Consider the following 72,089-nt stretch of genomic DNA (forward strand, 5'->3'; position numbering starts at 1 on the left):
AAGGTTGAAGTGTCGCAATCTCTGTTGGTTTAAATCAAAGAAGGCATCTTGTCTCTGTGCTGTCCCATCATCATGTAGCTGACACATCTGTTGCCATCTGCCTAGCAGGTGAATTTACTGTGGAATGACTGTGGAAACACAACACAGATCAGGGCTTTTGGAATAAAACAGCATCCGCCCCAAGTTGGGCGCCTCGGTGGAAACAGCGCTGAAGATGATAATAACATGACCGTGCGAGTTCCAGTGTATTGCTCAATGTTTATCTTGTTGTCAAACCAGATACCAAGGAGCCTTGCAACAGGCTACATGTGGTTTATTAAATGTGGCACAGATGTCAGAATTCATCATCGCCATCTGTGTGCACACAGGGTCATCATGTGTGTTTTCTTATTTACTTATTTTGTTTTTAATTTTGCTTTTGGCAGGTGATTGGCCGGCTGGAATTCCACCGTACTTCTTCTCCCTCTGAGGACAGCCTATTGCAGGACCAACCTTACTTCCCCTTGAATGGAGTCCACTAAAGTCCAATCAGAGGGTGGCCTTAATGTCACCCTCACCATCCGCCTCCTCATGCATGGAAAAGTAAGTAGACGTGGAATATTATCCACCCTGCGTAATAGAAAAGTAATAGAAACAGAGGGAAGTAGTTTCTTTATGGCAGGGGTCTTCACAGTTATTAGGGATGTTTTAAACAAGTAGTGAGGCTAATATAAACTTCTTTTACTCTTTCTTTTTATGTTTTGACAAACAAAATAACCCGTATGTTGTTTACAGGGTTGATTCCCTGATTTTAATAATATAATTATTTAATTTCTTGTCATGAAGCATGAAATTTAGTCTCTGTGCCACCTGACAACACAAAAGGATCATTTATCATCCTAAAATAACCCATTTAAAGGCTCAAGTTGGGCTTGCAAACACAAAATCAACCAAATATCAAATTTTACTACAGCAGAGAATGAAAGAACTTGGGAAAAAAAACTGATAGGAAAAGATGGAAATTTGGTGAGTAAAGTGGTGCTGATGAAATCTAACACAATATAAAGGTTCAAATTAAATAAAATAAATAAAATTTATAGTTAATTTAGATCTTTAAACACAACAGATTTAACTGAATATTTGATTCATTTAACATATGTTTTAAAAGACTTTTTAAAGGTGATGTTTTCTACGTTGTTTTTTTTTTTAAAACTCCTCCATCTTTCTCACAATGTTTGGTCTCTGGATGCTGCTTTCATGTTTTGTTGTTGTTGTTGTTGTTGTTTTTGAATACTAGTTTCTAACTATCACGACAGGCCAGCGATTAGTGTCTTCTTCTGCTCATTGGAATTGAACAACTAACTGACACATCACTGCCACCAAGTGGTGGGAAGCTAAGTTGCAATTGTGCTTCTCAAACTATAGTAACATTCCTTTAATTTAGCTGAGAAGTTATACCGTCCCAGGGCAGCATAACTTGCCCACTGGTGCAAAACAGAGCATTTTTGGAGGCCCACTCGGCTGAGCTTGAAGCCCAAGCCTGGGCCACAGTGCCCTGGTTAAGAATCACTGACCTTTCACACAGTTGTTGAGCATTGTTGATGCACAACACAAACCTATATGACGTACAGGCAGCTCAGCATCACATCAGTTAGTGCTCACATAACCCGAGTTGAAATCATGAAATCAGTCAAGTAATAACATCATTGAAGGTAACTGCAATCTGATGCATGACCCCAGCTTTCCCTTACGCCTACACTCTGTGATTCTTGGCTGTCCAAGATATCATATATATATATATATATATATATATATATATATATATATATATATATATATATATATATATATACATACCCAGGGGTAACCCTTTCCAACACGCCCTCCAAGGTATCCTGAAAGGGTGGACACTCTGAACTGCTACATATACATATATATATATATATATATATATATATATATATATATATATATATATATATATATATATATATATATATATATATATATATATATATATATATATATATGAGGTTGCTGTCTTCTGTGGGTTTTGTATGTTTTCCCGTGTATGTGGCTTCTCGCTGGGTACTTACCCGCTTGGTCCCACCAAAGACATGCATGTTAAGTTAATTAGTTTTTTGCCTCTCTGATTGCTGGTAGGCTTCAACTTCCTGTGATCCTGAATTGGACAAAATGACTAAAGAAAGAAATCGATGGATGGATGGATGAATGGATTGATGGATGGATGGATAGATGGATGGATGGCCTTTGAATAGGTCAATCCATAAACCTATATTTCTTAATTTTCCTTGGTGAGTTTCCTGATGTGGTCCGGCCCCCTGAAGGTTTCACTCCAACTTTTGGACAGATGGTCTGACTTTATCTTCAATGCCCTTTGATATGATGCAAAATTGAAATTCAGTGACTGCAAGCAGCCCAGTTTCTGAGACAGACGAGTTCCCTCTAAACCACTACTGTCATCCATGACTACAGACATTTTCTCAAAAGCTCTTTGTAATGTGCATGAAACACATCTGCACTCACTGTGGCTGAGCAACTCTCACCTGAGATTCATTTATCCCAAGACCCTTTCCATCCAGATGATTTTATTCATGCATTGCAAATCAAAAACAAAAGCCATCTCAGGGTATAAACATGATCCATATGAAACCAATTTACTCTGAACAAGCACTTAGTGAATGGGGGTGTATTGGTGAGTTGGAGAGCTGGAAGCACTCCCTTTAAAAAGGAAAGAATCCAAACAGAGTGAGGGAAGTGGTCTGATTGAGGGAAGTGGACAAGAAGAGAAAATGTACTTTTAAATAGAATGCAAAAAAACTGAGAGAGAACAGAAAACTACTGAACAAAGTGGTTGGATACGTGCTGAGAGATGTGAGGAAGAAAAAGGAAGAAAGCAAACAATGTCTGAGAGAAAAGACATGCCAAGTTAATGACATAATAGTGCAATTAAAGGATAAAACAGACAAGCTGCATCTCTGCTGCATAATGAGAGGCTACCCTGCCTTTGTCTTTGTCTAGCGCTCCATAATCTAAGGCCGAGAATAACTACAGGAAAAAAAGGAACATTTTTTAGCCCTCTCCTAAAAGAACACAGGTTTCGGCTTCTTGAACCCAAACTGGAAGTTGATTCCACAAAGTTGCCTGAATGATGTTTCCCAATTGTTTATTTAGAAACAATAAGTTTGCCTGCAAGAAGAGACAAAAGATTTCTTTTTTTAATTTTACTAATCTGAGATGAATGATATGTTCTTATTTGATGCCATGATAAATATAACTGGATGTCATCCTCAATGAATGGTAATTTGTGCACTGGAAAACTATTCTCATAGTTTTTATTCAGTAAAATCATTACATCAATGAAAAATACTGGTCCCAGGACACACTGTGGACACACTGCCCTTCTGAAAAACAGCCCCTGTCTGTATTTATTTTTGCAAATAGGTAAGAGCCTCCCATTGGATAATAACTGTACAGATGATGATGTTTCAGCTGGTAACAAGTTGTTTAACCCTAGCAGATGCTGCAAGTAGCTTCTTTTTTCTTAAGTAAACGTGAGCAGACATGTTCTTTAGATGGAAAAGATCTTAGTCTGTTTCAGCAAGAGTCAAATTATTAGCATCATGCAAAGAAAACATTTACAAAGATGCTTAAAGCACCAAAATTAGCTGAAGACCATAATAATACAATGTATACTGACTTTTATTGCCTGGGGAGAGCTCAGAGAAGAGGAGATGAAAGGCAGATGACAAATGATTCATTGTTCAGGGCTCACCACAGTGACAGAATCTGCCAAATTCACTTCTGCAGCTTTAACGCTTCATTTGTTTGGGGACAAATAAAACACTAGCTGGGCATGATGTAAACATGTTTCCATAGTGACAAAGACAAATGAGAGAAGTGGAGAAGTGGCGAGATCAGGCAGGGTCATCCATAACGTCAATCAAAGCAGTTTTATAAAACACTGAAGGAGATGAGACTAGAAAAGCTATTACATATCCTTTTAATTCCTGCATGAAATCAATGCGAGAATTATTTTAAAACAGTTTGTTGAAATAAGATTTTCTTTTATTTTCTATTTTGCTATTTTATGATTTGAGTCTTTTTTTTTTAACAAAATGTATTATTATGTTAATCAGAGGACAGAATTAGTTTGGGAAAGAGGTTAAATTTTGCATATAAATAAACATCAAAGTTAAGGTAAGGACCTTAGAAGGCCACATGAAATAAGAGGCCTGCAGGTGTAACATGGAAATGGATCTAACCCATGTGTTTGGTCAGGAGAGGTCGGGGAGTTTTAATGCTTGTAGCCAGAAACGTATCGGTGCCTTTCCTCCATTGTGCCACACCAAGATCATGAAGAGTGATTACATGCATATGAAGAGTATGGCCCTGAACACAACAACGCAGCTTTATATGTCCTTGCATTGTCCCTGCACAGTGGTTCAAGGGGGAAAAAAGTTATTACTTCTGATCTATTCATCTTTTTTTTCTCATTACAGGAGGTTGGAAGTATAATTGGTAAGGTATGTATTTTATTAATACATTTATACACATACAATAAAATTATACTGTTTTAGTTTGTTTTGATTTTATTATTTTTTTCTAAATACTGGTTTACTATATTTACAGAAAGGAGAAACAGTCAAAAAGATGCGAGAAGAGGTGAGTTTAAGTTATTAAACAATAACTATATTGAAGTTGTTGAAAGGAAAAATGCAGCTTTTGGTTTATTATTTGGAGATAAAATCAAAACGTAGAGAGATGACTTTTCTAGATTTATATCTCAAAAGACCTGTTTTAACCCCATAAGCAAAACATTTTGCTGCATTTCTTAGAGTGGAGCACGAATCAATATTTCCGAAGGCAACTGTCCAGAGAGGATCGTCACCATTACTGGACCTACAGATACCATCTTCAAGGCTTTCGCTATGATTGCCTATAAATTCGAAGAGGTATGGTAATATCACATAATGGATGGTATTTTTATGTTGGGATATATATTATTTTACAATCATACTGACATTTGTTATTACCTTTGCCAAGTTTATGTTTTCAGCAGTGGTTTTGTTTGTTTTTCCGTTAGCAACATAACTAAAAAAACTACTTCTGTTCTGGTTTTAATTAATTTTTTTCCCTTAAACATCACAAATTCAACTACCGTTACTTTGACAGGGCCTACATTATTCTTGTAAGTAATGACACCAGTCTTTTTTATCACCATTTCCATACAAACTAGTAAATGAATGTTGCTATTTGTGCTTGCACCAAATCCCGCCTCAGAAACAAACTTTAAACAAACTGATAGGGTGGTTGGGTTTGTTTTCACCTAAGCTAGTTTACCAAAACGATTTACTGGTTACTATGGGCTGATGTTATTATGATGAAAGACTAATATATAATGTCAGACTATGCGGACTATACTTTAATATATTATTAGACCTATGCACACTATGCAGACCAAAAGGCAGATAAGAAAAAGTCTGATAAACATGTTTTTAATTAAACTGCAGAAAAACAGAAAAAATAGGTTCAAACATTTTTGTAAGTTAAAGGTTAATCACAAACGATAATCCATCCATCCATCCATCCATCTTCTGCCGCTTATCCGGGGTCGGGTCGCGGGGATAGCAGCCTAAGCAGGGAAACCCAGACATCCCTCTCCCCAGCCACATTTGCCAACTCTGTGGGGGGGATCCCGAGGCGTTCCCAGGCCAGCCGAGAGATGTAATCCCTCCAGCGTGTCCTGGGTCTTCCCTGGGGTCTCCTCCCCGAGGGACGTGCCTGGAACACCTCACCAGGGAGGCGTCCAGGAGGCATCCTGACCAGATGCCCGAGCCACCTCAACTGGTTCCTCTCGATGCGAAGGAGCAGCAGCTCTACTCTGAGCCCCTCCCGGATGACTGAGCTCCTCACCCTATCTCTAAGGGAGAGCCCGGCCACCCTGCGGAGGAAACTCATTTCAGCCGCCTGTATACGAGATCTCGTTCTTTCGGTCACGACCCACAGCTCATGACCATAGGTGAGGGTAGGAACGTAGATCGACTGATAAATCGAGAGCTTCGCCTTCTGGCTCAGCTCCTTCTTCACCACGACAGACCGGCGCAGAGCCCACATTACTGCAGACGCCGCACCGATCCGTCTGTCGATCTCACGCTCCATCCTTCCCTCACTCGTGAACAAGACCCCGAGATATTTAAACTCCTCCACTTGAGGCAGGACCTGACTCCCGACCCGGAGAGGGCAATCCACCCTATTCCGGCTGAGGACCATGGTCTCAGATTTTGAGGTGCTGATTCTCATCCCAGCCGCTTCACACTCGGCCGCGAATCGCTCAAGCGAGAGCTGGAGATCACGACCAGACGAAGCCAACAGGACCACGTCATCCGCAAAAAGCAGGGACCCAATCCTGAGGCCACCAAGTCGGATCCCCTCAACCCCTCGGCTGCGCCTAGAAATTCTGTCCATATAAGTTATGAACAGAATCGGTGATAAAGGGCAGCCTTGGTGGAGTCCAACCCTCACCGGAAACGAATCCGACTTACTACCGGCAATGCGGACCAAGCTCTGACACCTGTCGTACAGGGACCGGACAGCTCGTACAAGGGGGTCCGGTACCCCATACTCCCGGAGTACCCCCCACAGGAGCCCCCGGGGGACACGGTCGAATGCCTTCTCCAGGTCCACAAAGCACATGTAGACTGGTTGGGCAAACTCCCATGCCCCCTCCAGGACCCCAGAGAGGGTATAGAGCTGGTCCACTGTTCCGCGACCAGGACGAAAACCACACTGCTCCTCCTCAATCCGGGATTCGACTATCCGGCGGACCCTCCTCTCCAGGACCCCTGAATAGACCTTACCAGGGAGGCTGAGGAGTGTGATTCCCCTGTAATTGGAACACACCCTCCGGTCCCCCTTCTTAAAAAGGGGGACCACTACCCCAGTCTGCCAATCCAGCGGTACTGCCCCCGATGTCCACGCGATGCTGCAGAGGCGTGTCAGCCAGGACAGCCCCACAGCATCCAGAGCCTTAAGGAACTCCGGGCGGATCTCATCCACCCCCGGGGCCTTGCCGCCAAGGAGCTTTTTGACCACCTCAGCGACTTCAGCCCCAGAGATAGGAGAGTCCACCCCTGAGTCCACCAGCTCTGCTCCCTCATGGGAAGCCGTGTTGGTAGGATTGAGGAGGTCTTCGAAGTATTCCCTCCACCGACCCACAACGTCCCGAGTTGAGGTCAGCAGCTCCCCATCTCCACTGTACACAGTATTGATGGAGCACTGCTTCCCCCCCCTGAGCCGCCGGATGGTGGACCAGAATCTCCTCGAAGCCGTCCGGAAGTCTTTCTCCATGGCCTCGCCGAACTCCTCCCATGCCCGAGTTTTTGCCTCGGCAACGGCCGAAGCCGCATGCCGCTTAGCCCGTCGGTACCCATCAGCTGCCTCCAGAGTCCCACAGGCCAAGAAGGCCCGATAGGACTCCTTCTTCAGCTTGACAGCATCCCTCACTGCTGGTGTCCACCAACGAGTCCTGGGATTACCACCACGACAGGCACCAACGACCTTGGGACCAACGACCACAGCTCCGGCTGGCCGCCTCAGCAATAGAGGCACGGAACACAGCCCATTCGGACTCAATGTCCCCCGCCTCACCCGGGACATGTTCGAAGCTCTGCTGAAGGTGGGAGTTGAAGCTCGCTCTGACAGGGGACTCAGCCAGACGTTCCCAGCAGACCCTCACAACACGTTTGGGCCTGCCAGCCCTGACCAGCTTCCTCCCCCACCATCTGAGCCAACTCACCACCAGGTGGTGATCAGTTGACAGCTCCGCCCCCCTCTTCACCCGAGTGTCCAAGGCATGTGGTCCGACGATACGACTACAAAGTCGATCATTGAACTGCGGCCCAGGGAATCCTGATGCCAGGTGTACATATGGACACTCTTATGCTGGAACATGGTGTTCGTTATAGACAATCCATGACGAGCACAGAAGTCCAATAACAAAACACCATTTGGGTTCAGAAGGGGGGGACCATGCCTCACAATCACTCCCCTCCAGGTCTCACTGTCATTGCCCACGTGAGCATTGAAGTCCCCCAGCAGAACAATGGAGTCCCCAGAAGGAGCACCCTCCAGCACTCCCTCCAAGGACCCCAGAAAGGGTGGGTACTCTGAACTGCTGTTCGGTGCATAAGCACAGACAACAGTCAGGACCCGTCCCCCCACCCGGAGGCGGAGGGAAACTACCCTTTCATCCACCGGGGTAAACCCCAACGTGCAGGCACCAAGCTGGGGGCTGATGAGAATGCCCACACCTGCTCGGCGCCTCTCACCATGAGCAACTCCAGAGTGGAAGAAGGTCCAGCCCCTCTCGAGGGTACTGGTTCCAGAGCCCAAGCCATGCGTCGAGGTGAGTCCAACTATATCTAGTCGGAACCGCTCAACCTCGCGCACAAGCTCAGGCTCCTTCCCCACCAGAGAGGTGACGTTCCACGTCCCTAGAGCCAGCTTCTGCAGCCGGGGATCGGACCGCCAGGGTCCCCGCCCCTTGCTGCCGCCCAGCTCACATTGCACCCGACCCCTATGGCTCCTCCCGCAGATGGTGAGCCCACGGGAGGTGGGGCCCATGTAACCCTTTCGGGCTGAGCCCGACCGGGCCCCATGGGCGAAGGCCCGGCCACCAGACGCTCGCTCTCGTACCCCGCCTCCAGGCCTGGCTCCAGAGAGGGGGTCCCGGTAACCCGCGTCCGGGCAAGGGAACATTTATGCCCAGGTTTGTCATCGTCATAGGGGTCTATGAGCCGTGCTTGGTCTGGTCCCTCCCCTAGACACCTGTTTGCCATGGGTGACCCTACCAGGGGCATAAAGCCCCCGACAACATAGCTGCTAGGATCTTCGGGACGCACAAACCCCTCCACCACGATAAGGTGACGGCTCAGGGAGATAATAACAATAATAAATGGTCACAGACACACTCACTCATTCTCAGTCAGTTACCACTTGGAGAAATAAAAACGTTGCAGGCTGATGCATTTACTGAATAACAGGATAAGTAGTTCTGCATTGACAGGCCGTACATTTTCATCACATTTGAGACTTGAAAGATTCCTGTGAGGGGTTCCTTCCTTTCCTACTTTTTCTATTTTGCAGTCTGTATCCGATGGTATTTATGCATTCTAGTTAGTTAGTTAGTTAGTTATTAGGCATTGCACCTCATACAAGTTTATTTAAGAGTTTGCTATAGCATTATATGATGCTGATATGTTTAGTTCACAATAAATCAGACTCTTTTCCTCCATTAATGGCTTCACCCTGTTCACTTCAGTTGAAACAGGTCCAGGTTCACCTGCACAGCATGGCACAATGGTGATTACATTTAGCAATAAAAATAATGCTCATTCAAGTCAATATTGCCAATATTTTACCTTTTAAATCAACAAATTTTTTCTGCGTGAACAAGAAACTAAAAATCAGCTTTGACCCTTTAAATAGTTGAATTAACAGGTTTTATTACCTGGGAATCTTCACTCAGAGACAAACATGTAGAAATATATTTCAATGGTTCAAAACTGTGTAAGTGTGAGAACAAGGGGAAGAAATATTTTCCTTCAAGTACCTGGTTAAAACAGCAATACAGTGTAGTTTTTATTGTTTTTACATTTACAACATTTGTAGTACTTGTAAAATGGTTCAGACATCTCTTAGATGGCACATACAGCGAATATGCAGATGAGGCATGTATAACCTAATAGTGAGATGAATCTGAATAGTTTTCACTCTGCCATCCTTTCCACTGATTTCGCCTTTGATGTCTCACATCTAACTGATACTCTTAAATACTGTGACTGGAACGTGTAAGAGAGGCCGATTGCACAGTCGGTGGGGATTTGTGTGAAGTTTTTCAGACCGGTAGATTAGATCCTACCACTCATGGCTGAAAATAAGAGCTTTTTTCAGTAAGCAGAGAAAATAGAAGACACTGAAAGAATGAATCAAATGTTTTTCAGATAATTTTTTTTACAAACTTTTAAATTTGTGAGCTGATCAGCACAATTAAACATAATGAGTGTTTGGGGTCACATTACTCTTGCAAAATGAAATATCTGTTTTTGTTTTCTAGGACATAATCAATTCCATGAGTAACAGCCCAGCAACCAGCAAGCCCCCTGTCACCTTAAGGCTCGTCGTGCCTGCCAGCCAGTGTGGCTCCCTCATAGGGAAGGGAGGCTCCAAAATCAAAGAAATGAGAGAGGTATATAAAACATTTTTATGGATATCTCGTGAATAACAATCATATTAGAAAAGTTTGGGGTTGTTATACAAGAGTAATGATCCCCCTCAGTACTTACTTAACATTGCATATATTTGTATTATTCATGAATAACTGAATGTTACATAAATGGATTGATTTCCTTTTTCTGTTTGTATCCAATTGATTATGTACTGTAGACATTCCATAATGAATCACCCATTATGTGCTTGCAGCTTGCAGGCCTTCACATAACACACATGCGCACAATCACACACACACACACACACACACACACACACACACACACACCCCTTATGTACTGGTACAGGACAGTATGTTACTAGGAGGCATAGTTATATGGTAAGTGTGTTCATGTGTGTGTTTGTAGTTATTAGGGAGGTAAGAAAATATTGATACATCAAAATATCACAATATTTTGTGTGACAATATCATATCACTATTCAGAAGCACTGTATCAATTTTATCAAACAACTAATCTTTACTAATAAGGCCGATTTTTATTTATTTATTCATCTTGTACATAAAGTGTTTATTTATTCTGCAGTAAAATTTAGATCCTCTGTTATTATTCAATAAGTTGATATCAAGCATGTAACAGCATTCAGTGTTGATGATATGGATATTTGTATTTTTATTGTGTAGACATCAGGAAGAATATGACTTTGCTAGCAAAAGCTAATGGGGCTAATTAGGATCAAATAAACAAACAAAATGTGACCCACAAAATCTGGATTATATTTTCCTGTTCATAATAGTTTTTGTTTTAACTTTTTCAAATAATCAGGGGACATTTATAATCCATAAATTCTTAATACATGAAGACTAAAATTTTACTATTGACATGAGGACACAGAGAGTACTTTTCAGTAATAATAGAAAGTAACTTTTTTTTTTTATTGTAGAAAGTGAACTAAATTTAGACACAGGTAAAATAGTCCACATATTTGAGGGGACAAAGAAACAGGCCCTAAATAAACTGAGCATTACAGATGAGGATTTTGTCATATCTCAGTTTTCATCAACAAGGGGACCCATTAACAGTATTCAGCATTTGGCAGAGGATGTAGTCTATATGCAGGCTTTGGGTTTATATTACAGCTGAAGACAGCCATTAATCACTCCAGTGATAAATGGCACCATTAGCTGAGCAGGGGTTGCTTGGAGATGAGAAGGTGACTTATTATTTGATCTGGTCATTAACTCGAACTGTTGATTGTCAAATGTCTTTGGTCCCTGTGAGCATGATGAGGCTAACTACTAGCATCTCGAAGATAATGGCTTACTGGATCACACTCTTCCTCTGTTCTGCATTAGCATAGACACAATTGGCCACTGGTATTTCTTGGCTGACAATCCATTGAATTAGCTACTAGCATGCTAAAATTTACTGGTTTAGTTGCCAAGTTACCTTATCCTATTGTCTTCTATCTAGTAACAGGTTGTGAGGTAAGGTAGCATCACTCATTGTCTACCTGACTGTCACCACAGTCCATGGCTCCTGCCATGAACAGGAACTGGGAATTCCAAAGCTTTTCATTCAAAGCACATGTATGATTTTAAGGAGAATCTCATAATTAAAAACCCTACAAAACAAAGAAAATATCATAACTAAACTGTGACTATAAGTGACATTATAGCATTTGTTCTTAGAGTTGTCAGTTGTTTATGAAGTTATTAATACCTTTAATGCTCTAAAGTCTTAAAAGCCTGTCCTACTGTCATTTATCAAGCAAATTGTTGTCAACATTTTGTCTTCAAATTCCAATATGAACGCCGCTGTTTTACAGACTACCTATATGGCACCCCACTTCTACAAAAAGTATTGACAAGCTGTCCAAATGTCCCTAAATCGCAGCAATGTCAGCCTAATGGTGACTCTAAAATCAGAGATAAAGTGACCAAATTCAGTGTGATGTATCCTTCTGAGCCATGAATGTCTGTTCAATATTTGTTGTAAAACAGTCCCAAGGTTATTGAGCTATTTCAGTCTGCATCAAAGTCATGGACGGACTAATTAACACTGCAAGTCCGAAGTCATGCTGGATGTGTGAAGAAAGAAAATAAAATCAACATGCTTTTAAGAGGCTAAGTGATAGCCCAGGGAAGTCAATAACATTTGCTGTCACATTATAACCACCAAGAACTTGTAAACTCACTATGCAAAGAAGCTCAACTGTTACAAGAGAGGAGAGGGAGAGTGCTTCATTGCTGCCTTCAGGTTAATGTCACCAGCTGGGACTTGGAAAAATGGGGTTGTGGTGCCAAAAGAATAGTCCTAAAGGCAATATGTTGCTCCCCCAGATGGCTATGTCACAGCAGAGGGGGATATCACAGCTGAGGCTAATCTAAACATCTTAATTATCACAGTGGATTTTCAGCAGAACTAGCACACAGCTAGGATCTTTTATCCACTCTCCACCATAAGCAGTTAGTTCATAATGCTGGTGAGTACTTTTCATTTTCAGGTTCTCTACTGAAGTGAGTGCCTGCACTACTGAAAGGACTGCACTGCACATGTGTTGCTGCTGAATCCTGTCTGTTTTGTTCTTCAAAGAACTGCATTTGTCTCCAGTCAACAGGGGCACAGGTTCAGGTGGCAGGGGACATGCTTCCCAACTCCACAGAGCGTGCAGTGACAATCTCTGGGACCCCAGAAGCCATCATCCAGTGTGTCAAACAAATTTGTGTGGTCATGCTGGAGGTAAAGTATGCACAGATTTATAGAAGCAGCTTCTGTCTACATAGTGCTAATTTTATTACTTTTCTCATAGGCAATTCAAAAAGGATTTAAATAGTTGAGTCTGATGGTGGCGTATTAGATTTCTGGCTGAAATGCACCATTTCTCTGTATGTACTCACATAGTCATAAACTAGTTTTCACCCTATTTGATGGTTTTGTCATTTTATTGCTTTACAGCCTGGAGTTAGATGTGAAATACAGGAATAAAAAAAAAAGCATACATACATTAACATACATCACATACATCACCCACGCTCACCCACACCACCTCTCCTCAGCCCACTCAGGCCACACTCCACACACCCATTAACTCACACCCCTGACCCGTCCCTTCCTACCTGCCTGACTGTGTCCACCAGGCGGCAACCTCCGGTGGTTAAAAGTGAAGCCTATGCCAAAGTGCATAAAACAACAGTTCTCCCCTAGTCCACTAGGGGCTCCAAAACATAGCAAATCCACACAGACTCCCATGTTAAAAAGACCAACTTCACAACAGAAATAAACATGTTTACAGTCCGGGAGAAAAAAAAATTGGTTTAATAGGTCAGACTTACCTTCATGACAACTGTGGGGAGCGTGATTTTTCTATTCTATTCTATTCTATTCTATTCTATTCTATTCTATTCTATTCTATTCTACAGTCATTTAGCAGACGCTTTTATCCAAAGCGACTTTCATGTGAGTGATATGATTTGTTTTTTTTTAACTCCTCTGTTTAAAACTAATTTAATTTAAAAATCCGACATAATTAGGGACATGTCCTTTTGATTGACAGGTACTCGATATCCCGCTGCAAGAAGGAGGAATGTAAAAAAATCCCAGTTTTTAGCCTGCTAACAGGGTGACTTAGCTTTAGTCTTCCTATCTCTGTTATCTGGTTAGCTCTTGTTAACTTTGGGTTAGCTCGGATAGCAGGTTTGAGTTTGCTAGGTGTCAATAATCCAACCCCATGTTCACAGCACCGCTTTCATTGCTACCTCTTTGCCCATTTTTGTATTTTCTGGGAGAGATGACACGCGATGCTGCCAACATAGCAATGGTAAGAATGAGCTTCAGTTAAACTGTTCAGAAACTACCCGTGACTTCATGGAGGCTCTGTCCATCTTATATATAGATTCTATGCTGTCCACCGCCCAACAGCCCCACCTATTGTGCAGTAATGTTCCAATGTGGACTCCAATCTGGATTGAGTTCTATATTTTGGCAAGTTTTAGATGTTTCCCTGCTCCAACACACTTGATTCGAATGAAAAAGATTCTGTCATTGTTTTTCCTCTATGCAAAATTAATAGAATCTGTTGAAATAGGGACATCTAAAACCTGTTCCTCTTGAAGGCTGGAGTTGACCGTCCCTAGGCTTGGAAATAGACACATGTTTTCCTGGACTAGTCAAGTGTTCTCTTTAGTATTCTAACAAGGTATATTATAATATAATATAATCAAGATGAACCACAGTTTTAGTTTCAGTACTGCAGAAGATTGCCAACCATCAATTCAGACCAAATTTCAAAGGCCCTGGAAATGAAAAGCATTCAACTAGCATGATACTGCTGCCACCATGCTTCACCATTGACATGGTTTTATTATTCTAATGGCTATTTATTATGGTGTCTTCATCACCAAACGTTTTTTTCTTTTATTATTCTCCTTTAAAAAAAAAAAAAATCCCTACTGTCTTTCTTCAAAATCTGTACATATTTTTTTTCTCAAAGAAATGTTCATTTTGCCAATTTTAGTAGATTGTCGAGTAAGTAGCTTTATGTATTGGACACTTTATTGTCTGATGTTTTATATTTAAAGTTGTCTCTTTCCCTTTTCTGATTAATGATTCATTCCTTCCTGGTGTGTCAGTTTTACTAGTTGGCTTTTCTCTGGCAGGTTTGTTGTGACGAAGCATATTTCCACTTTAGTAGTCCAATAATTGATTTGTACTTCTCCACAACTTTATCTCTGACCTATTTGGAGAGCTCCTTTGTCTTCACCATGCTGCACGATGGTGGCCCTTACCCAATGATGTGACAAACTGGGGCCTTTCCCCAGCAGGTCATTAAATAACTAATATCAAGTGCCATTTACACTACCAACAAGTCAGCATAATTGAATTAATAATGTGATTTCTGAAGCTAATAAACAGAACCAGATTTTATTTTAAAGCTGTAAATCAAATGAAGCAAACATGTATATGCACACTGTACTGGGTCTGTTATTATCCTCAACATTTTAGAGTTTGTTGATTATTTCACTCCACCAGGTCTTTTTATCATTAATTGAATGGAGAAAAATCTTAAGGTTTATTAGATTTAGTGATTTGGTTCTAAAATTTTATTATAATATATTTTCCACTAAGTAGCACTATCTCACAATAGTTGCTTATGAATGTGAAATTATTAAATAATATACTGACTTTGAACATATATAAAATGACATTTGTGTCAACAAAACAGAAAAAGGAACACAGGAATAATATGAAGTCAAATGGTCTCACTGCAACTTTTATGTATCTCCAGCCATTATCTTTTTATAATTTAGTTTTGACAATCATTATATTATATGGCTGCTATCTTGAACAGTAAGAATCACTGGAATTATTATTAGGACATTTAATATGTGGCTGGTTATTGTGTTTAAGGCAAAGTAATCCCATCGCTAAGTAGACTCTGGCAGCACTACTTGAGATCTGATGCAGTCCTTGTTGCAGCACAACATGAATCAGTAATTTAGTGCCATTGCAGTAATTTTGCAAGTGCCCCTCCCCTGTTTGCTCTCTGAAACCAAGAAAAAAATATCTGTGCATTTGTGAGAAACACATAAACATGGTGATGCAGACCACAACTGCAAAGGTTTCTATTTTGCTTTTTACCACAAGTAAAATCTGCTAGTGCCTCAAAGCTTCACGGCTCTGTTTGTATTTATAAACAGCATATTTCATAAAGAAACCCACCTTTGTTTTATTGTGTTTTTTCAGCTGGTACTGTGATGCACTTTAATAACAGTACGGCTCTTTTAGACATGTGGTCACTTAGAATGTGAATGATAAACTGCCATGTGAATCAAACATAGATGTTCCTCTATTTACTCTAAGTATGATCCCAGACTTCATTACTCATGTGTAACTTGCATTAGAGAAAAGTCTTTGCCAAATGACTAAATGTAAATATTTCACATAGTAAAACAACACGTCAGGGAAACATTTGGAATAAAAGATGTAGTTTAAATGAAAACATCAGGATCTTTCTCACATTGTATCCCTCCAATTTACATCCATCTAACAGCATTGTGACAAAACATAGTTTGTGAATGTCTCAAGTAGCACTTCACACGCAAACCATGTTGGGAGTATCACAAAATATTGAACTGAATAACGCAGAACAAAGGCGTTATTCAAAGGCAATGCACAAGATGCTTAAAAACACAAGAGCCTGTCCAGGATTGTAAGGGAATAGAAGTTTCTAAGCCTTAAGTCTACCAGATGTAGTTTCAAATTGAATGGACATATGATAGTGCATTGTTGTTTGTCATCAAGCTCCTGTCACTTCCTGGCATTGGAAGTGCTGCTATTAAATAAACAGCCAAGCTAATTAATACAACCTCTTTCAAGGTGAATTTAATATGTTAAAGCTGTTGTCAGCTCACATTGGCTTCATGATACATTCAAGAGTTATGTTAATGTTCTAATTTATATCAAGAAGAGCTGGTGGAGCTCACAAAAATGCTAACTCAGCTAGCTGTTTTATCTCATTGACAGTCTTCAAGCTAGGCTACATTAGCACACTGACTGGTGAGATTAGAGTGTTTTAATGTGGTGTTGATAAATCTGAATCTCTTGCTCTCTTGTTTCTTCCAGTCCCCACCAAAAGGTGCCACTATTCCTTATCGCCCAAAGCCTGCCTCCACCCCAGTCATTTTTTCTGGTGGCCAGGTAAGCACTGAGCTAGCTTTAGCTCATTATATTGTGCCTGCAGCTACTTTGAGTCTTGTACTGCACCACCAGCCATGTCCTGTAGCTAGAAACCTTTTTTTTTTTTTTTTTTACTTTTTAAATAGTGTCTCAGAAATTATGTTTCTGTACAAGGTAATTGTGTTTCCTTGTACATGTAGTGATAGATGTGTGGTTTATGTGTGTGTGATTTAAGATAGAATCCGGCTATGATTTAGGCTGTATTTGTTTCAGTACTCATACTAGAAAGATCATTTGAGGTTAGGATTAAGAAAAGTAGCATTTTTGGTTGGGAAGAGATTGTTTCTCTTTTCTTTTCTTTAATTCAAACAACCCACATACCAACCTTATAACCTCTATGGCAAGGTAATGTTATGGGGAGATTTGGGTTGAAATTTGCAGAATGCATTCAAACATTTACCTAACAAAGATATTCATTTGAGAAACACAGCACATAAATACTTGTAATGACACCAATTTGGGAGCTTCTGTTTGCCTCAGCAGTGATACTGGAGCCTTTTGGCAAAATAATATACAAGCCTTAGGCAGTTTTAAAGGACAAAAACACTCACAGTGGGTGGACTGAAAGACTGCAAGTTACAGCCTCAGGAAACCTTTATAAGTACATTATGTCCAACGACTTTATAGAGCATTAGCAGAGAACAAACAGCACAAATACCCACAAAACAACTAGAATCTTAACATATTTTCTTTATTTATCGTAAATACTTATACATAAAAATATATGTATATTTGTTAATTATAATTTTTAAAATAAAGATAAAAGTAGACATAGACATTTATGTTGTAACACTCCTTAAACTGCCTTATGAACAGGCACAAAATGCTTTCCATATGTAAATTTAGGATGTAAAATATATATAAGGTGATATTGTTTGTCTCTATGTTTTTCCAGAAGTTAGAGGAAAGAAATGACATTTTACACATCTAAAACCCATAAATTATTTTAGTGCTTTCACTTCTTCCAAAAAAATATAAATAGGCACTTAGGGCTGGGCGATTAATCAATTTAATCGATTAATTTGAATTTGCTGTTTATGGAGATTTATTTTTACAAAATTGGGATTTTTTTTCGCCCCGCTGTCACCTTTTGGGCTGAGGTCACTTATCGTGACCTCAGCGCACTCCCGCTGGTTTCCCACAGAAACGCATAAACCCACCATGGCAGCTAGCGACGAACAACAACTCCCCCCTCTGTATTTCCATTACATTTACAAAATAAAAACAATATTTGTACGTTTTGACCAACAACAATTGTGATTTGCAGGTGTTTCCATTGAACAACGTTTGGCACATTAGCATCACGTTTTGTAAAATCTGTCTGTTAATATCGTTTTGAGAAGAGCTTCAGGAGGGCAATATATGATATCAAGATATCCTAAAAATCATATCCTAGACATAGTTTAGATGTGCAACACCATAAGTATCATTAGTGATGCTGGTAAATATTAAGCCACTTGCTCGAAATAAATACAACTCAACACCAATAGTTACACATTAACATATCACCCAGCCCTACGTGGGCATGCAGCGTTATTTTAGGGTTTTCTACTTGCTTTCGGAGAATTTGCTTCGGATTGTCGAAGCTTTTCTCCCTCACTTTCTTTTCTAAAACTCTGAAATTTGCTGTTGTTTATTCCACATCGCGCCTTCTTTACCAGGAATGACCTTGTCATGACCATATTTGGTCACAACCCCCACGTCACGTCTGGGGACACGTAAACGCAAAAAAAAGTGTTCCCATTACACTTTTGTAATATATTTCCATATCAAAATGTCTGAAAAACCACCTCTTGAGATTGTAAAAACTTTTATAGCAGTGGGTTTTATGGCGATATTAAGTTTTTTGAGCAGTTCTAGGTGTAATGGAAACGCAGGGTTTTCAGTGTGGGAGGGTGCATTGTTACATGCCACAGGGGTCTGAAGCCAGATGCAGCTGACATGCTCGTCTTTTTTGCCAAAAATGAGTAAATTAAACAAAAAACAGCAAGAATGTAATAATACATGTATGTTAGAAATATAGCTTTAATTAACATTCAGGGATTTTTAAAAAAAATTGTATTTTGTATCAAAGAGGTCAATTTTCTGTAAATACATGATAAGTGTAAATAAACATTAATTTTTATTACCTCATTGCCAATGCGGGACATTGTTTTGGTTATTTAATGTCAAAATACTCTAAAAGGAATCACTAATTTTCTTCCAAGAGGAGGTACTTTTATTTATTATTAGTTTTTTTTTTATTTTGAAATAAAGTTACACAAGTGAGGCCTATTCTTAAATGTATGATCAAAAGTTAAAAACTATCTCACAGTGGAAACGCACTAAGTACAAACATGTTGTTACTTATAATGTTTACAGTGGCAGCGCCTGCATCTCTTTTTACAATCTTGTTTAACAGCTTGTTTAGTTGCACTTTAAATTCAGGTAAACTTTTAGGCTGATCGCAATAAAAGCATTTTTGAAAAAGAATCATTTTTGACATTTTTTTTCTTTACAGTAAGGGGAAAATAAATAGATTAAAATCGGAAATCGGATTTGGTTTAAAAAAAAATCAGAGATTTTATTTTTCGGCCATATCGCCCAGCCCTACAGGCACTTCTTTGAATGTAGCTTGGTCCCAATGGTTGATAGATTTATAGGAGTTCTGTGGATGTTTTCTAAAATATGGAAGGCTTTTTCTCCTTCTTCCTCTACGACTACCACATTGTTTATGTGTGATTATTGGTGTTGAGTTGTATTTATTTCGAGCAAGTGGCTCAATATTTACCAGCATCACTAATGATACTTATGGTGTTGCACAGCTAAACTATGTCTAGGATATGATTTTTAGGATATCTTGATATCATATATTGCCCTCCTGAAGCTCTTCTCAAAACGATATTAACAGACTTTTAATTTAGCTATTTTACATTCATGGCATTTTTTTAAGTTTGCTGGCTAAGATCATGTTGTAGCTGCATGAGCTGACTAGCAGGGCCATCAGACTTTTACCAACTTCTTTGTTGTGCTTTACCTACCTCATCTGGTTAACGAGCTAACATTTGGGTACAGAAAGACATCTGCTTTTTATTAACAGTACCTGAAGTATTTAGGCCATATACTGTCAATTTCACAATAAAAAACAAACACTGTTTCTCACTCTGCTAATGTATTGTCATTTTAGGTTTTAGGTTCTTTGCATGCTTGTTTCCTCCATTTCTGTAGCGATGTAGCAAACAACTTTGGCTTATTTGACATTAAGAAGCACCACTTGACATTTGCAGATTTTTCTCAGTGAGGCGTCCTTATTTAGAGTGAATTTAGCATCAAAATTTTTCTTTTCTTTTCACCTCAATGCTAAAATATTCTATTTGTTATGCTCTTCCTCTTTTTAGGCCTACACAATTCAGGGACAGTATGCCATACCACACCCAGACGTAAGTTCTCACGTATTTCTGTTCAATCAGCAACTTCACCGATCACTCACCGGTGTTAATAACATTAGCATTAGATTATACATGTACACCAGCTCTTAGAAGTTATGTAGCAGTAAGGCTTACAGTACTTGCACTTTCAAAATCCCTGTCTGTCTGCTGTTTGAGTTTATACTGCTGCTCAACCATGGGAAAAATCTGATCGATTACAAAATAGTGAGTCTTGGTGCTAATCACAAAGGCAAAGACAGTGAGGGCAGTTTTGATGTAGACACCCCTTTAATTCCAGCGAACCATATAGTCTCCATTAATAATCTGCCTTCATCCGTCCTTGTCGTGAGAGCATCTCAAGAGCTACCTTGTGTCAGATCCACTAATTCAAAGTTGGTCGGTGATTGATGCCAGTGGAAGTGGTGGCTGACGTTACAATCGCTCAAGTACAGGCTTGACACCCTCTTCTACCCTCATTAAAACTCCTCTTAAAAGGAGACGATGCCTTTAAAGCATCCATCTTCCCTCATTCCTGATGGAAATGATACACAGTGAGGGACGGGCAACCTGTGACCATGTTCTGAGGAGAGGTATGGCTTGACATGCTTGTAAAACCAAATGTTTCTCTGGGTGTGAGTTAGCTGTGCCAACTAGAAAGACATAAAAATGTGAGCGAGCAAATGAAAGGATTTCTTGCATTTCATGTGTAAGTAAGTGGAATTTAAAATGAGAACAATAAGGGTATGTGAAAATTTTACGGAAACAGGGAAAAAAAAGCTATTTATATCTCCTTAACAATCATCCTCTATGTATCTCATTTTCTCTTATTATTTTTGTCCTCCACCTTTCTGTGTCATGGCCTCCTTCTCCTCACTATTGCTTCACTACAGTTTTTGTTGGTTTCATTTGTTGGTGTGACCTGTGTAACAGTAACCTCTTAGTTTTACTTTCCCTCCTAACCCTTCAGCAGTTGACCAAGCTCCACCAGTTGGCTATGCAGCAAACCCCCTTTACCCCTCTCGGACAGACCACCCCTGCTTTCCCTGGTACGTACCCACAAGGCCCTTTAGATACTTTTTGTCTCTTTGCATCCAGAGAAACATATTTTCTCTCGTCCTACCTCTCACCTTATCTCTCTTTTGGCACAGCATGTCTTGGTCCCAGTGGTTTCTATCCTTTTTCATTTTCTTTTTCCATGTATATACTTTCTCCTTGCCTCTACTTGATATTATTGTATTAAAACGAAGAACAATTACACTGGCCTTCCCGTTAAAATCATTGATCAAAATGGTGTTATTGCTTGGTACAGAAGCATCGACCAGTCACACAAATAAAAAGAAGATTCGCCCCGTTCGTGTTATAATTCTTACTCTACTGAGTACTGTATGCAGATGTTGTTGCAACCTAGAAAATTAGGAGTTTTTCTTTTTTTGTCAAGGGTTAATTTGTTGATTTATTGTCATACAGACAGGAATGTGGACAATTAAGAGCAAAACAAGTTACCTGGGTGCACGCAGTGAGACAGTTAGTATGCGGTGATTTACATGGTTTATGAACACAGCAGGGACTGGGAGATTAAGTTGGTGATACAATACATTGCCCTGTCTGAGTTAGGGTGAACGTCAGCAATATGACTGTGTCCTCCAACCTTCATCATCACAATCTCCTGTATGAAGTACAAATGAATCCAATTTGGTAAATTAAACCTTTTTTTTTACTTCCTGCTTGTATAATTTTCCCATTTAAAGATGAATACAGTATAAATACGGTTTATATTCTACGTTTTCTCCTTAAAATGTTTTGTTTTATGACATCATAAGTTTCACGTTTTATCAGTAAAACTTATGGCACTATATTGGAATACATTTAGAATTTTTACAATAAAACTTATGTTATAACCTGAAAAGTTTCAGGTCATTACAATAAATTATCAGGTTAAACTGAAGTATGTTTCAGCTGATTCGTTTCGCAGTTTCACAATAAAGATATCACTTTGTAATGTGATAAGGTCTCTATTGTCTCTTAACTGGGTGCCTGCTCTTCGCCTCCATAGCTTGGTAGCAGGACATTATTCTCTTTAATGATGAAAACCTTGATTAAAAAAGGTTTGCCACATTTGTTATTGATGTTTTCCACAAAGAAGTTCAAATATTGTTCAAAATATGACAAAAACTAAAATGCACATGAAATCAAATAATCATGTTTCAAGGACAACATAAATGTTTTATACCAAATTAATATAAGTAAAAATCAAACAAACAACTTCATCATCATAATATGCTTCTTCTTTTTCTTCTTCTTAATAAAACTATTCATAATACACAGAGTTATGAACGGAAGACATTTCTGTTGTTCTCTGAAGTAATTTTTGTCTTAAAATAAGTTCATAAATGACTATTATTTGACTATTTTCATATTTTTTTCTAAAGTACTTATATTCCCATTTAAAATAAAATAGAAAAAATAAATAGAAATATTTAAAACATTTGTTCCATTAACTACAATGTGATACACCAGGATTGTGCTGAAAAAGTTTAGTACAAGGGGGCAGTAAAGTACAAGAATGTAAACAACATTGCTGAGAACAGTTTTTACCATATGCATGTATATATGAAACATGCTACATTTAAAATGTTTTCTTTTTATTGCATATTAAAACACTCATTTACTTAAATTAAATTTCAGACATTTTTAAATGGGATTGTATAGTAAATAGCAAAATATAATGTTAAAATACTCATAAAATATGTAATAAAATTATAAATTAGTATTATTAAAACAAAACAAATTTCTCTGTCACATATTTTAAGTGAAAACAAAATCTGTAAAAAGTTCATATATAAGCCTCCATGCTTAAAGGACCAATTTCTTATTTTAGGAAATAGTTTCACTGGGTTTGTTTTACTTTGCTGAAGGTAATTACAGAATAAGGTTGATATCACCCAAAAGCCAGAAGTCTTTCAGGGATTAGTGGCTCTGTTTCCATCAACTTGAAACGGGGTAAGACTGAACTCTGTGTCTGTTGCTTTAATTAGCATAAATTACTTACTATTTTTTTTTTAAAAAAAGAAGGAAAAAGAAGCAGTGAAATTGTTTGAATCACATTGCTCATATCAGTCAGTCAAATCAGTAAGAGTAACATGTTTACATTCGCCTTGTTATTAACTTTTAAGTCTGCACCCTGAAAGTGGATTTTGCCATTGTGACAAGTTGAGGGGACATTCAGGGAAGGGTTTCCAGTTGGAAGATGAGGACACTGGACTAACTGGACTAACTATAAAGCCTGAGGTCTAGGGCCATCCTATGGTCCTGCTCAAACTGTATGTATTAACATACATTGATATATTTTATATACTTTGCATACATATATTTATGTATGTGCATGTATTTACACCAGAAAAACAACAGGACCCCCTGGATGAAGGTTGCACAAGGAATCCTTTGAGACAGTTCAGCAGCAGAGTGTAAAATGCAGGAAGGTACACACATACTGTACATGGAACACCATAACAAGATATCTGGAATAGTATACAGGGACATCTGAACTGAGTTTGGGGTGGAAGTTCCAGGGTCAAGATGGGAGACACCATTAAAGGTAGTGGAGAATGATTGTGAGTCAAGATCTTGTGGGATTTCCAGTTCCAGACTGATAAACCAGTGATAGTTAACTATTGGACATTGTGGTAGCTGATGAGCTGCAGCAGAATGCAGGAGTGATAAATGTAATCCTGGATAACAACAACAGTAGGAAGAGGGAACACAAGAAGCTGAAAAAATACCAAGGACTGAACGACAAAGTTGAAACAATGTGGAGTTTGAAGGCAAAGTGGTGTCAGTGGTACCAACTGGTACAACTGGAGTACTCTGTGATGAATGGTTCCTACAGATCCAAGGACTATCATCAGAGCTTTCTGTCCAGAAAAGCACAATGGTAACAGCTAGGGTACTGCACCACAGTCCTCAAACTCCCAGGCCTCTGGTAGAAGATCAGAGCATTAAAGAGGGTTTAAGGGACTTTGAATGTGGCACAGTTGCTGGTCTGAGTCGTTCATACACTGCTGATCTACTGGGATTTTCACACACAATCATCTCTAGGGTTTACGGAGAAGGTCTGAAGAAGAGAAAATATCCAGCGAGCAGCAGTTGTCTGGACCAGAATGTCTTGTTGATGTCAGAGGTCAGAGGAGAATGGACAGACTGGTTGGAAACCACAGAACAGGAAGTCAAATAAGCACTGGTTTCAACCAAGATATGGAGAACATCATCACTGAACGAACAACATGTCCAACATTGAAGCAGATGGTCTCCAGCAGCAGAAAACCACACCAGGTTCACTCCTGTCAGCTAAGAACAGGAAACTGAGGCGACAATTCACACAGGCTCACCAGAACTGGACAATAGAAGATGGAGAAATGTCTGACGAGTCTCCATTTTAGGTGCTGGGATCAGAATCTGCTGGAAACATGAAAGAATGGATCCGCGCTGGTTTGTGTCAATGATATAGATTGGTAGTGGTGGTGTAATAGCGTGGGGGCTAATTTGTTGACATTATTTAGTAGACCCATCAGTACCAAGTTAACATAATCCATCCCCATGTCCATCCCTTTCTGAGCACAGTGTAGCATCTTCTGATGGAAACTTCCAGCAGGATGATGCACCATGTCACAAAGCTCACATCATCTCCACCATGACGATGACTTCACTGTCCTCCAACGGCCTCCACAGTCACCAGATCTCAGTCCAGCAGAGCAGCTTTGGGATGTGGTTGAATGGGAGACAGCAACTGTGTGATGCTTCATGTCAACATGGAGCAAAATCTCTGAGGAATGTTTCCAACACCATTGATGGATCTGTGACATCAGGAATGGAGTTTTTGCAGGCAATGTTGCACAAGCAAAGCGGACCTAAGTAAATGTCCAACAAATGTATATGTATGCAAAATATATTATATATACAGTACAAAGCACTATTCAAACATTTGGACATATTTTCTCACAACATCTAATTGGTAAGTGTCTCCATACTTTTGACTCCAAAAGTCCACTCCACATTTTTAGTGCAGATTTAACAGTTTTGAATTCAATGTGGGTCTCGTCTTTTTTTTTTTTTTTTTTTTTTTTTTTTTTAATGTGTTTATCAGCAGTACACATTTTTGTTGACAGGGATAATACATGAAAATAATGCTAGGAAAAACATGCAGCTGGTGTGCATGGAAAAGGAAGACAATGATATACCCGGATGACAAAACAATCCAATAGTTAAATGTAAGGGGATCACTGATTGCAGAATTGGCTTTACTTCAACCACTATTTTACCTGACAGTTTCAAGTTTGACCATTTCTTCTCATGTCTCGGTAAGGTATTCCAGCTTTGTGGACCAGGTAAAAATGAAGAAGATGTCCCAAACTATGTTTTTTTGCATTACTGCTACCTCTTGTTACCAGTCCTGTATTTCAAAACTTCAAAATCATTTCACAAAACCCTTCTGGAGCAAGCTCATTAAAACATTTAAAAGTCAACTTTAGAAATGAAAACCTTATAAAAGAATAAATAAAAGAAATAAACAAAAAACACTCATTACACTGACTTTATAAATTACATTACATTGTTTTTTTTTTTGTCTAAAACTTTCAAAGCATGTTTGCATAATTACTTACAAAGCGGCACTGGTGTCTGACCTCTTGACCCCGAACTGCTACACAACGTGGGATGTGTGAGAGAATCATTGCATGCATGTGCAGCTGAGCAGCCCCTATAAGGCAAACAGAATCCTATCAAATCAAAAATAACTGAGAGGCTGATGTAATGCACTGACTGACAGTCTTAGTTGCACTGTTGGGTGTGTGGTTGTGTGTTTGGGGGCGTAGCAACATCAATCCAGTCAGCCATAATCAGCAACCATGAGAATATCAGAAAGAGATTAACTGTGCTTATCAAAAATTGGTCCACCCCAGCCTCCAGGACATATTGACATGCTTGCTTCTCGCCTTGTAGCTTAAAGTCTCAACTCCTGCAGGGAAGTCGTAGTCATCACACATCAGAGCAGTCAGAGTAAACAAACTACGACTGGTCATGAGATGGGATGGAAAAGTGAGCACAGATCTGAATAAACATATTTAATCACACTTCTGGTATATTAGAAATGGTGTAAAAAGTATTATTCCCTTAAATGTTTGATCTCTTTTAAACGATCTCTTTTTTTTTCATTTCATGTGTTTCTTTTTTACTTCTGTTCCCCAACTCAGGTTTGGATGCCAGTCCTCCAGCCAGCACCCACGAACTCACCATTCCTAACGATGTGAGTACTGTTCAAGGAAAAGTCTAGAGTTTTATATATGTCCTGGTGCATTCTACCACATGGACATTTTAAATTACTTAAATGTCTTAGTTTAAATGATCTTGTACTGTTAACTTTCAACTGGAGAGATGGCACACTTTTAGAGGTGATTACACTTATGGCTTAGCTTTTAATACATATTTTTCATGAATAAATTACAAAATTACAAAAAACTTCTCTAAATGGAAGTTCTTACTGTTAACATACCTGAACACACCCCATTAGCACATTTATCAACCATAATTTCCTGAATTTGAATCAAATGGAGACTATTTCATAAGCCATTAAACTTTTCTTTTGGCATGAAATGTGTAAAGTATTAACTTTAAATGTGTTAATCCAGCCCACATATTTCTTTCTGTAACCTTAAAGACCTCTCCTTTTTTCCCCTGCAGCTAATAGGCTGCATTATTGGACGCCAGGGAACCAAAATAAATGAGATTCGACAGATGTCTGGGGCGCAGATCAAAATTGCGAATGCAATGGAGGGTTCGTCAGAGCGCCAGATCACTATCACAGGGACCCCTGCTAACATCAGCCTGGCCCAGTATCTCATCAATGCCAGGTAACCTTTTAACTCTAACTGCTGGGCTCCAGCACAAACTAAAAGATAAAAGCAACATCTGAATGACCCTGCTTACAGTGAAGTACCAAGAAAGACACTATCCGTATTTGTTCTGAGGAAAAGAAATGAAAGACACAATCCCTTTCATTCAGACATCCAAAATACTGATACTTTATGAGCTGAAAACAAAACATATTTATTCCTCTATTACATCAAATTGCAAAAAGGTTTTGTAGGGATATTCTAAAAATAGCTGGCTCATGGAAAAGATGCCAGTTGCTGAGACAAGGTAGTTGTGACTTTGAGGAAAAGTCTGCAGATTAGAAAAACAGGATAAATCACCAAAAATTAAAATTTCTGTTATAGTTTTGGAGGGATGGATTAATTTATCCATGATGACTATTTTAGTACGTTGCTTTTGCTTGTAAGTAATCAAAATAATAATAATATATATATATATATATATATATATATATATATATATATATATATATATATATATATATATATATATATATATATATATATATTTTGAAAAATCAACTCAACTACTGGATAAAATAGATAGTATGATGCTGTCCATAATGGTAATATAGTTCAGATAGTCTTTTTCCTTTTCTTTCTTTTTTCACTGGCAGTACTCCATTACCTCATTTCCCCTCCGTCCACTGAAACCTCTAATTCATTATTGACAGTGGAAATAAATGTCAAATCTGCAGCTCCACAGATGTCCACAGGCTACCTCCACCTCAAAGTCAAATGTTATCAGCTATAGCACAGGAGAAGCCGAATGCTCGGCAGGCAGGACTTTGCGTTCATGACTTCTTTAAGGAAATATATATTAAAAAAAAGAAAACTGTCCACAAAGAAACTAATGGCTACCGCTCTCCCACAATTCCAACGGCAGGTTCAGGGACGTGGCTGGCATGTGGAATGACCCCTCCTCCATGACAACATCCTGAAGTCGCCCCAAATGCGGTTCTAACATCAAAACATGTGTTGTGTGTTTTCCTGTGGGATTTTCCCTTTACTCAGTTGGTTGTGCATATTACTGAAGGATTAGCCGCCGCAAGATCTGTAACAACACTGTTGTCAGTGTGGTGACAAAATAATAGTTTGACATTTAAGGAAAAGCACTTGTTCACATTGTCTTTTAAATCACAGATAACAATAGAAAATCAGTCTTTTGAATATGAAGCTTTATCACAAAGACATTTAGCTTAGCATAGATTGTGTGCAACAGTAAGCGCTGACAAAGTCCATGTTGGAAAGCCACGAGCCTTTGAATGTTTGATCAGTTTTAGCTGTGCTTGGTATTTCTTCCCGTTTCCAATAATCATAAATGCCATTTAACAAGTTTTAAATGCAGTCTTTTGGGGGAACAACGTCTTGCCAAAAAGGGATTTGTATGATGCACATCTATCTGGCTTGTCCCTGAGACAGAGCTACAGACAAAGCATATGTAGGCTAATCATTTTGTTAACAGGGGGGTGGGGTGGGCTGAAGGTGAATAGCTTGGCTTTTTGATTCTGTTTGTACAGTTTCTACATCCAAGAGACTGCTAAAAAATGCATTCACTGCAAAATGCAAAAGCCAACTAGCAACGTGCAACATTTTGCCCTTGTGTTTGCATGTAACCATGGCAATCTAAAACTGTCATGACATTGGCAGCCATGTTGGTAGCTAATTCTACCTAGGGACATGGTCTTTGGTAAACTGTTAATGACTAAACATACATTAGCCTGAAATGTTCATGCTTCACATAAAAAAATGAAGAGTTTAGCTTACTTTTTGAGGGTCCTTTTTCTTCCCTTCAAGCAATCGTAGGGCATTATTTTAGACACATTTAAAGACATGAACTATAGATGTAATTGTTTCTGTTGAGGGTCACTTTTCTAAATTCCCTGTGTGTGTTTTTAAGATGGCTTCTGGGTTGGCTAACTTTGGCTAAGCTAGCAGCTTTTAGCTTCACACTTTACCAACTGATGTGATTAAAGGGATGTGATTTTCCCTGATAAATGTCAAACTATCATTTTAATTATTTATTTTGCATGTCTAACTCCAAAAAAAATGTACTTTTTCTTTTTGTCATCACAAAATAGATGTATTTATTTGTCTATTATGAAAGAAAAAAAAACAAACTCTTGAGCCACTCTTCACTTTTTGAAAACATTTTATTGAAAGGAACATGATTTTTGTCTTATTAAAAATAAAAAATAAAGAAAAAATCTTTATTACAAAATTTATAAGTATTTAATTCATTTATTAGACTGGCTGTCTTTACAGAACAGAGGAATTGGCAAAGACCGTTTTCCTTGCTAAACATGTAGAAATGAAGGGCGGCTCAAGATTTTGGCACAATACTTTTACTTCCTAATGTCATTGGATAAAAAGTGTAAAGTTATTTAAAACATTTGAAAAAAAGGAAAAAAACAAGAAAAAAAAAAACAAAGAAAAAAATGACGCAACAAACGACTGCCATGTAGCAATGTTGTTAGAAAGAAGAGTGATGTGATGCCTGAGTCGAGGAATCCAACACTTTTATGACACCATGTTTTCAGTCCACTGCATGGCCTCAAGTTGTCGGGTGGGGAGGGTGTGTTGGTGATGGAGGGGGTTATGGTGCTGCATGGTTTTACAGAAATATTTGTTGCACAATGAAACAATGGACATATGGTGTCCAGCATTTGTGAAGAAAACTGTGCCAGCAGACTCAAGCTGCAGTTGCGGAATAACTTTCACTTTCAAGAATTAGTTCACAGTTGTTTTATTTTCTGTCTACCACCCTTCAACCCCCTCCCTTCCCCTGCTCCCTCTCTTCCCTTAACTGTTTTAGGCTGACGTCTGAAGTCACTGGAATGGGCACACTCTAATTTCTACCCAGTGCATCACATGACCCTTGAGCGATTGGCATTGCACCTAGTTTATCGATTTATCTCTTTGATAATGAAGTGGCTTTAACTTTAATTATTAGTAGTTACTGTAAACTTGTGTACAGTATCTGCACTGTTAACTTGATTCCTCACTTGTGTCTGAAATCTTGTTTTGTCTGAAGGCTTTACTTTTTTGACACTCTAGTACTTATCACATCTCACACACTGTACTGCTTCTTTCATTTGTTTGTTTTACATCATGTTTCAACACATCGCTTTGATTCTGTGAATGCTAAGAAACAAGATGGGATTATCCAATGGGCATTTTGAGCATAGGCCCAGGGGCCCATTCCCACTTGGGGCCCATGTCCACCCTGGACAGTCCACCAGTCCATCGCAGGGCCACACAGAGACAAACAACCACACTCACCCCTATGGGGAGTTTAGAGTAACCAATTAACCTAATATTCATGTCTTTGGATGTGGGGCAAACACCAGCAGATTAGACATGAAACAAAGTGTACATAAAAACCAGATAATTACACCACAGTGTCTAGTGTCTTGCTAGTGGTACCATTGGCTGAGAGATGTTAGAAATGTCATTTCACAGTGTATCATTCACAATGTTCAAAATGTTGTGGTGGGGCAGGGGCCCCCTGGAACACTCTGGGCCCAGGGGCCTGTGCACTTTTAATCCGGCCCTGCTAAGAAAACCAAAACACAACCATACATTTCTTAGCTAATTATAACAAAAGCATTCCTGAAAAGAAATGTTAAACAATCAAGTATTCACCAGATATTCTAATCATATTCCAATTTAACTCTCACTTATGATTGATGGGTCCACAGTGCGCCTGCAGACATTTGCCTGTTTGTCTTGGTGGCATACACTTTGGATCGATCTGCATGAACCTCCCACATTTCAAATTTACTTGAAAACCAGACAGGTGGAAATGGACTGAGTGGTGGATGGAAGATGGATAAATTTGTCACACTACCTCCAGTTTGACGTGTGTAAGTGTGGAGGCCAATAAACATTCAAGCTGATGTGCAAATATCAGTCTCTCCGAGCTCCATGTGACACCTGACAAAAAGGCAGGATGGATAAATGAAGATGTTTTGAGTGCAGAACCACAGAAAAGTGTAAAATTCAAATGCATGCTATCTGTAAACCCCATTTTATTCACCTGTATGCCACAATCATGCAATCATGTTATTCATGCTGCAGTCTCATGGTAGCTCTGTATAATAGGCATGGGCCTCGTGGAAAAGTCTGGAAATTGTCCTTAGTATTTTTGCATTCACATGTAGCTTATTTTACGATGTTGGGGATTGCCAGGGGGCTGAAAAGCTCCAGGGTTGCAGATTTCTCATGACTATCAGATCTGTTTCTGTCGCTTCAACCTCACAACACGCCAGACATTTTCCAGAAAAAAAGCAGTGTATTTTATGGCTTGCACATGTCAATCATCAGCATTCAAAGAAACACTGGAAACCTGCTTTTTAGTATATGTGCGAGCAGGTACATATTTATATGTATGAATCTACATATAAATCAGCTGGTAGTCTTGTTTAACACTTTTACGGTGTGTGACGTGTGGAAGTTGTCATTGCTGGTTACACCAGGTTGGGTGTCTGACACCAGACTGTGTACAATGTAAAGCTGAATGTATTTTAAGATCTGTTTTAATTATACATATTTAAATCTCATGATGGCTTGAAAAACCTATGGTGGCTCTTGAAAGTTTGTGAACTTTGTTTTTCAAGGTTTTGGTGTAAATATGTGAGCAATTATCAGATTTTCACACCCTGAATCAATCATGTGCATCAACATGCAGGAAGTTTTCATTCATTTCTTTGCACAGAATAACATCCATGCTAGGATTTTCATGGATTTCCTCATATAAACTACTATGAAATTCCTTAGTCTTTTGTGGATTTTCGTACTGAAATGTATTAAAATCTAGTTCATCCTAAAAAATTGGAAATAATCTGTCACACGCACTATTTAAGCACTGACTCAGTGTATGAACTTTTAACTTCATTTAGTTTCTTTTAAACAGTCTGAATGACTCTGATTCAATTTCATGGAAATTAAACTGTGAAAATGTAATTTGTTCCAAATTATACATTTGATTACCAAAAAGTAACTTCATAATCACATTTCATGTGATAACTTGAAAAGAATACATATTTTATTAAATAATTTTAGTTTATAAAATATGTATGTATAAGTTTAATGCTGACACATTGACAAAAATTCCTGTTGTCAATTTTTTTCTTTTATTTGTACAACAGGTTGCTAAGAGGTTCAGGTGGATGTCTCTCCCCTCTCATGGTCTCAGCTTTAACATTTAAACACATCATAAGCATTAATGTAAACCCAGTTATGTTATTAGGGTTACATTCCCTCTGAATAGACATTTCCCATGTTTGTGGTCTTTGGACAACTCAGCATATTTAAAGGGACATTATGTACAAATTATTCCCATCCAGCGGTTAAATAGTATCACATTCAAATGAATAATGCCTTTTAGCACCTCACCTTATTAAACAGCAGCCAGTGTGGGTCAAAAAGCCTTTACAACATTTAGGTTAGTTTAGGCAGTACATTTGACTTCCATGCTGTGGAGAAAGCTGCAAATTCAACATCCCATTTAAAATCCTATTCATTCAGCTCCTTCCAACTGGAGAAGGCTTGCCCCATATGGACCCTCGTGCTGCCCACGCTGCCTTTTAAGTGTCCCTTCTCGCTTTCGTGGCGATGGTGAAAATGGCTCCTGCACTGGTGCTGCATGTGCACGGTCCTGCATTTTTCTAAATGACAATAAAACAGATTTTCCAGCTTGCCAGGGTAGTAAGCCTCTCTCACCCACATCACTGTGTACTGCCTCACAGGAAAAACACCTTCTTATTGCACCTTTGTGCTGTTTGTCCGGTTAGCTGCAGTGTCAAGACGGCAAACTGTCATGGTGCTTCCATAACGGCTTACCTGTCGTACCTATAAACAAATGTCAAATTCTTCACTTACAAGACTGTGTCAGATTATTAGTGGAGGTCATAATACACTAATTATAACACATATGTAAATGCAGACGATGATTTTGGTCCATAAGCAACAAAAAATTTTACACAATGTCCCTTTAAGTTGACTTTCCACTTAACCCAATGGTGAGACCTTTTGAATCACTTCATTGTATCACTTATTGTTTGGAAAACAACCCATCCATCCATTATCCTAACCACTTAGTCCAATGAAGGGTTGCGGGGAAGCTGAAGCCTATCCCAGGCAAAAGGCAGGGTTCACCCTGGACAGCTCCCCAGTCCATAACAGGGCCACACAGATATAAACAACCACTCACACTCACCCCGATGGGGAGTTTAGAGTAACCAATAAACTCAACATGCATGTCTTTGGATGGTGGGAGGAAGCCGGAGGACCCGGAGAGAACCCACTCATACACATGTAGAACATGAAAACTCCTCACAGAAAGGTCACAATCCAAACCTCGCCCCAACTGAGGATCAAACCAGTGGCCTCCTTGAGGTCACAGTGCTAACCACCATGCCACCATAAAGCCCTGGAAAACAACCCAACACAGTGAAAAATATTTTCTCATCTAACTGCATCAGTTTCAGACATCTGATCTGAAAGTTGTTTCGATCTTACTCTCAGCTTACTTTCTGTCTTGTAAACTACAAACTTTGCTGATGATGTGAACTTTTATACCTGGAGAAAGCAACAATAGCTTTGATTTCCCGCCACTTCAGCACAATCAGTCTGATTGTTCATTGATGAGATCGAAACCATTTAGAGCTGGTTTTCTAAACCCTTTCCAGCCTCATGAACATGATTGACATGTTTTCTGAGCTTCTCACACATATGTTTTGTTCATATCACCGCACATTGTAGAATAAGACTTTATAGATCCATGCTAAAAGAAAATGGAGGGTGGTTTTTGCATTGAGTTACATTATACAGACACATCAAGTGCAATATCCTCTTTATTTAATGAAATCAGGTTGTTTTCATGGTTATCATTCTTGTGTGAAAATAAGATGAAGCATATTTATCCAGAAATACCAAATTCAAATAAGTTCACAAACTTCCAAGCACAAGTAGGCCTTGTCTTTGATCTGGTAAATCAGACCCGGATGGTGACACGTATATCAGAATACAGAGGAATTTTAAATGTCAAAAAGATAGATGAGGAAGGTAACACACTTATTCAACACTGTATGATGATGAACTACTCAAGATACATAAACTATCTTTTGTTCAACACCAAGAATTTCCTGTATTTTCTGAGAAAAAGTTTTATTAGATATCAGTCCTCATTTCTAATTCCTGGCTGTTGAGATTAAAATCACTCATTTCATGAAGAATGACATTTATTGCTATTTATTTCTGTCTTTTTTTTATGAGGACATAAGAGAGCAGGACAGCAAATATCCTGACAGTTGCAAAGCTTTAGCATTGTAACCCCCAAGTTTCTTCAAATCAGTGTGATAGAAAATGTTGCAAGTATTTCTGCAGCCGTCAGTCGTTTGCTTTTGTTCAGAATTAACCGCAGCTGAGTTGCGATCAGTCAGTTATGTGTTGCAGCAGCTGTGGATGCATTTTTACACTCACATTAAGCATTGCCTGACGCGCTCTGCACACTGAGAATGTAAACCTGCAGTGAAAGCCCTCGTCTTGCTGCACTCAGAGGAACAGATGGAGCACGAACTAAAACGTGAGCTGACAGATTTATGAAATGCTGCTTTAATGTTATGTTGTAGGAGTGTGAGTGTGGCAGCGACTGAGCGGAAAAAACCCCCAAAAAACTGGCTTTATCAACGTAAATTCCTGGAATAACCTGGAAAAATGTGCCGACTTTTGGCAGACAAGCTCCAAGTTCACTGCATTTTGTTTCAATTGGCAACCAGCTGCACCTCAGGAACACTGAGGATAAGCAACTTGGAGCAAAGCAAGGACACCCCCAAGTCAGACTGAAGGTCCTTTATCACCTGCTTTCTCATTCTGCAAAGGTTTCATGAACGCAAAGTTAATTATCCCAAATCTGTTCTCCATCTCCTGATCATTATTGTCATCATATAAGATGCAAACACAACTTTCATAAGTTTCTTTTTTACCACCATACTTTTGTTTCTCATTTATTACATCGCTGATGTTGACGTCATTCTGTCGTGTCATCCTTGTTATTTTACTGATTGGTTAGGGCTTATAATTTGTTTGTGTGCTAGAGCAGCAAAAAACTAAAACTTAGCACTGAGATGATACATCATTTCTTCTGCTGGTTGGGAAAAAAAAAGTCAGGTCATTACATGATTTGATGATTTGCTCCATGAAGGTCTCTGTTGGATTTATTATTGGTCGAGGCTGAATCTGCAACGTTTTGTAAAGAGGAGATAATAAAGTTTGTGTTTTTTCTTCCCTTGACTCAAGTTGTGTCTTTTTGTGTGTTGAGTTTGAAAAAGTGAAACAATTGGAGAGATTCATTAACTTTTGCTGGAATTTGATTAACACAGCGTTGCAACTAGTTTCACTCCTGTGAATCAACAAATAAGCAACACACATGCACGCTCACATGCACGCACAGCTGCAAGTCCCTAACAGCGTTTGCATTACAGTTTTTCACAAAATAAAAGCAATATTTGTTCAATTTCAACAAACTACAATAACTACTTGCAGGTGTTTCCACTGAACAGTGTTTCGTGCACACGTTGTAGTTCTTGTAAAATCTTGTCAGATGGACGAGATTTGTTGCTTGTAAGTTATTTTGGGGTTTTCTACTTGCAGAGGATTATTTACCATGGTTTTTGAAGCCCTTCTTGATCATTTCCCTGTTTGAATAACTATAAAACTCTGCTTTTCACTGTTGTTTCCTCCATACCGCGCCATCTTTACCAAAAATAAACTGGTCACATGACACGTAAATCCAAAAACAGTGTCTCAGTTACACTTTTGGGATATACTTCTACATCAGAATGTCTCAAAAATAACTTCACAAGACCTTCTTAGCATTATTTTTTGAGTTTTTTCAAAGTGTAGGTGTTTTTTTTTTATTGCAATACGAAGGTTTTGTGCAGTTCTTGGGGTAATGGTAACTCAGCCTCTGAGAATATTTTATTTCATTTTTTCCATTTCAAGCTGTTTGCAATTTTTACCCATTCTTAAAAACAAAGCTTCTCCAGTTCATTCAGACTGGAAGGGATCTGCTGGTGTGCAGCAATATTAAGGTCACATCACAGATTCTCCATCACATTGGTCGAGCAGTCCCAAAACATATTAAGGTATCCCCTCATATCACTGCAGGGTTTATTTAGCTTCATGGTTATAGGGTTTTTGTACTGAAAAGCGAACTTCTGTTGCATTCTCATTTCTGTGGACAACTGAAACAAGCTGTATTAAACACCGTTCATCAAACCTACAAGTCTATTTTCCAGTTTCTGATGATGAAGGAAATTTTGAAACTCAATGGCACCTACAAGAATAATAAAAATATATGTGAACAAATGTAAATATAGACTCAGACTCAGGAGTATATAAAAAATGAATATTCCATACATGTGATTTTCTTCGTCACCACAAAACTGAATTTAGAGTTTGTGGCTGAAAGCTTCTCAGTAACCTCTGACTTCTCAGATTAAAAGTCTTACTGTATCAAGTCTGCAAGTTGTATTGACAAATTTCTTCAAGTACATTTTTTTTAACCATTTTTAACACAAGATTAAATTATGCTCAGAGTTTTCCAACGTTTTCCTCATAAATCTGCTCTTTTTGTTTTTTTGTTTATTTTTACCAGTTTTCTCCTTTAGCTGTTCATAAAACTCTGGGGTTATCATGAAGTTTACTTGATGCAGACTGGAGTTAAATTTGCACATACTGAGATCATTTGGGCTTAAACATAACTTCTGTGAGCTTATCTGTGATCCCCACTGATCAGCACAGTGATTGCAGAGTCATGCATATGCAACCATTAAAATTCCTGTTTTCTTCCTGTTTTCTGCAGGAACCAAATGCTAAACAAAGCTCCATTTCTGATTGGTCGAGCATTTACTACTTTTCTGATTAGTGATTTCACATTTAATATTCTTCAGACCTCAGGAACGCCGTGAACTTTAAGCTATAATGCAGAAAAAGTTGGTTGGAGCTCGTCCGTGACATTCAATCTCAGCCTTTCAGGCAGCTTCGGTCGGCTGAGGAGACACAGCATGAACTGTAAGCTGGAGCGGTGAATCAGCTCTAGAATGAAGGAGGCAGAGGTCCGATTGTGACAAGAAAACCTACAAATCAGACCAAAACAACATTAATGTTAGATTGTTTCACAGCAGAGATTTAAATGAATTGAGCTGAAGCTCTTTTATCATTGTTACTGTTTTCACTGCAGACAACAAAGGCAGCACTGGCTCTGATGACTGAGATGTGATTAGGAACAATAAAATGGTGATATCACATTATTTTAAAGTGGTTATGCTTTCAAGCACCAATAAAATTCCCATGTAGGTGTGTGCAACTCAAGCTGATCTGAGTTTATACAGCTGACTTTGTGGCTTAGCTGGACAGTGCAGGTTAGCACAACTGATGATGATGGCGCTCCAGTTCGAGCCATAATGGAAGCAGCTTGCAGGAGTATCCACAAATATTTTCAGCTTTTCTCTGAAACATCCCACCGTTCCCAGCTGCCTCCAAACAGCAGCCATCATCTTCCACAGTGAATGCCCCAGACTGCAACTAGCCAGTTGCTCTAATTCCAGTGATAATGAAATGGTTAGAGAGGATGATTATGGACCTCATAAAGGCCTGCATTCCCTCTATCCTGGACCAGCAGCAGTTTGCACACAAAACCAACACATCCACATAGGATGTCGTGCCACTGGCTCTCCATACAGCTCTCAGTCATGTTGACAATCCTAGCAGCTACGTCTGCATGAGTTTTTTAAAGGTGAGTTCAGGTTTTACCAATAGAGACCCAAATAAGCTGACATTGATGATGTTGCGTAATTTCCTCTGTATGTGGATAAAAGACTTTTTGGCAAACAGATCTCTGCTTGTCAGGATTGGCTCGCTCTCATCCCCAACCATCGCCCTCAACATGGGGGCCCCTCCAGACTGTGTGGTTGGTCCGGCCCTCTACTCTTACACACCACTGCCTTTCCATCTGCAGTCTGATTAAGTTTGTGGATGATACAGCTATTGTGGGGCTGATTACCAACTACAATGAGGCAGCCTATCGGGAGGAGGCCCACACTCCATCAGTCTGATAAGTCACAAAGCTAATCATGAATACTAAGAAGACAAAGGAAATGACCATCGATTTCAGTAGAAAGAGGCAAAATCATCTGGGAGTGAGCATTAATAATGGAGAGGGTCATAAGCTTCAAGTTTCTGGGGGTTCACATGACTAAAAACCTCACCCTGAGCCTCAATGTCCTTCAGGTCAAAAGAAGGCCCAACAACAGCTCTTTTTTCTGAGCATCCAACGTGCCTTCAAGCTGCACGAACAGTTTCAAATTACCTTCTCCCACTCCTGAGTCCACCTTGTTCTACCTCCTGGTATCCCACATGCACTGTCACAGACAAAGACCTGACAGAGGATCAAGGATCTCCTGGCAGACTGGAAGTCGTCTACTCAACTTAGCTCATCAGAGACATGCAGAAACCGCCCTGAAATATTCACCTGACGCCTGTCACCTCGTGCCCCCCTCTCCCCTCTACAGACTGAGAAAAAGTTTTTACCTGGACTACCTGCAAAATCTTAAAAATTCTCAGCTCTGCTTGGCTTAAGGTCAAGCAATGCAAATTTCTAGAATTATTATTATTGTTATTTATTATTTATTATTATATCATCTATTCATCATGTCGGTTCACAAGGGCCGTGCCAATACTCCAGGTAAATTGTGACACATATTTAAAAATTCTGTAATATATATCTATATATATATATATAGATATATATATATATATCTATATATATATATATATAGATAGATAGATAGATAGATAGATAGTAAAATACAGTAAATATACAGTATACAGTAAAATTTCATTTTAAAAGTAGTTTTCACTAATACGTCTCTATGAGACCTTTTTTTATTTTTGCCTTTTTCATTTTAATGTTAATGGAAGACTTTTGCACAAATGACAATTCGTCAATACAAAGGCGTTGGGATCTGTTTGGAGAAATCCAACAAAAATAGGGGCCACCCCAGGCACATGTGAAGAACTTCTATTTTTCCAAATACACAGCACAAACACACGTGAAGAACATGCAGAATGGGGAGTGGATAATCACACCAAAAGGAGTCCCACACCAAGCCAGCACTACCTCCACTCAGACCACTAGGGAAAAAAGAAAATTACAATATCAACGCATTTAAAAGCGAACAAAAATCGACAGTTATGAAAAGGAACAAAGCAGCACAAACAACCTTAAAACTGTCCCTTTGCTAATAAAATGGGACAAAGGCCAAGAATGGCAGATCCTAGAACGCTCGAAGCTGGTCACTAAACTGTCACTTTTGTGTCCAACGCCCAAAACATTCCTGACACTCCTGTCATGTTTGCCGCTTGCCTGGAGCGAGCGGCAAACATGACGAAAAAGAGAAGAAGGAACGGCAGAGCTTTTTTTCTGGTCAGTTTGAATAATGGCGGAAGCAGTAGAGAGCGGCGTGGCTTTATTTAATAAATAAAGCTAGAGAACGTCGTCGTAGGGCAGTAATAGTCACTGTTAATGCAACAAGACCCGCACTCAGCAGAGAGCCCCCCCCCTGAAAAAAACCCCCTGCTTAGATGGCAGGGTCTCCCACAAAATCAGAGACACAACCATCTCAACCAGGTTCTTTATTTTTCCTTGATCTCAAGAGGGCAGAGGTGTTGGGCTGGCCGAGGCCGGAACGCAGGCCGGGCTGGCGGAAAAACAAGCAGGATCTTAGACTTTCAGATAAACTGAGAGACACGGGTAAACTGGTTGGGCCGTACGCTACCGCTGGTAAGCAGACGAACTGTCAGTGGCTGGAGAGCAGTCCACGGCTGGAATGGGGAACAGCTGCAGAAACCAGCACACACACACACACACACACACACCTGGGGAAAATCGTCCTGACAGGTCGCAACACACTCAGCCTTTAGGCCAACAATCCCATGGAGATTTAAATAATGTGTAATTAAATTCAATTTGAGCCTCAATTTAGGCTTTTAACTATTTGATTTAATGTTAAATTATTTTTAACTTAATGTTAAAAAGTTAAATAACTTAAATGTTTAACTGTTTAAACATTTGAGTGGAATCACAATAAATCTGAAAATGAATTGTAAGTATTTTTTTTTGTCAGTAGTATTTTCAAGTTTCCATTTGAAAAAAAAAAAAAACTAATTACAGGCTAGTTATTTATGTGTAGATGTGCTGTCTAATTCCATAATCTTATTGGTATTTCCTCAGGATTCAAAAATAACAGGACAACAACACCAGATCATTATACAGAAAAAAAAAAAATTACAAGGCATTTTTTAGGGTTGAAACTATGATAAAACTGTGACTTCTATGTTTTTAGCTTAGATCTCAATGAAATTGCAACAATGTTTGAGCTCCTAAAAAGTCACCCAACCATTTAAATTTGTTGGTGAAAATGTTATTTAATAGGCCAGATCCAGATGGGAAGAGATGATGGACAAACCTCCCACAATGCCACAAAGCTCATCACGCAACGTTTAAACAATGTTAAACTGCTGCAACAATCTCTGTCCTGCCAGAATCACATTCAGCATCAGATAAATAATTAGAGGTTGGCTCAAGCTTACATCACGAGAGCAGCGTACACCTGTGGCTCCCAAGTGAGAACATTTGAATACTCAAGTAAGACCAGTATAATCCTAGATGAGCTCAACTAATGCACCTTGATGACCATAAAGTGGGGCATGGGGTGTGTGTGTGTGTGTGTGTGTGTGTGTGTGTGTGTGTGTATGTGTGTGTATGTGTGTGTGTGTGTGTGTGTGTGTGTGTGTGTGTGTGTGACAGTAAATCTCTGAACTACAAATCACAAACAAGCTTTATGGCAATTAAGAAGGTGAAACGCCTTTGGCTTATTTCCCTTAAATAACCAGTGACTGACTCCCAGTGTGGCAAACATTCACATCCGTTCACATAATGGAACCTGGTTAAAACTGATGGGGTGGGGTGGGGGAGGGAGGGCTTTCATATTACCTTCGCCCAGGCTTTTAGTGTCTGGCATGACGAGGTTTATGATGTCATGTTTTTAGTGTTTGGCTGAAAGCTTTTTTGGTTCTGCTTTTGTTTGGTGTTATTAACAATAGAAATAAATTTGACCCATCTGAATGAAATACCAGCAGCTCATTGTCATATAACACAGGATGCAATAGCTAGCCCAAGAAGAAGAAAACAGAAAATTTAAAATGCTTTGCATCTCTTCAGCTGATCAATAAAAACTCTGTCATAATCCATGGACATTTGCAAGACATGGGCTTGCGGATGTAACCTACAGTTTGTTTTACAGGCTGCACACAAGGTTCTTCCAAAAGCACAATGACAGAATTCCATTTATTTATACTAACCACATGGGCTAACACAGGCTAAATACAATTCCAAACGGAGAAGAAATATTTTTAGAAAAGTCCCATAATGTCTATGACTATAGGTGTCAGTTCAACTGAAATAGTTGCAACTAATTAACTGTAGATGTATTTCTGGTCTGACATTCAGTTGGAGTGTTTGCAACAAGGGACCAAACCACACGGGATGCTTTTGTCCAAAGGCCTGTTACAAATTAAGTGTCCCTCCTTAGGGGCCACAAGAGGTCACCTTGTCAACAGCTCGACCATCAGCCCTCACCAAATTGTTCATGGTAGTTAAAAATGCTTAGTTCCAAGCAGCTCCTGATTGCACTCCCAAAGTCCCTGATTGCATTTAGTAGCACATTCACCATGTCTAAATAAGGAGAGATAATCCCCGTGCTAAACAACTGGCAACCTTGACAGGAAAGGAGAAAGCTCCAAATATTAGTGGGAAGCCATTGTGATTTGAAAACATCAATAACTTAATCATGGGACCTTTATGAGTTTCAACAGAAGAGACAAGGTTTACTCAAGTTTGTGTCCTAGACATTTTAAGACATTTAGATTTAGACGCTGCTAAACAATGTGAAGCGATGGATGGTTTTTAACCAATAAATAAATAAAATATCCAACAATACAAATGTTTACCAACATAATTTAGAAATTTTAAACAGGAGAAGTTATTAATGCATTGATTATCCTAACTGCTCAATCCAATTCAGTCGCAGGAGCCTATCCCAGCAGTCTATGGGCAAAAGGCAGGTCCATGGGCAGTTTAGAGTAACCAGTTAACCTAATATTCATGTCTTTTGGTGGTTGGAGGAAGACAGAGTACCTGAAGAGAACCCACGCATACACGGGGAGAACATGCAAACTCCACACAGAAAGGTCACTGTCCAAGCCTCACCCCAGCTGAGGATCAAACCAGTAACCTTCTTGCTGTGAGGCCACAGTGCTAACCACTATGCCACCATGCAGACAGAAGACAAATTATTCCGGTTATAATATGCACGGAAAGAGATGAAAATAATAGAGGACCATTTTCTTTTCTCAGTTTCTACTGTTTGTGTTTGTGTGTGTGTGTGTGTGTGTGTGTGTGTGTGTGTGTGTGTGTGAGTGTGTGTACATCCCTTTTGACTATTTTCAGAGGAAAGTATGGAACCCTTTCTGTAACATTTATAGACAATATATTAATCTGGAGTCACTTGTTCAGGCTACATACACACTGCGGGCAAATCTGACATTAATTTGTATGATCAGCTAATATGAACAATCAAATTTGTCTGAACAGAACAAATTTAATTGTTCCAGATCAGACTCAGGCCATTTTAACCCTTTTCAAAACAGAGTTGCCGTAGCGGCCACCAGAAGTTTCCTGTTAGCCCAATCCCGTCTAAACTGCCCTAAAAGAAAAAGAATAATAGTTAGAGTGATCATTTTTGAAGAGGCAGCTAAGACTCTCGATTTTCTCACCGTTACGAGACGATGATGTCATCATGTCATGCTACGTGTGGTGCACAGTGCCAAAATGAACACAGTGACACCAAGTGTTCAGGAGAGTAGCCGCGGTGATTATCAGAGATTATCAGAGAAATTGAAAGATATATGGAGCGAGACATAGAGAGTGTATTTTAGTCTGCAGTTTATATGGTATTTAAGATAGTTTTACTCTTGGGTTTTAGTTGATTTGATCACATTTAGTGAGTAGTTTTAGCATAGGAATTTATTTGTGTTTACCACAGTTCTTCAGCAGGCTCTGCACGTTTATGGCAAAAAGTTAATTTTTACTTTGCATTAGTGTAGATTAGAGAAGTCTTGGCATCCTTTTCTTTTGTTGCTGCTCATCTGGAATATCTTTGCGGCAAAGGAAATACTCGGCAGAGAAGCTGTTGTGAACATGCATACCATTTTTTTTTTTTTTTTCTGTGTATTCCCTCTCCAACATTACTGACTCAAATAGATCCAACAGCCTCTGAAGTTCTGTACAATTACTCATTAAGTTGAATCAGGTGAACTGAGTAGCCCCGCCTAAGAGCCCATTTATACTTCCTATTGTAGGTAAATGGGGACATCAACTTCAAATATTGTCATATGTCGCCACCCTCATACTTCCACGTTTTATGTTGCCATCGTTGTTAAGTCAGTTCATCTACTGGTGGGAAGTGCTGATTCTGAGTATTACCATGATTTTATAATTAGTAGTGGCAACGTACAGCTATGAAATTGCTTACAACTGTCCAAAAACAGCAGACCAGGTGAAAAAATGAAACCACAAGGCTATCAGCTGTTCTCAACTTTCTTTGTTGTTTCAGATAGTGTTTATTTGGTGGTTTCTGCATTTGTGTCCTGTTCCTCTTCTTGTTCTCTGGTTCGTTGGTTTCGTTGGTTGTGTGTAGGCAACACAACTCAACATTGCCTCTGCAATTTCCAGTGGTATTCTTTTTTTTTTTTTCTTCATGAAGTGACGGATACCTAACCTTCTTGAAAACAGACCCAATGATGCACGTACCTGACACAGGATGCACGTACCTGACACAGGAGACCGATAAAACTGTCTGTCATGTCCATCTTCTGTGTCAAGCATAAACAGGCCCTTGTGCGTTTCTTTTCAGGAGTAGCAGCTGCTTCTCTGGTTTTGTGTTTAGAATGATTGTATGGTTGTTTTCTGTCTTTACCTCCACCATGGAGGTTGTGTTATGACTCACATTAATCTTTGTTAGCCCAAAAACTACTATTAATAAGTTTAAGACGTGGATTTCTTGTATGTGTGATTATTTCTGTGATGTTCACGGCTGCACCTCAGTGACAACCGTTTTGTCTTCACAACACTGATGTGAAACAAAAATGCTGAAAAATGAAATAAAAACATTTTGCATTCAAACGTCTGCTTGTTCAGGTGTTCTCTCCATTCCCTCACAGTACATGAAACAAATGTCTCATACGTGCAACAAAACACTTGTCATTCACACTTGTCTCTTGTGCCTAACAATGTTAAATTAAAACGCCCTTGAGTAAGTGAAACAGAACAACAAGAAGTGTGGGAAAACAAAACTGCAACTTTTGCTGATAAAAACCTGCATGTCCATGTTAGAGAATTGGAGTCCTGCAGCATGTGGCCCCCAGACTCTCCTGGTGGACTGTATGCAATGTGGCTTCTGAAAAAAACATCAACTTTCAGTTGCATGATTCCTGCAGGTTGCATTCAGAAGGTGTCCCAAAAATTATTTTATTTTAAGTTTTTTCTTTTTCTATTGTCCCTTTCAGATCGCCATATTGTTTATCGAGCTACACCATCGACTGATGCATCCAAACTGAAACAATCATTGTTTGTGCTGTGAAATATGTTACAGCCCGGCTCAAAGGGTGCGACCAAAAAGGGAGGCGGACACAAAGTGGTTGTGACAAAAATAAACTATATTAAAGAAAGATAAAGTAGACACTTAACCGAAACAAGACCAACAAAGCAATTTAAACTAAAGCAAAACCAAAGTGTTACACCTGCACAAGCCCAGGTGATCTCCCAGCCCAAGCCCGGGAGACATACGGCGCTCAGGCTTGGTGGAGCTCTTAAACTGTGGCAGGGCATACTGGGCCAAGGTGTGGCTCATGCCACTGAGTAGGACGGCAACTGCAAACACTCAGACAACCAGTTAAAGACAAAACAGTGGTGGGACCATCATAAATAATAGTCATCAAGACATATGTGAGACAAAAATACATTGCATTCTAAACAGCTTGAGACACACCCTGTCTTGCTTTGGTCATTTCCCTCCATCTGGTATCCGCTGTGCAGTAAACCAGTCTCACTGGTTGAAGCCTTTACAGCTCAGATGGTGGTGTGTTTAGTTGGAAAGAAAAGCGTTGTACATTTGGCTCTCTTAAAACCACTTTCATTTAGTCACTGCTGACTGATAGACATTTGAAATTTGTGAGGCTTACATTAAAGCCAAGTAAACCCTTTTAACTTTAATCATGATGAGGATATTTATGTTTCATTTTGGAGAGAATACGCTTCATTTATTGTGTAGTCAGCAGTCTGAAATGAAATCTTATATAAGATGTGAAAATGAAAGTCACAAACTTGCAGAGAAATTCAACTCAATAAAAGTTAGAAATCACTTTAATATAAATCTATTTGTAAGTATCTTCAGGTACACAACCTGCATGTTCAAATCCACACACAACGACTGTATTAGGTACGTATAATACACCCTAGCCCTATTTCTTAAAGTGTCATTACACCTTCTCAAAAACCAAAATGGAAAATAACACTTAAATCCCACTTAAATCCACTTAACCCTCCTGTCGTGTTCACCTCCTGCCCCTTACTTTAGTGTTCCCGGTCAAAATTGACCGGTCTGTTTTAACAGCTTTTAAAATCGCACAAAAATCATTTTTCACCAGCAAACTTTTATTCAACATTCTCTAACTGTGAACAAGTGACATTTAACATGAATTTGTGGAAATAGACATAAAACAACTGCAGTAAAAATACAAACAGGCACAGAAATGTATTACAATTATGAATGTGTACTGTAAAAAATAAATGGAAAACCAAAGATGAAACTCAACATGAATATGTGTGTGCATGTGTGTGTGTACATGAGCATATGATGTGAAGAAGTTGTCACATGTGATATTATGTCCTTGGAGACCGGTTGTCATGTCCAGCACAACAGGCATTCCTTGGTTTTTTTCGGTCCTTCCAGTACTGGTTTTCACCATGTACACCTGCATATTCCAGGCATAGCTGCTCCTGGCATCGCAGGCTGACCCGATCTGTATGCCGTATTTCTCTGGTTTGCTTGGAATGTAAACCTTGAACGAACAGCGACCTCTGAAAGGAATCAGGCGCTCATCAACTGTTACCTCAGGGTCTGGATTGTACATGAGAGGGAAGCGCTCCACCCACCTGTCCCAAATTTTCCTGATGGCAGCCAGTTTGTCATTTCGCCAGCAGACATGCTGTGTATCTATTGTTAAAACATACTTTTTGTAACCTCATTGTTTGAACAATGTACTCCCGCTAAAATCAACTGACCTAAATAGGCTTGGAGGTCTACCAGGTGGATTTCTCTCCAGGTGTTCCCAAACACACGCTTTCCCTCCAGGTTTGTCATGTCCAGTATAATTCCCTCAGTGGACTCTGGTAAAAAACAGTTGGAAGCTGGACTTGATGCCATCCACACGAGATGCTGCAGAGTGAGTTGGCCCTGGCGTCTACTTCCTCGGTCCTGGTGGACTGAAGACCAGAGCAGGTGTCCACTCTTGGACCGGAAAGTCTCCTCAGGTGTCTTCAGATGCCTCTCGCTCTCCATCGGTTGACTGGTCTGTCTCCTCCTTGCTAAGTCTGGATCAAAATCTGTGTTGTCTTCCTCTTCTGAGGCATCCTCCTCTATCTCTGGCTCAATTTAAGTGTCCTCTTCATCCTGTCCAAAAATCTGGACCAGAACCTCTTCAACAGAGAACCTCTTGGTCAGTCGCCTACTCATTGTGCTCAGAGTAAAAGGAGTGCAAGGCAGACATCAAGCTATATATATGGGGTCTGTGTGAAGATGATACATTGATGCCAATGTTTCGATACACTGATTGATACATTGATTAGTCTGGAAGGTGTGGTTCATGTGGGGGTCAGGCACAAAGGCACGGGAAAGAAATGGGTTCACATAACAGACACCTGTTTAGTCTGTGTGAAGATTTGATATATTGTTTTGGTTCATGTGGGAGGAATGGCACATCAGCATGGGAAAGAGATGTGTACCCACCAAAGACATTGTTCAGTCAGAAGAGTGAGTGAGTGAGTTGTTTATGGGGATATATTCTGTCTGATGGATGAATATATTCTGGTTACCCATGCATTTCTTATGGCGGTCACTTTTGACTGGGAATACAACAGATGTAACAAGGTTGATTAAAGCACTCAAAATTCAATGAAAGTGGTGATCATCACTTTTATATGTTTAATTACATAGTATGGAGGATATCATGAGGCCTTGAGGCAATCGGATGTAAAACACAATTTTTATAAAGGTTTTAAGTTGTAAATCGGTCTGATTTGACCCGAACACCACAGGAGGATTAGTGGGATTTCCAACAGCATTTAAACGCACCATGTATTTGTGTAACTATTATGAGTCAAAAGGAATCTCATCCATGTCCAACAAGCCACGTGTACACATGTATGTTTTGCAGTGGTGTGGTGGTCCCTTGAGAAGTGAGTATACTCTCAATTTTTGCCTTTTTTTAAAAGCAGAAAAAAGAAAAAGTTTGAGAAAAAGTGAGGCTACTCTATTTAGTGTACCTTTGGAAATCATCAGTATATTTGCTCATTGTCACATAATTTCTTCTCTTTAGTTTCAAGGAGGAAGAGTTATGAAATGACTAAACAGCTACTGGCACACAGACTAGTGAGAGACAGGATCATAGACATATATACATATATCCTTATTATGTCTATGTTCAGGCTAAAGTTAGCATAGCTGATGGCTAACCAGACCAGTGTGGGATAGGTAACCTTAGCTGAGCTGCTGGGCGACGTCGCTACATGTGTAGGGATGTTTGTAATCATCACAGGGGGTTTAGAAGTGAGTATACTCCATATACCCACGTACACCCTGGACTACAGCACTCATGTTTTGGATCATGTGTGACTGTCAGGCGTTAAACTGGGACAACTGACAGACTGTGTGATACAATAACAACATGGCTGCAGTGACAATAAGGAAAACCACTTTTTAATTCACTTTAGTCCTGATGAGCTAGAGAAAGTAACAAGGTTTATTCGAGTGAATGGGTGAGTAAAAGATGAACAAAGTAGCTGTTGCCTATTTCCCCCTTTTTTTTTCTTTATGTATCCGTTCTTTAAATTAATAAAATAGTTAATGGAAAGGAGAACAGGAAGAAAAACTTACCATGGCTATATTAGATTTTTTTTTTTTTTTGTTTTCCTTCTTCAGATTTGAGGGTTAAGGAGAAGGGGAGGAAGGAAAGGGGGGAAAAAAGGGGAAATGGATTATGTTAACTATATATGACGTTCATCTATGTCTGTTTATTATTTGCCTTTTCTTCTGACCACAAGGTCAGAAGAGTCTTTTTAAGTGAGGATCTTTGGGAAGGAGGACTCCAGGAAGTTAAATAAGTGTTGCTATTTCTTGGGATATCTTGAGATATTGTTTTTACACATTACCGTTGTCCATTTCCTGGCCAGATCCTTTCCTGGCGTCAGGTAACCCCAGACGAACAATGTTGAGTTGTAAATTCACATTGCACAACCAGAGCTCACACACTGACATGGAGCACAAGAATAGTGATGCTGAGCTTGTTAAAAGAGAGGTACGACTAACAACAGAGTCTAAGAGAGAAGATAAAGTGTGACATTCCCTGCACACCTTTACCTACGTAAACCTCAGATACCAGAGTGTAAGTGAATGCAGCGTGTATGATGCTTTTCATATTAATCAATATGTTTGCATTTACACTATGTTCTTTATCATAACACATCTTTCACACAGGGGTGTCTCACCAAATGGCAACTTCAAGGATCAAATGAATCTGTTTAAACTGTTTACAGTTTGTGATTTAGGATGAAAATGTCATAAACCACCAGATGTAAAAGTTGTGCAAAGCTGAACAACCAATAATGCTGAAGAAACTAATAAAACTGCTGATTTGGTTAAAAGTTCTGTCAGTACGGCTGAAATAAGTCTGAATAGTGTTGACTAAAGCTTTAATGCAGGGTTGTTTGGGTTAAATAATTGTTGAGGAAAATATTTCTTTTTTTTTTATTATTATTATTTAATTTTACAGACTGTTTTTGGAATTGTTGTTGTAATTAGTTATTTATTTCTTAAAATCTAGACTTTCTTATTCATTTACTAATTCATGTGTCAATCTTCATGTCACCCATGAAAACTCAGTCATCACACACACGTGTGAAGCACAGTGATATTAAGTTATACGTGCGATGGAGGCTTTCTACACTGCCAGGATAAAATGCAGTATTTTGATTAAATGTGTGTGAAAGATCAATCCAAGCACGCTCTTCCCTCCCTATACGTCTAACTAGTTGGTATTTAACAGCAGGGGTGGAACTTTAAAGCGTTAATTAAAGAAGCTACCTGATTCTGCACAGCTTTGCACCAAGAGTGAGGAGAACAGTTTAGTTTTTAACTGTTTTTTTCCAATAAAAAAAAAAAAAAACTCCTACTCTTGCTTATGTTCTCCTCCCACTCAACATCAATACAACCTGCACATCTCTACGCTTGCATGATTCTCCAGTGGAAACGTACATCTTCCAGTGAATGTACAGTTCTGATTGCAGTAAATGGCTGCATCTCAGGTAAGTAATACTTGTTTCACTTACATGCAGCCTTCTTCTCAATTGCCATGCAGATTTATTTATAAGATCTGTCGTGCACGTGGTAGGAGACACGGCACTGTTGCTTTTCAAATGCACCTGTTTAGCAAATGGTATGTAAAAACTGTCACAGAAAGTTTAAAAGCTAGTTAGCATTAGCAGCTTCCACCAACTAAAAAGGCCTGGACTTGGACATGTGTGCACTTTATTTTTTATAAAATGAACTTTTATTTTACCACATATGTTGCATAAAAAGCATTTTCTTAGTAAGATTAAAATCCGGTACAGTTCCTTAAAATTAAATAATTATAGAAAATACAATGTAGTTTAGTGTTCATTCCAAACAATGCAGAACTTTTGTCAGTCCACAATTCCTGGTACACCGATCACACTGGTGCACATGGTAGAGCTTGGTGACTAGCTTAGCAGTTTGGTGCAGTTTTAAGACCCTTCTGGTGACTCTATTTTAAAATAGTAATCTTGTATTTTTTCTGCTTTTCTGGATACTTTTGGTGGCTGACAATGAAACACGTATGTTTACTGTTCTCAATGAACAGCACTGCTGGAGGCTCTGCAGCATCCAAACATACAAAAAGCTGAGTCCTCACACAGCATCCAGCTCCAAGCTGCGGTCAGAGAAGAGATGATATTGTTTTAATTATTCAGAACTGCAAATCATAAGACAAGCTGACCATCATACAGCGCCAGCTTGTGTGCCGAGCCGAAGCCTCGGACAGCGCCGGCCCAATTTAACCCCTGGTGACATTGATGCTGCTCAAAATGCTCTTGAATCCCAGATCATGTAGGGCAAGCTTCCAGCACAACCTCCATCTGCTCTACCTGACAGCAAAGTCCTGAGCCTCCCTGCACGGACGAACAGACGAAGCCTTTTCCAGAAACGTTTACTTCTTGTCTTCATGTTCCGGTGAGAGCAGCGTATGGGACTAAACTCTGGTGTCGTGTTAGAATCCCAGTGCTGATGGTACAGTAGAAGAATGAGGTTACAGCAAGACATGATGGGATGTGATTAGAAGATAATCTGATTCATTCATACAGAATTGATTCAGAGATTATATATTTTATACATGATTCAGTTTGTTTCGATGCAGTAGGACACAATTCTAAGTGCTTCTTTTATACTGATTTTGATTTCCCACTGTAAATGTTGAACATGTTAGCTTTGTGTTTACCATTAAACTGAAACAGGGCATCAGACAAGCGACATTTACCAGCATAAAGCTTCAAATTTATTAAATTATATGTTCATCCAGAAATCTTATGTTACTCTTATGTTACTTTTTTGGTCGAAAAACCTTTAATTTAAATGTAAAATCAAATATTTGGTTCAGTCTAGGGGATTAATCTGAGTCAGGTATGTTGGAGCAGGGATACACCAAAAATTTGCAGGGGTGTGGAACTCAAGGACTGAAATCTGACAGTTTCAGGTTTTCCCCCCTTTAGAAAGAAGATGAACCTGTCTTGGAACGATGCAGCTGTAGCTCCAAACCGTATCAAATACTCAGAAATACTGCTGAAAGAATTAAACAACACATTTTAGATCTTGACAAATATTCCAGTTGAAAAAATTGATCAGTGAAAATGAAAATGATTAACTCAAAGGTCTGAAGGGGCAGGTGAGTCCATCGCATCATGCCTTTATCATACAAGACCTCCTACAGCCACGAGGCAGAGCATTGTAATGCATCAGAAGGAACCCAGGTCCCACTGCAGCTGCTTGTGGTCTGAAAATGGCTCTGAGAATCTCATCCTGCTATATAATGGTAGTCAGGGTATCAGTGGTCAGAACATGGAGGTCTGCGCGGCCCTCCAAGGATATGTATCCCCAGACCATCTGCCAAACCAGTCATGCTGGAGGATGTTGCTGGCATCAGATTGTTCTCCATGGCATCTCCAGACTCTGTCAGGTCTGTCATGTGTTTAGTATGAACCATGAAGAGCACCAAGTTGTGTATCCTGGTGTTCTCTACGATGGCTGGGAAGTCAAAACAATATTTAACCCAGTATGCTATTGACATTTTTTAATTCATTATAATTTTAGTTTTTTCTACCATAAAATTAGTGTTTTGCTGTTTTCACAATATTAAAAACATATAAAAATGTGAGCAAAACCAGCCCACATTTCATCCACCTGCTCAATGCATTTTTTCCCCTCTGGTGTTATCATAAGTAGTGGAAAACCACCCAGTCTGGCAACACTGGTTCGTTGGTATGAAGGTCTGGTAAATGGGAAGGCCAGTCCATAGCATCATGACTTCATCATACAAGAACTGCAGACACTACAGCACATGAGGCAGAGCATTGTCATTCTCAGTAAGAAGCAGGTTCTCAGGCAAATGCTAATCGAGTGGCACTTTGTTGGGCTTTCAGGCTCCATTTGGATGTCCTCAATACCATCCTCATAAAGCCCGTTTCTGACTATTTTAACAGAGACATATACATTAGTAGCCTGCTGGAGTAAAATCCTGCTGGATTTTGTAGCCACTGTTCTTCCTGTTCCTCTTAGCTGTTTGGTTGTTGTCCCTCATCCTACAACTCCTGTAATACTGGCTTATCTCCTGCTTCTTCTCTTAGCTGCCGACACTGTGCCGGGAGACACAGCAAACCTTCTTGCCACATTGCATTGATGTGCCATCCTGGATGAGCTGCACCATCTGAGCAACTTCTGTGAGTCACAAACATCTCGTGTTAGCTCCAGCGGTGAGGTGGCAAACTGCAAACATGACCAAAACCAGGGATGGCAAAAGACCAAAAGAAGGGATGAGAACAGGGAAAGGGAACCAGGGACCAGGGACCAAAAGAAGTTATGAGAACAGGGAAATGGTCTGTGGTTACCACCTCCAGTACGATTCATTTATAGCGGTTGTCATGATAATTGTAAATATCCGATATTAAAAAGAGCCCACTCTGATAGAGATGAGCAGAAAAACAGAGAAGTTTCAGACCAGACACTTCGACAAGATGTGCTAAATGACCATTTTAACACATTTCGGCCGTTTGTTCCAAAATCCTCAGGTTTGGGAAAGTGAAAAAAAAAAAAAAAAATATATATATATACATATATATATATATATACATATATATTTGAGGCAGCATCTGACTGGACATTTATGGGACAAATACAAATACATACATAAATACAACTCTGTCTAAGATTGTGTTGGATTGATCCTTCCGTTTTTTTTCCACATGTTAATGCTGATGCAAATGTTTGCCTCCTTACCAGACAGTATGATAATTCTGGATCTGGCTGAATCCAAAATTATCTAAAAGTAAAGAAAAATAAAAATAAATAGATAAATAAATTCATTCACAAAAATTAATAAATGAATGAAGCATTCAGTGTTTGGTTGAACCTGGTTGACATAACATCTCCACTAGAGGGGAGTTGGCGAGGAAGAGGAGAGCAGGCAGACACATAGACTGTTTCTACACTTTGTCCAAGAACAGTTTTCATCTAAGCCTTCATTTCTCATGCGTTTACTTCAAGGGCGTAACTTTGGGTTTGCTAATGGGGGGGGGGAAAAACAGGCACTCTTTGCCTGTTTTTTCACTTGTTTAATTATTCACATTTACAAAACCAGTCCAGGTAATTTGGTGGGTCTGTATAAGAAATGTATTGTGGTACTTTTTCTGTGATTTACTTGACATTTTTGCAGCTGTGTACTTGACCATTTATGCCACGATGACAAAGTAACGACTGGTACATCCTACTGTATTTAGGCACTTGTTAGCAAGGCAGCTTTCACTGATTTCCGCTGATTTTGTGCTTGTTTCAAGTATAAATGAAAATAAAATCAGAAACTTCCAATAAAAACATGGACTAGAAAATGAAAACACATTGCTGTAATGAACCTGGGAATATTCAATGCATACAAACTGTATTATGTGGTTGAGATGCGGCTGCACCTGACTCCTCCTGTCCATCCTCCAGAAATCTCACCGGGACTTTCCTCTGTCTTTCAGATCTCCTCAGATTATCTCCATTATTTACAAAATTATTTCGAAAAATGTTTCTCTGATTTTTAATGATCAGGTCTGTATAAAAACAGGCATAATGGCAAAAAGATTAAAGTTAGCAAGAAACATGAAATGATGAAGAAAAAAGATGAATTTAACACAGAAAAAACACCCTAAAAACTATCAAAATCAATGCTGATCCAATTATTTATGATTACAAAATATTATTTACAGGAGGTATCTGGACAAAAACACCGCAAATAACCCGCTAATATCCGCTAAATCACCGCTACGATGCTGCAGATGGTCGCTCAGTCTCCTGCTGCTTCCCGCGGCGGCTCACTTTACCCCGCCCTCTCGTGCGTACCCACGTGAAAACCATAACGTGTCATATAGCAACAGAAAGCTACGTTTCTCAGCTTCCAGAATCTGTTGGAACTACGTTGATAGCGTAAATGGTTGCGAAAGTTACGCTAGTTTGAATTGCGGGAACCATTTTCTATTTGCGCCAATAGAATCGTTATGTTATTTTTTGGGGGGTTGTATTGGCTGGATGTGATTTTTGCGGGGGTTGCAACCCCCCTATCCCCCGTGCAAATTACGCCATGGGTTTACGCCTGTTGTCTTTTCTTCCTCTGATACACAGCAGGAAACAATGCTGGAGTAAAGATGCTTCTTTAAATAACAAATTACACTTTTTAAAACCTTTTCACATGTTCACGTTCACTGATTCCTGCTCACTGTATGGCTTTAGTGGCGTTTAAGAGGTAATATCCACTCACTGTGTTCAGACTGGACACCCTTACTAAGTATTTTTTAAACGCAATTGTCTAAATTATTTACAATGTACTCAGAGATCTAAATATGACCATCATCAGGAGGGAGCAAAGCAGAATGATAGGAACTCGTGACCATACTTCCTCTTCTGTACATGGATCTTCTGTCATTGATAGTTGCAACTGTTTCTGTTGAAGTATTTTCACTTGGACCATTGTAATTATGTATGTATGTATGTATATATATATATATATATATATATATATATATATATATATATATATATATATATATATATATATATATATATATATATATATATATATATAAATGTGTGTGTGTGTGTGTGTGTGTGTGTATGTATACATGTATACAGTACAAAGAAAGCAAAGACAGAACTTATAGAAGATGAAAGAATGAAACATAAAAAAGTCTTTAGATGTATTCATGCTCTACACCAGGCAGGCTTTTGTTATTTCTCTGCACCAACACACCTGATTCAAACCAAATGTATCCAACAGCTTCTTGACAACCCATTCATTCATTTTGTTCAGGCGTGTTGGAGCATGAAGACAACAAAGACCTGCAGGACCTGCGCTCTAATCTGTCAGTGTCTACAGTCTGAGTGTGTTGGCAGTGCAGTCTACAATTGAATAGAAATTATTGAATAGAAATTTAATTGACATTTCACAGTTATTGCACAGCACAATAGTGCCCATATTTGTGTTATTACACATAAAGTAATAGCTGGTAACACATTTCTTGAGGTCAGTAATGTCATGGCGAACTGAATCCAGCACTATGACAACCCTTGGGGGTCAAAACACTTTTTTATGTCTGTCTTTGATATTGCAGTCCTGTAACATCTGCCTGAGGGCAGCAGAACAGGCCGGGAAGTGTCCTTGGAGATAAGGCAGACCTTACAAGACAGCAGGAACTGTAGATGTCTGTTAGGGAGCACAGACGGCATCCAATGACTCTCTGGGCAGACGAAATAATCCGCTGCAGTGCACCGCTGCGTGTAGGGGAGCAGCTAGCAAACCATGTAGAGATGCAGTATGACAGCGTGCTCTCTACGGTGCAGTGATAGAAGGACTTTAATAGACCTCTTCTCTAGGTTGTTCCTCTTGAGTATACTCTGTAAGCAGTCCCATCTTGTCCTGAGATTAGTCTCACCACTGCTAACTTTATGATGGATTTGCTCAGATGGGTGAGGTTAGAGTCATGAGTGTAGAGTGTGAAGATTGTTGGTACACAACCTGATGGTGAGCCTGCGTGCTGAGAGTATCCTCAGTGCTTATTCACAGCAGCTTTTTTTATTTGAGTCCTTCTCCATTTGCTTAGAAAGTTTGTTTCATATGTGGGTGAATAATCCAACAAATTTTCATTTAGATCAAAGAAACAGACTTGGTCCACCAACAATCATGGGTCTCAGTCTGTTTGAAGCAGGCCAAATACAGGAAGTGGGCTACAAAGTAAATTGCATTGTGGGTTCAAGATACAGCATTGTGTGTAAAAATAACCACAGCATAAGCGTCTGTGGGATGACAGGTGATTCTTGCTGGGAGAAATGGCTCTTGGTTGGAAGCTGAAGAAGTTGACAAAAGTTCTGATGGAAATGTGATCAACGCAGAACCTCTGGGATCTGATACAGCACCATGTTTATGTGTTATTTACCACAAACCATGGTAGTCCTTCATTAACCAGTAGATTAAGGAGTGTTTTTCTCCATTGGGTCACATTTTCTGTTTCAGTAATTCTTCAAGAAACACATAGACTGTTTTTAAAAAGATGGGCAGAGCCTCTGTGACGTCACCCATAGTTCCTACCATCGCCATCTTGGTAGAGGCATGCATGCTGTCTCGCCCGGAAAATACAACTATGGGCAAAGAGGTGGAGCTAAGAGGGGGGCTGTGAGTGTCATGGTGGATGATTGACATCAAGCGAACTCCGAGCTGCCTGTAGCAAAGAGCTAACCGAGCTAACCCGAAGATAACAGGAGCTTACCAGCTAACGGAGGTAAGTGGGCTAAAGCTAAGTCACGTTGTTAACCGGCTAAAAACTGTGGTTGTTCTGCGTTCTTCTTACTTGAAGCCGGAGATTGGTACCTGTCAATCAAAAGGGCACGCCCCTAAATATGCTGAATTTTAAGATAAAATTACTTTAAAAAGGGCAAGTTAGAAAAAAATTCACTCCCCCCACAGTTGCCATGCAGGTAAACCTGACCTATAAACCAAAAATGGAGTTTTGTACCAGGCTGTAAACATATTTATTTTTTGATGTGAAGTTGGTCTTTTTAACATGGGAGTTGATGGAGATTTGCTCTGTTTGGGAGCCCCTAGTGGATGAAAGGAGAACTGCAGTTTTATGGACTTCCGCAAAGGCTTCACTTTTAACCGCTGGTGGTTGCCGCTTGGTGAAACATCATCTCTGGCGGCAAGTGACCCATATTATTTTCAAGATCTGATTCATTTTAGTGTAGTGGCATGAACGCAAACCCAGTCCAGCCCCCCCCCCCCCCCCCCCCCCCAAATGAACCGAGTTACCAATCATACAGAGTACAGCGAACTATCCAGGTGTAAATGCACCCTCACCCCTGGAGAATTATTCATCACTCTGTCTCTGATCTGGTTAAAGATGGTTGAGAAGCCCAAGGCCAGCAGTTTGTGATCACTTTGCTCGGGATGATGGCATTAAATGCAGAGCTATAGTGTAGTGACAGAAACAGTCTGACCTCATTCCCCTGATGCCAAAGGTGGGTCAGAGCTGAGTGGAGAGCTGTGTTAATGGCATCCACTGTTGATCTATTCGCTCTGAACTGAATGGAAGTCAAACGTGGGTCAGGGAAAAGGAAGTGATGCGTCATCATACTAGTTTTTCAAAACATTGTATGACAACTGGTGCGAGTGCCACCGGCTGGCAGTCACTGGAGTCTTCTTGGGGAGGGGGATGGCTTTTGCTGTCTTTACGCATAAATATTTCTTTGCTCTGTGAGGTCACAGAGTGACTATTAATCAGATGGTTTTTCACATCCTGTTACATTTCTACCAAGATTTGAAACCTGTGTTGCGAAGTTTAGGTTGTTCCAGTGAATAACCAAGTGGGGTTTGGGTCTCCTATCTAGATTCAAAAGGAGACAGGTCTGACATTTCCTGTCCATCACTACGCTACACTGCTCCATCTGTTTTGGATGCAGCCTTTTCTCTGGACTGAAATCAGCTTAAATGAACAAATTGATTAAGAAAAGTTTAATCAAGCATTGCAGTTTGGTCACTCCATCACTCCTTGTGCACATTGCAGTGAATGCTGAACAAGACTCTTCTGTTTTAACCAGAAGCTACAAGTGGACATGCTGGAGTGGAGGTGCTGCTCAACACAAAACCAGACATTGTGCAGTGATCGTGGCAGCAGTATAAGCAGCAGAGGTAATGACAGCAAGCATGAAGCAAACAGCAGGGACAAAGAGTGCAGCTTAAATAAGAACCAGATTGGATGGGTTTGTTTAAAATGTAGCATGGATGTCTGAGGCAGATCTCATGGGATGCAGCACAGCAGATGGGGCTATTTGCATGAACTAACTCGTAGGGGTCGCTTCACTTATTTCTTTTGGGACAATTTAACATCAGACTGAATTGAACATGAGGGATGTAATGATGCTGCGAGTGCATTTATGCTATGTAAAACAAGGAACCTTCATCTCTACAGAATATTTAAAACCAACACATAAATATATATGACATCAACATAAACATGTGGAAGTTCGGTTGGACTGAGTCCTCCAGCTGCAGATATGCATCATTTGTATTCCATGACACTTTTTATTTTCTTTATTTTATTTCAGACAATTTAACAATGTCTCACCTTCAAAAGAAAAACATTTAAAAGATGTCTCCTGCATCCCAAATCATTTACTGCACATTTTTCTCAGATAAGAAAATGTTTTTTTTATCCTGAAGGAACATTTCATATTTCTTTTATAGGATAGATTTTAGTTTTATGTATGGTTGACAGATTGGGCGCCTGGATTCTGTCGCAGCAAAACGAGTAAAATGTCAGTGGACATGAATAATAAGAGTCCCTTCTGAAATTTGGTGTATAATAGATAAACAAACACATAATGTCTATTACAAGTAAAACTTTGCATTTGGACCCATGGACTAAAAGAAAGTTTTTGCTGTGTTCAGTTTGAAACTTCTTTGATGAGCTTTGAGGACAAAATAAATACATGAATAAATGAAGGAATTTCTCTTGATTAATGATTGGCAAAATTGCTGAGCTAATCATACAGAGCATGCTACTGACCTTCCTCATTCTGTTTGTCTGAGGCAGACGAACAGAATGGACTCACGGTATGCGACTCCTGATTTGTAGGACTCACTGACTCCCTAACTGGCTCCAGCCTTGTGAATCCCAGCAGCTCACAATATGTACCAACCCCTGTGTTAGCTGACAGTTTACTGAATCAAGATTTCTCATCACTACTGGCTTGTAAACTCATTTGACTTTGCTATTGCTAGCTTACTAACCGCAGAGCGAACTGAAGAAATAAAACAAATTATTTCTCCTGTGCAACTAAAGTACAAAAACAGTGCAAAGCTCACAGCTGCCACAATTACAACACAAGGCAATCATTCAAAGCTCACAGTACGTGAGTCCTCCTGACTCGTTCACCCCCTCCCTTCCCGTGAGCTCCGAATCACTCACTCAGAGTACGCAGCATGGCTGAACACACAGCAACTTGCTAACTTGCTAACCCGCTAACCCACGAGCTCTGAGTCACTCACTCAATGTATGCAAGTCCTGACTCACATTATATATGACTCACTGACTCGGTAACCTGCTAACCCGCTCTGAGCCACTCACTCACGGTACATAGGTTCTGACTCACAGTACCTACAACTCACTGACTAGCAAACCCGCTAACCTCGGAGCTCTGAGTCACTTACTCACGGTATGTAGGTACGGACTCACAGTATGTACAAATCGCTAACCTGCTAACCTGTAAGCTCTAAGTCACTCACTCACTTCCGGTATGTGAGTCCTGACTTACAGGGCATACAACTCATTGACTTGGTAACTCGCTCCATCCTTGTGAATCGCAGCAACTCGCAGTACGTACAAACTGCTGTGTTAGCTGACAGTTTTTAGCTAAACTGGACTCACCGCGGCTCTCAGCTGCAGAGACTCCAGCTCTCTTACCTCTGGGAGAGCCGCTTCCTCACCTGAGCTGGTAGTTTTATTTCATTTGATAGTTAGAGCTGAAGTTTTGTTGCTTTGCTTCAGCATTTTCCCTGGAAATGAAACAGGGTGTTTGTCTTGCAAAGATAAGAGGAATAAAGACAACCTATATTTAATCTGTTTCTTTGCTGTTTATTCTGATGTTAAACTATAACTATTGTTTACTTCCCGGGCTGCTATTAATAATATAATGAAGTGGTGGAGATCAATACAAACTAGTTGGAATTACATTAATAATTGAGATAATATATTCTATTTTTTTTGCCACTTTGAGCTCTATAAATCTGTTATCTTTTTCTTTTACCATGGATTATTTTCTTGTATATATTTAAGCTGCATAAATCGTTTAGAAAAGGGAACAGATGAAGCTTGTGTGTATTTAGATTTTTGTGCACACTATGTGAAACTGACTTAAAAAACTCAAAAACTCAATTCAATTTGGCGAGTGACTCATTTAAACTCAATTCAGTCAAAAGAATCACATTTACCATCACTACAATGTTGTATTTATTTTTTTTTATTTTGGCACCTGTCTTTCGACCAACTACACTTCCGTGGTTGACACAAAGTAAATGGTAAAAAATATTTCTAAAAATGCTTTAAGATAGACATAGTTGCTTACATATTTTATGATCAGAGTGAAAGGTGGATAATATTTCTTGCAATAAAAATGATTTAGTGAACTATGTGTGGACTATGATTCTTTGAAACAAAATTTTGCATCATCCTCTAGACACACACAAGTGGTAAGAGGCGGTGTAGGCCTCTGAAATGATACTTTGAATCACGTAACATAACATTAAGCAATCATCTCACTTCCCTCCACTTATCAGCTGAGGCCGACTGAGCTGCTGGTGCTGTGGTCAGAATCGGTTACCTTGGCAACGTGTCACAATCAGAGATAATAAATAGCCCATTCAGATGCTTCTTGCGAAAATTGTGCAGTTTTAAAGGTAAAAAAAAAAAAAACAAGATGAATGTATTAATAATTTATATAATATTTCTTTCGTAAATGACAATGGATTAAGGTCCATCGTACGGTTTTACTACGCCAACTACTGTTAGCGCATTAACTCCCACCGCACAGGATGTGTTTAACTGGTGAAACAGTGTCTTACTCCAACAACCGGTCACTGTATTGCAAACGTTTATTGAATGTGCAACACACAAGCTAGCTACATTAGCCTCCACACGTAACCGTGTCGTTGCCAGGTAAACAACTGGAAAACAAAATGAACAAACAGAATATTAAAGCACGTACATGTGAAGAACAACACATGTACGTTATACATGAAATAAATAGGTTTTTAGGTACAACGTCTCTTACCAGCTCAGCCTCACCAGCAAACAACGATAACTGCGCAGAAAGACAGATTCAACCATAACAGACGCAGACGGGCTTACGTCACGCCCTAGTTTTCACAATTAAAGCCCCACATACACAACACAGAGAAAATAATATAACAACTTAGGATAACCACAGAGTGGTGGCTGGCTGATAATAAGTAATAACACATAAGGAAATACCCCAACACACCCCAAAATGAGTTTACTCCACACATCCATCGAGGAGTCCATTAAAGTTGCTTCCCTAAGCTTCTGCTTCACGTCGGACCATTCATGCCTCTGCATCTTCCATTAATTTCTGAATATGGACATGTCGTTGGGTATTATGCTGTGCGTAACTTATATTTAAGATTCAGCAAACCCAATTATGTGGAGCCAGTTGGCTTAAAAGGTTTAAGTAAATATAACATTTAATTTCTTACAGTATGAATACAACAGGATTATAATACTACTTTTCATCAAGTTGGCCTCTTTTTTGTGTATTCTGCAGCGTCGCATCAAAATGCAAATTTAAATTTGGATACAAATTAAACTCAATAATCGTCAAGGCACATTATTACCTTAGGAGAGAATGACGAGCACCTACCTTGAGACCTCGTATTAACACACAAAACAAACTGAGCTTCCACACCCCAAACTGAGCATTTACTCTTAAATACTTAAACTTTGCTTTCCTGCTGTTGGGCCAAGGATAATTACAACTAATCCCTCTTATTGGGCACAATTTCATCATAAGCCTAGTTTCATGTCACACCTATTTTGGATTGCTGCCATTTTGGGTTATAAGCTCTTCTGCAGTCTACTGACATTTTCCTCTTAAGGTGTTTCATCTGGCCCCAGTACAAATAGGATGTGGAAGTTTGGCAGAAAAGGTAGTGGGAAGGAAATCACAGGGATCCAACCAGCCATGTTTAAAAAATATGATATTAAAAAGAAACAAAACTAAAAAAAATCAGCTTAATTGCCAAAAAGTGTGTGAGGACGGTTGCATTCTCTTCCAGCTAAGTACAGGAAATTTAGTGTCACTATCTCATGTCATGGCCATGGCTGAAACTGAAACATTCCTTGAGGAATTCATAGAATAAAATATTTTATGCTTTCTTTAATCCAAGTCAAAGCAGACATTGCCAGTGGGGATTTTATTAGACAACTTAAAACAGAAATTGTATTTTAAATGACGGTAATTTTCATTCAACGTGCACTCTGAACAGGTTTCGTGCTCCAAATGCAGACAAAGCTGTCTTTTTGGGAATACACACACCTAATAATAACTCCAACAACACATGCTTCCTTCATATGTTGACCAGGCTCAGGGCAACATCAGGTGAGGAGCTAACACGTCCGGAAAGAGCTTGATGTGGAACAGCTGCTCCACAGTATAGAAAGGATTCGGGAGGTTTGGAAATACAAGTGGGATGCCTCCTGGTTGTATCCCGTCTGAAGTTTTCTGGGTGAGATAAACTGAAGCGAGACCACTAGGTAGATGAGGGACTCACTAGAGGGATTATATCCTTCTGGTCCAGGAAAAACCTTAGGATCCATCAGGAGGAGCCAAAGAGTGTTGCAAGGGAGAGGGGTGTCTGGATCTCCCTCCTGAACCAGTTACAACAGTGACCTGACTTCAGATGAGCAGATAAAAAATGGATGGATGGATGATGTGTGTTTTGTGATGTCTCTTTAGTTCCTGGTTTCCTGTTTTATTTTGTAGTTTTGACTGTTCTGCCATTGTTTGTCTTGATTAGTTTACCTGGGTTCATTTAGTTCATTTGTTTCACCTGTGTCTTGTTGTGGTCTGTGTGTTTATACCCCTAAGTTTTTGTCTTGCGTTGGTGGTTCATTGTGTTTCCTTGTTGTTGTCAGCCCTGTTTCTCATCAAGATAAGGAAATTAATGCATCCCTGCCTCTGTTCTCTGCATTTGTGTCCACACCTCCACCAAACCCTTATATGGATGGATGGATGGATGAATGACGGACTGGTTCATTTTAAAAGATGTCTTTTTTCTCTCTTTAATCTTTGTTATTTATCTTTGATAAGGCAAATATATTTCTTGTCCAATTATGCCAATTATGTAATAATTGATAGAATAAGTACCTAAATAATTGTTTTCTGCAGCCCTAGTCATGTCAGAAGTGGTTAAGGAAAGGTGATAAAACTATGATGTGTCACAACAATTCTTTCAAAATATAAAATAGCATGTCTGCTTGTCGGCAGGGGTTATTACTATCTGGTTCTATTGTCATAACAGGCTGCAAACATGAGTGGCTCACTTATGCATAGTTTTTTTTAATTGAGGGGGGTGGAAATGAAAGAAATGGAGAGGCCTTGCCTCATATATTGAATCATTCTAAACTCACCAGGGGTCTGTATTATGTTCAAAATTGGATTTTACAATGTAGTATGTCTCCTTTAACTACACCATAGTGCATTATGACAGCGGCAAGAAAAAGAGACTACTTCATTTAAATCCAACTTTTTTCTCTACCATATGCTTTCTGACACTTATAAGATATAGCTGGAGCTTCTAAAGCAAGCTGCAAGGCATGCTGGGTAGGAAATTAATCCACCCATTGGTTGAAATTAGTTTCGTGGTTGGAGTTTTTTTGCTGCATAACGACAAAAGAATGACTAAAGGTAATATAATCATTTATTCATATTCTTATGTAACATATATTTCTCTTTTTAACACTGAGATAATGCCAGGTCTTCACACTCAACTAGCCATGCTTAATCTATCCAGAAACATCTGTATTAAATAATGGTAACTGTATTTGTAAGGCATAAAAAGGAGCTTGATAATGTGTTGATCATTAAGTGTGTGCATCAGAGAAACCTTATCAGCGGTGCTCAGCCTCAATGTACAGCTTCTTTGCTGTGCATTTGGCACAAATAGCTTGCTGTCATGAAGCTGCTCTTTCGTGACTTTAATGTGGGAGCCATTTGGTGCTGCAAAATAATCAACCCACACAAATAATGTTCATATTTCTGGGACAGACTTAACATCGGAGTCACCACACCACTGCAAGCTTCTGCGTCTCAGATTACTTTCTCTTGTCTTCTTTTTTTTTAACTGCTGATCTGTTTTTGGGAGACTGCCTGACATTATTTTTTATATAAGTAGCAAGGGCGATTCTAGGATCAGAGGTTTCAGGGGGCTGAGCACGCAGAGAGCTGGCCAGTCATGCAAGATAAATTTACAGTTTTGTACATTATAACACAATTCGATTTCTGCATTTGTAAAAGAAAAGCAAAACATTTTTGGGAAACTCTGTGCCTAAACCACCAAATCTGATCAAACCTAAATCTGATACAATTGAATCAGTCAAATCTGAAAACCAAAACCAAAGAAATTATTGATTGGAATCATAAACATATGATACATTCAATTCCACTCCTGCTCTCAGCGAAAGCGGACGGTTTTTCTCTTTGCTCCTGTTTCCTCCCCTACCCTCCCACTCTGGCCTGCTACTTTGTCCTGTCTGACTCTGAGCTTCTTTTTACATCTCTTTACTTCCACTCAATGGATTTGATCGGCTGGTCTCTCAATGCAATTGATCAAATTTTCACAACCCGAAGATTGGGCAGAGGGGGGCCCGCATGTCCTGAGGGGACGCTTCCGACTGGATACGTTCAGGACTCATGGGCCAGGTGGAGACCGATGTGTCTGGCGGTTCTGTCCTCTGAGGACGTGGAGGATGTTTACATCTTTGGATTATTGGTGATTGGGATTCTGCTAATTGGCGCTGGTGGAGTCCTGATCTACATCAAGACCCATCAGATTCTGGCAACAACTGGCAAGCTACCAGAATTCTGTAACAGTATGTGCCAGACTAGCAGTGCACAGACTCTTGCGTTGACCGGACTCGACCGTAAGCAGGATGCCAGTTTGGTCCATACTGGACATTTGGCCGTGGTCCCGGAGCTGGTCCGCAGAATCGACACCAACATGGAGAAGATGTTTGCTAGAATCGGTGGAAATTGACCCCCCCATTCGGCTGTCTGGAGCTGCCTGCCTGAGATCGACTATGGACTTCAAGGCCGAAAGCAAATTGTTTTCCTCGCCTGGAACCCAAACAACAATCATATCTGGATTTGGCTTCCCAACGGCCTTGGGCCGGCACAACCCCCCCTGAGAACGGAAGAAGACATGTTCATAGACGCTCTGTCCCCTTCCTCAACCGCCCCCAGTCCCCTCCCACATGACTCACCGCCTTCCCGGACTTTGTGTGTCTTGTTTTAATTTGTGCTTAAGTGTATGAGGTTTTTTTTCTCTGTATGTTCGGACCGCGTCATTCTGGCGCGGCCCAGAGTTACATGACCTTTTTCCCTTTGACCCCCTATTATCTTAATATATCTCTGTTCTTATCTGTTGTAAGGCGGCGCTGGTAAACTGGCTGCACAGCCTAAGCTTAAGCTTGGTTCTGTATTATTCTTTTGTCATGAATGTTACGTGTCTGTATGTCAAAGCTTGGACGAGCTGGCTTGAACTCTGAATTTCCCGTCGGGGATGAATAAAGTATCTATGATTTGATTTTATTTGATTTGATTTGATTGATTTGTACTTGGAAGTCAAATTTTCCAAGTTCTCTATTGCAAGTACAACTTGGATGCCCCCAAAAATAAGGAAATCATAGCCACCTATTCCTAGTTCACCTTGTAAAGATGGCTGCCCAACAGATCAATGGGGAGCAAAACCAAGAAAAACCCATCTTTATATGAATATTCTTCTTTAACTGTAGATAAAGTTGACTTAGTGTTTCTTCTATGCAGAGATGTCATTTACAAAATGAGTGCATGCCCAAGATGCTAAATAAACGCCTTTTCTGTATCTTGCTAACATTAGGAACTTTTTGCTAACACAGTTAGGCTCTGAAATATGTCTGAGAGTGATAGTGAAAAAAATTAAGTAGTTTTGACTCATTCTGGATGGAAATTTGCTCAACATGTGAACACCTTAATGAAAAATCTGTAAAGTGTTACTTAAAACAGATTGTCTATGGGGTTCAGATCAGGTGAGTTTGTTGGCCAGTTAGGCAAAGTAACACCATGGTTATTGAAGCAGCTTTTGGTACCTTTGGCAATGTAGGCAGGTGCCAAGTCCTGAAAAAAAAAGTCATCTACGTAAAGCTTGTAAGAATGAAATGCTTTATAATTTCCTGGTAGATGGCTATGTTGACTGTGCACTTCAGAAAACACAATGGAGCAACATCAGCAGATGGCATGTCTCCCCACATCATCACTGACTGTGGAAACTTCACACTGGACTTCAAGCAACACGGATTCTGTGCCTCTCCACTCTTCCTCCAGACTCTGGGACCTTGGTTTCCAAATGAAATGCAGAATCTGCTTCCATCTGAGAAACAGTCCAGTCCTTTTTCTCCTTAGCCCAGGTGAGATGCTTCTCTTGTTGTCTCTGGCTCAGAAGTGGCTCGACACGAGGAATGGGACATTTGTAGCCCATGTCTAGGATTCGTCTGTGCGTAGTGACTCTTGATGCGCTGAGTCCAGCTTCAGTCCACTCCTTGTGAAGCTCCCCAAATTCATGAGTGGATGTTGCTTGGCAATCCTCTCAAGGCTGCAGTTCTGCCTTTTGCTGGTGCACCTTTTCCTTCTACTCAACTTTCCATTAATATATTTGGATACAGCACTCTGTGAACAACCAGCTTCTTTAGAAATGACCTTTTATGGCTTTTCCTCCTTGTGGAGGGTCAATGATCGCCTTCTGGACATCTGTCAAGTCAGCAGTCTTCCCCATGACTGTGTAGCCAACTGATCCAGACTGAGAGATCATTTAAAGGTTTAGAATACCTTTGCAGGTATTTTGAGTTTATTAGCTGATCATGGTGTGACACCATGACTTTCTAAGACGCAAGTTTTTCACAATATTCTAATTTTCTGAGACGCTGCATTTTGCCTTTTCATTATCTATAAACCACAATTATCAAAATTCCAAGGATTAAATATTTGAAATGTTTCACTCTATGTGTAATGAATCCATAAAATATATATAGGTTTCACATTCTGAAATAAGTGACCAAAAATGTTCAACTTTTTCATCGTATTCTAATTTTTTGAGATGTACTTGTATATGTTTTGATGAAGTCACATCAAAAAATTGTACATATCTTTGTCAGTTGAACCTTCTTTAATTGGGTAAAAATTACACAAAAAAGCAAACTGGTAAGATGCATTCAAGGAAAGACATTCCCTTTACCAACACATTTTGCACATTTGCACCTTATTTACTTTGGCAACCCTGTGGAAGAAGCAACCATAAATCTGAAGTACCTACAAGCGTTATTAACAACCGAGACAGACAGTAATCACCAACACAAGAAATGTCATATTCTGCATATTTGCATCCTCCTCTCTTGGGCATCCTTGTGAGTGAAGCTGACATACATTTGAAGTACTAATACGCATGTTATGAGGTAGCCATTGTAATAATCACCACAATGTCAATCTTGGTGTTCTGCAAGTCACAAATTCACATCTGCCTGCATTTCCTTCTGCTAAAGCTCTGTTCAATACTTACTCTTCCATGACTTATTTTGGAGGTCAGCTGCTGATCTTCTATTGTGAGTGCTCACATTATGGAGTGATTTTTAATTACTCCATGTTTTGGAGTGATTAAAAATGGAAAATTGTGTCCAATATATATACTGTCCCCACGTAAGTAGACCTTAAACATCCTGGCATCATGAACCCTGCCTGGTGGTCCAACAAAAATGTCAATGAAGACTTTATTTTCAATAATTCCCTGAAGAAGGATGGAGTTCCTATGTCCTGTTCATGTAGTCTGATCCTCTAATAGGTGTCTACTGTAGCTGTCTGTATCAGTGGCACCAATGATGTCTGTAGTACCACACATCTCCTGTATCAGGGCATCACATGTAGCTTTCTCAGTCATTTGGCCAGAATATAAAAAGTGAGCCCAGTGTGCAAATGATTTGCAGTAACTGGTGGATAATGTTGTGGGCAGTGGCCTGTGACACATCAAATTTGTCTCATATCTCCCTGAAGCTGTTCTGATTTGCCATGCGCCACAGGAACATAAATACTTTTTAGGTTCAATCATTCATTTTAACGAGGAAAGCATACAAATACAGTGTGGTTATGATTTCAGTTAAATTATTTTTGCCTTCCACATCTTTCATATTCTTCTTGTAATGATGTCTATTTTCTATTTTTAGTTTTGGTTTCTTGTTTTGGATTTTGGTTCTGGTTTTCCCTGTTTAGTTCCCTTGTTTCTTGTTTAGCCTTTGTTTCTGTTCATTAGATTCACCTGGTCTTGTTTATTTCATACACTTCACCTGTGTGTTGTTTTGTTCCGGGGTATTTATACACCTTGGTTTCTGTTCCCAGTGCTGGTCCATTGCTTGTGTTTGTGTTCCCCGCCCTTAAAACTTCTTCATTCTGCATCCCTGGCTCTTGTTTCTGCATTTGGGTCATCACCTCTGTCACGCCGATAATTTCCATGTTCAGGTTTAAACGTCTTCTGTAAAGTAAGAGAGAGAGCAAAACAAAGGGGATCCTGGTGGCATCCATGTTGGTTTTCTAAGCTTGCTGACTTTGTCAAGGTGAACCCTCACAACTCGGATGTGAAGTAATTCCCAGTTCCAAGTTCCGACCTCCAAGTTAAATCAAAAACACCTTAATTTCTGAAATAAGTCAAGTCTACATGTGCTTCTGGAAAGCATTTGATTTGGGAAGAACACACAACTTCCATGACATACATGTAAAATTAAATCGTGAATGGAACGTTTTTCTTTGTCAGCTCACAAGTTGCTGTTCCGTGAGCTACTATTCTGTTTTCTTATCTGACCTTGCAGTCTCTCCTCTCCCTCCCCTTTTTCATCTCTCGCTTATTGGACTGACAATCACACACCAATATATATTGTATTCAGCTACATGAAAAAGGTCATATAAATATTAAAAAATACTATCATTAATGCTAATAAATCTTTCTGCTCCTCTTTCTCACTTTGTACTGTCAACAAAAAGACAACCAATGTGTTTTATATCTAAGCGACATAAACGATACATGGATCCAACTTAAATTACTCTTGATAGACAAACCATTTGATCTTGCACTCTTCCCTGAACCTGGCTATTTTCTTTGAAAGAACAATCTTATTTCCATGATGAGGCTGTCTGTTTTTACACACACACACACACATACACACACACACACACACACACACACACACATACACAAACAGAAGTTAATGTTAATGGAAATGCAGTCTGTTAGCTAGTCAGCTAGCTGGTTAGCTACCCACCTTGGCCTTAAATGCACATGACACAACAGTTGCCTCTCTCAGTCCAGTTCAGAAGACAGTGGTACTGACCACCTGTAATGTTTTTTTGCTAGAACAAAACCTTGGCTAAGTCCTAGCTAACAACATAAAGAGTAAGTTTAGCTTAAATGTAGCAAGCACGAGGACTGCTAATTATAACAGTGTGTTGGTATTAAGTGGTAGAAGTTAAAAATTGTGCCACATATTTTGGTTTAAGTCAAGTAGATACACCACTACTGCATACAGCGACTCAGGAAGGCCGCAATGCTTCACTGTGCAGAGAGCGCTCAGAGTCGAAGAGAATGAGCAGGATTAAAGCGTTTTTGAGCCCTGGGGAGTTGCTGTATTTTTGTTGTTAAAATATTATTTCAAACCAAGTCAGTGTGTTTTTACACTATTATAGTTTGTAAAAAAAAAAAAGTAGTAATAATAAGATCACCGACAGTAAAAATAGATGGGCTACATAGCAAGGGAGAGTACACAGTGGACAGGTTGCCAGTCGATCACCTTACTGAGATCCATTCATAATACTTTCTCTAACATGGTGTGCATTTAAACCAAACAGTTCCAAGAGCTCTTCGAGATTTATGGAAACATTCAAATGTAGCAGGTGGTTCTGCTCAAGTTGGGAAAGTTCCCACTCTAAATAAAGTTGGACCTGATTAAAAAAAATGAAAGCAGTTTGATAAACAACAATCAGTCACAGATCCTGCAGAGCGGACACACAATAGAAGGGCTGCTATCACCGACAGTTCTATAAACCGTGAAAAGGTTTCTGCAGTCTGAAAACACCTCATGATGCCGATTTCTTGTCATTTTTCTTGTGGAATTCTTTCAAATTGTTTTGTTACAATAGTACACAGTCAGAGGTGACTGGCTTGGTGGGTTTATCTTCATTCTGACTGGATACCGTTGTGAAAATAAAGTCTTTCAAAAGTAATTCCTTTCTTGACCAGCTGAAGTCAGGGTACATCTACTCAGATCAGCCATGAACATCTTTTGTTTGTGAGTTATATAAAAGCTAGGTTCAAATGAAGCAACAAAGCATTTCCTTTGTGATAATGCAGATTTTTTTCCACTTAGCTTTCCTTCTGCCACTCTTCTGCTGCCTCCCACTGCACAGATCTACTCAGCTGACTGATGCAGCCATTACAGCCACATCACTAAGTAACTTACAACTAACTGGGGCTTTTTTCCCCAATAATGTCCATCTGCACATCTTTGTATTGTTTATTCCCTGACTTACAGTTTGTTTCTGTACACAGCAAATATCAACCGAATAAGACCTGAACTAAATAACAATGATTCAGTAATGCCATAAAAAAGAAGGAATAATAGTTTTCAGAAAACAAATGATTGGGCAAATCTATGCCATTATCTGAGTTCACCAAAAAAATACAATCTTACTAAAAGGGTGACATACCCAACATTTTCCAGCAACATCAGCATGATAAAGAACAAGAAGCAGAACAAAATGCAGCATGGCCAGGTCTAAACTTGCATGCACTGACAGCAACCAATATTCTCAGACAAAGTTAAGGAATTTTAAAATATACAGGCTCAAAGTAAAACAGATCATCCAACCAAAAGGCATGAGAAGAAAAATGGCAAAAACATATGACGTTGTGGGCGGTTAGTACTCCTCTTTAAGGCACAGGTGTTTATTAGATTAAACTTATGTAACTGAGAAATACTTTCATGCCATGAAAGTTTTTTAGTCTTTTTTTCTTTTTAATCTGTGTTATAAAAATGTGGGAAGCAAGTAAGGTTTCAGTGCTCTAACTAACTCTTAAATCAGTCTGTTTCTCTTATTGTCTGCTTATTGACCCAAGCAGACAATAAGGGCTCAGTTATCTAGATAGCAAAAAATGTTTGGCCCAAATATGGCCCACATCCACAGTTTTTTTCAGGCTGTATTTGTCTTGCCTTACAGCATTAACGGCTTTTGAGTGTGACAGATCTTCCCAATTGAGGAAAAACATCCTTAGGACATGGTTTCATGTAAGTACCATAGTCATAATTATATACAGAATATCTTTTATGATACCAAAACATGATTTTTTTAATACCACCTTTTTGTGATCCAAGCTCAAACCTGAAGTTTTCTTGTTAAGCCATAATTCATATTTCATGGGATATGCCTAGTGCATGGACCAACAATGCCTCCATCTTCCACAAAAACAGATTTGATTCATTTCTAGAACTCCAGCTTTGCAACTAATACCAAGGAAAAATATTTATTACTTGACAATATTTTTTAAATGATAAATCTTTTAAAAAATAAAAACCAGAATTCCCAAAACTAAAAGGAGCAAATAGCAACTTTAAAGCAATCATGCATCCATTTCCAACATTAAACTACTGGGCATCT

The 72,089-nt window shown here is 39.5% G+C and overlaps 1 protein-coding gene across 8 annotated transcripts; it reads left to right on the forward strand.

Annotated features, from left to right (window-relative positions):
• Nucleotides 1–507: 507 nt before the first annotated feature.
• Nucleotides 508–30,149, forward strand: LOC306766392 (poly(rC)-binding protein 3; the record flags this gene model as incomplete). 8 transcript variants are annotated; one of them, XM_079254124.1, is made up of 12 exons in its annotated part: nucleotides 508–582; nucleotides 4,503–4,526; nucleotides 4,633–4,665; nucleotides 4,839–4,955; nucleotides 10,118–10,249; nucleotides 12,843–12,971; nucleotides 16,854–17,009; nucleotides 20,345–20,386; nucleotides 21,342–21,424; nucleotides 26,564–26,672; nucleotides 27,107–27,276; nucleotides 30,113–30,149. In XM_079254124.1, the coding sequence occupies 12 exons, from the start codon at nucleotides 508–510 to the stop codon at nucleotides 30,147–30,149; spliced, it is 1,107 nt and encodes a 368-aa protein (XP_079110250.1). The 8 variants fall into 8 exon arrangements, with proteins under 8 accessions (XP_079110250.1, XP_079110251.1, XP_079110252.1 ...); XM_079254125.1 differs by having other exon boundaries at nucleotides 21,345–21,424; XM_079254126.1 differs by having other exon boundaries at nucleotides 21,345–21,420; nucleotides 26,620–26,672.
• Between the last annotated feature and the right edge of the window lie 41,940 nt (nucleotides 30,150–72,089).

This window comes from Telmatherina bonti (assembly GCF_933228915.1).
Source record: "Telmatherina bonti genome assembly, chromosome: 15".
In the NCBI taxonomy this organism is placed as follows: Eukaryota; Metazoa; Chordata; class Actinopteri; order Atheriniformes; family Telmatherinidae; genus Telmatherina; species Telmatherina bonti.